Source organism: Notamacropus eugenii, chromosome 1, assembly GCF_028372415.1.
Source record: "Notamacropus eugenii isolate mMacEug1 chromosome 1, mMacEug1.pri_v2, whole genome shotgun sequence".
Lineage (NCBI taxonomy): Eukaryota > Metazoa > Chordata > Mammalia > Diprotodontia > Macropodidae > Notamacropus > Notamacropus eugenii.
Window position 1 is genome coordinate 758,057,073 of NC_092872.1, and position 72,089 is coordinate 758,129,161.

Sequence of the window (72,089 nt, forward strand, 5' to 3'; positions counted from 1 at the left end):
AATAGCTCATGGGCTAATTCTAAATGATGCTTATTTATTCATTGGAAAAGGCCCAGAGTGCTGGCCCTTATGTTAGGGCCAGAGTACCTCTCCTACCCATCTGAATAAAGTCCTCATATTGAGAACTGCTTGGTCACACCAGAGGCAAAGCTGTGAGCTCTGCAGTGCTGGGACGTGAGTCTTAACTAAGGTTGAATCTCCCTAGTTCTCAGCACAAGGCTCTGTCTTATCTTGCTAGGCATTCAGTGAAAACCACAGCAGGGAAGGATGATGGAAAGAATTTGAATGAGAATCCATGAATTAGGATAACTGAAGCAATATTGCCACAAGAATAAGCTATAAACCACCGAGCCAGAAGGAAGAAAGAGATAGAAGTTTGGAAAAGAAATCCTAAACCTCCATAGACCTCCAGTCAATAAGTATTCATCAAGTGTCTACCAAGTGCCAAATTCTCGGAGACACAAAGAAAGGCCAAATACATAAAGGACAACAAAGAACTCCAATGATCTAGACATATATGTCAATCAAGTAGCCAGGAGGCACCACAGTGAGCAGAGTGCTGGGTCAGGTCATCTTCCTGAGTTTAATTCTGGCCTTCGACACTGACTAGCTGTATGGCTCTGGGCAAGTCACTTAACCTTGTTTGCCTCAGTTTCCTCACCTGTAAAATGAGCTGAAGAAGGAAATAGCAAAACATTCCATTATCTTTGCCAAGAAAACCCTAAATAAGGTCACGGACAAGACTGAAAAATAATGCTGGTGAAATTCCATTATCTTGTGGTGCTGAAGAAATAAGAACTAAGATGACTTAGAAATAAGAAAATTAGGGGAAAAGCAACATGGAGCAGGAGCCCTGGGTTTGAATTTCAAGGAGCTGAGGGCTCTGCTACTTAAGCCCTGTATCTTCTAGGGAAGATGGCTCCCCTTCTCTGGCCTCAGTTTCCTCATCTGTAAAATGAGGGGGTTGCATCCGATCATCTCTAGGATCCCTTCAGCTCCCAGCTTCCTTAAGCATTTCTCAGACTGGGGTGTCTCCCTAACTCTGACTGTGCAGACCCTCCCACTTTCCATGTCTGATACATGTGAGCTGGGCTCTCACTCTGAGGCCAGATATCAACAAACACAGATTCTCGGAGTTGTAGGCTCATCCCCAGAGCCTCATCACAGCCAGGGCGGGAAAGGGAGTTGAAAACCAGGTCAAAACAAACACAAATAAAGTTGCTTCATCGAGACTGTTTTCTTCGTAGAGTTTGATTTCTTCCCCCACGTCTTGGATGTGAATCAGTCAGACCCTTCCCAGAGCCCTTAGAGCCTGCACAATGTTAGCTAAGGAGAGGAGGCCCATCAGTCCCTGTTTCTGGGAAGGAAGTTCCCAAGAATGCTTGCCAAAGCTTGTTTACTCATCGGGGGAGGTTTGTGTTGGCTTGAAGATGGACACATTGACTGACAAGAGCTTCTCTTGCCTCTTCACAAGGGGGAAGGTCCCTGGACTTCCTCTCTCAGTTATCATCTAGCACCTAATGTGCAAATGCATTCAACATGTCCTATTCCCTTATTAGAGTGGGAGCCCTCAGAGCCAGGGGCTTGCCTCCACACACCCAGTGTGGCTGCTACCTCTGGACTCCTGACTTTGGAGAGAGGAAAACAGTGTGGTTTGTGCCAGTGGCCTAGAAGGTCAGAACCAGAAGGAAAGTGACCAAGAGGGAAATATAGGCTTGTAAAGGTCCTCAATTTCCTCCTCTGTAAAATGGGGAACTTGAATTGGATGGTCTCTAAGCTCCAGGTCTATGTGCTAAGACCCACCCCCCCACTCCATATCGAGTTCTCTCACATACCTTGGCAGAAACAAAAACCTGATTTGGGCACTTTGCCTTGTGGCATGCCAGAGCCTCAGAAGCTCCTGAGGGGTTCAGATCAAGGCACTGGGACCCTTTCTTTTGCCTCCCACATCTGACAAACCCTACACTCTGTGCTGTGTTCTTAAGGGCCAGAAGAACAGGAATTGTGTCCCATCCAAGAAAAGCCCTGGAATTCCCAAGCTGGCAGTGCCCTCGGCACTTATTTCTCCTTGAATCCCAGAGCTGGCAGTGCTCACAGTGCCCATCTCTCCTGAATTCCAGAGGTGGGGGGCCCTCGATGCTTCAGTAGTTTGAATGTTGCCTCTCTCCATTGGAATTGATGCTTCTTGTAAACAGGGGATTTTGTGTTTGTTTTTGCCTTGCTTTGTATTCTTAAAGTCTAACACAGCGATCTACACATAGTAGGCATTTAATAAATACCAGGTGGTGCAGCAAATACAGCACTAGGCGTGGAGGCAGGAAGGCCTGACTTCAAATCCAGTCTCAGACACTTACTAGCAGTGTGACCTTAGAAAAGTCACTTAACCTCTCTCTGCCTCAGCTTCCTCAACTGTAAAATGGGGACAATTATAATTATAGCATCCACCTTGTTGTGAATATTAAATGAGGTCATATTTGTAAAGTCCTCAGTACCGTACCTAGTACATAGTAAGCACTTTAAAAATCTTTACTGCATTGAATTGGATTGCTACATGAACTCCTCTATCCCTTCCCAGCTGAAATCCTGCCATCATCTGTGATTTTCATCATTACCTGTGCTGAACAGGGCATCGTATAAACCTGCTCCCTAGATAATTCCACCACCCCCACAAGGATGAATTACAGAGTTCAACCCTTTTTCCTCGTTCAACCCCCACCAACCCATGTTGCTAATGATGAGATATTCCCAAGCTACTCTTTGAAAATGAACTACTCTGTATACATCCCAAACCTCCCCAAGAAGGATAGTGCTAAGTAGAAAGAGACTAAGGTTCCAAACTGGCCCTCCCTCTCTCCTTCTTGGGCTCCTGTTTTTGATATGTCCCCTCCCTGATCACTTTCCCTGGGCTATATAGTGAGTCCCAGTTATTACCACCAGCATGCCCAAACACCAGTAGTGCCTGATCCCTGCCCATCTTTGACCAAAGTTACTAGTGTGATGGAGCTTCCACCAATGAGGCACAGATTTAAAGAATTCCCCAACAGCTGTTGTGAAAGTCTGTCAGAGATTGCCTCCTATTAGTTAGGGAAAATTGGCATTCAGAGAGGGTCAGTGCTTCACCTAGGGTCACACAGCAAGCCTGGAAGATCCAGAGCTGAATAGAAAATTTGCCTTTCAAATATAAGACTCAAGAGAAGCATTAAAAGGTAAACAGGAAAAAGAAATCATGAGGGATTCAATAAGCTTGAGCTGTCTACATTTCTATAGGGAAATAGGATACTTTTAACTCCTAAGAACTTTAACATTATAGGACGAGTTAGAAGGAGTGCACATAGACAGAAGGAATGGGTGTGATTTGACTATGATGGGATGATATCTTAAAGAAAGTAAAATGAAGGGGTGAAAAAGAGGGATGTACTGGGAGAAGGGGGAGGGATAGGTAGAATGGAGTAAAGTATCTCATATAAAAGTGTCACAAAAGAGCTTTTACAGTAGAGGAGAAGATGAGGGTGGGGAGCAACACTCAAACCTTATTTATCAGAGTTGGCCCAAAGAAGGAATAACATACACACTCAGTTGAGTTTTGAAATCTATCTTACCCTACAGGAAAGTAGGAGGGGAAAGAGAGGTGGGGTGATAGAAAAGAGGAAGGGTTAGGGAATGTGATGGTCAGAAGCAAAATACTCTTAAGGAGACACAGGGTGAAAGGAGAGAGAAAAAATAATAAATAGGAAATGGGGAATAGGATGGAGTGAAACACATAGTCAGCATTCATAACTGTGAATGTGAATGGGATGAGCTCACCCATAAAATGGATAGCAGAGTGTATTACATGATTTAGACATAAAGGGTAATACCACAAGCAAATTAGGGAACCACAGATAAGGGAAGGATTTGTGATCAAACAAGAGACAGAGATCCTCATAGAATATAAAATGGATAATCTTGTTTACATTAAATTAAAAATATTTTGCACAAACAAAAAACCAATGCAGACAAGATTAGAAGGAAAGCAGAAAATTGAGGGAGTGGGGATTTTAACAGCAAGTTTCTCTGGTAAAATTTTTATTTCTCAAATATATAGAGAACTGAGTCAAATAGACAAGAATATAGGTCATTTACCAATTGAAACATCATCAAAGGACATGAACAGGCAGGTTCCAATAGAGAAAACCAAAGTTATCTAGTCATATAAAGAAATGCTCTAAAGTATTGTTAATTTGAGAAATGCAATTTAAAACAACTTTAAGGTGCCACTTTACACATCAAATTGGCTAATATAAAAGAAAAGGAAATTGATAAATTTTGGAAGGAATTTGGAAAAATTGGGACACTAATGCACTGTTGGTGTTGTGAACTGATCCAACCATTCTGGAAAGCAATTTGGACCTTTGTCCAAAGGGCTGTTAAACTGTGCATACCCTTTGACCCAGCAATACCACTGCTAAGTCTGTAGCCCAAAGAGATCAAAGAAAAAGGAAAAGGAGCTATTTCTGCAAGAACACTTCTAGTAGCTCTTTTTGGGGTGGCAAAGAATTAGAAACTGAGGGGATACCCATCAATTGGGGAATGGCTGAACAAGTTGGGGCATATGATTCTGATGGAATACTATAGTGCTATAAAAAATGAAGACCAGGATATTTTCAGAAAAAAAACTGGACTTACATGAACTGATGCAAAGTGAAGTGAGAAGACCCAAGAGAACATTGTACATAGTAAGAGAAACACTATGCAATGATCGATTATGATAGACTTAGCTCTTCTCAGCAATGCAATGAAACAAGACAATTCCAACAGACTCATGATAAAAAATGTTACCTGCTCCCAAAGGAAGAACTGATGGAGTCTGAATGCAAATCAAAGTGTAGTCACTTTTGTTAACTTCATTTTCCTGAACTTTTTTTCCACAACATGACCAATATGGAAATATGTTTTGTGTGACTCCACATATACAACCTATATCATATTGTTGCCTTCTCAAGAAGGGGGAAAGGAAAGAGTGAGGGAAAGAATTTGGAACTCAAAATTTTTGAAAGTTAATGCAAAAATTGTTTATATAGAGAGGGTGGAGCCAAGATGGTGGAGTGAAAGCAGACACTTGCTTGAGCTCTCCCCCAAAGCCCACCAAATACCTGTAAAAAATCACTCTAAACAAATTCTGGATCTGCAGAACCCACAGAATGATGGAGTGAAGCAAATCTCCAACACAAGATGGCCTAAAAATTCTTCAGGAAGTATCTACTGCACTGAACTGGGAGCACAGCAGAGTTCAACATGGGCCTCACTGGCACAGATGGGGTCTGATCAGGCCTAAAGGGACTAAATCACTGTCAACTGCAGAGATTTCCAGACTTCTTGACCCGAAAATGCTAAGGACAACTTGAAAGTTCAGTGTAAAAAGCTTATTGAACCTGTGTGAGAAAGTAGCACAATCCAGCCCCAGTCTCAGGGCAGTGGAGGGGGCAAAGGAGCCTGCAGCAGCTGCACCAGCAGGGGCAGTGGCAACAGCTGTTTCTGGAGTTCTAGGACACATAATATGGGGGAATCGAGCAGCTGACAGCACATGCCCCCATCCCACTGGAAGCGAGAACTACCCTGACAGAGCTCAAAAATCAAATAATTGGCTGGGGAAATAAGCAAACATGGGGGGAAAATCAAACTATAGAATTTTACTTTGGTGACAAGGAAGATCAAAACATACAACCAGAAGAAGACAACAAGGTGAAATTTCCTACATCCAGAACGACAAAGAAAAATATGAATTGATCTCAAGCCATTGAAGAACTCAAAAAAGATTTTGAAAATCAAGTAAGAGAAGTAGAAGAAAAATTGGGAAGAGAAATGAGATGATGCAAGAAAATCATGAAAAATAAGGCAACTGCTTGCTAAAGGGGACCCAAAAGTGTTGAAAAAATAACACCTAAAAATAGACTAATCCAAATGGCAAAAGAAGTCCAAAAAGCCAATGAGGAGAAGAATGACTTAAAAACAGAACTGATCAAATGGAAAAAGAGGTCCAAAAGCTCACAGAAGAAAATAATTCTTTAAAAATTAGAATGGAGTAGATTGAAAGCTAATGATGTTATGAAAAATTAACCAATTATAAAATAAAAACAAAACAATGAAACAATAGAAGACAATCTGAAATATCTCATTGGAAAAACCACTGACCTGAAAAACTGATCCAGGAGAGATAACTTAAAAATTATTGAGCTACTTGAAATCCATGATCAAAAAAAAGCCTAGACATCATCTTTCAAGGAATTATCAAGGAAAGCTTCCCTGATTTTCTAGAACCAGAGGGTAAAATAGATATTGAAAGAATCCACTGATTGCCTCCTGAAAGAGATCCCAAAAGGAAAACTAGGAATATTGTAACCAAATTCCAGAGTCAAGGAGAAAATATGGCAAGCAGGCAGAAAGAAAGAATTTGAGTATTGTGGAAACATAATCAGGATAGCACAAGATCAAGCAGCTTCTGCATTAAGGGATTGGAGAGTTGGAATATGATATTCCAGATGTCAAAGGAACTAGGATGAAAATCAAGAATCTACCCAGAAAAACTAAGTATAATACTGCAGGGTGGGGAAATGGACATTCAATACAATAGAGGACTTTCAAGCATTCTTGATGAAAAGACCAGAACTGAATAGAAAATTTGACTTTCAAATACAAGAATCAAGAAAAGAATGAAAAGGTAGACAGTAGATAGAAATAATAAGGGACTTACTAAAGTTGAAATATTTATTTTCCTATATGGAAAGATAATATTTGTAACCCTTGAGAATTTTCTCAGTTTTAAGGTAGTTGGAGGGATTATGCATAAAGACAGAGGGCACAAAGTGAGTTGAATATGAGGAATGATATCTAAAAAAATAAAATTAAGGGGTGAGAGAGGAATATATTAGGAGAAGAAAAAAGGGAGAAACACAATGGGGTAAGTTATCTCTTGCATAAAAGAATCAAGAAAAGCTTTCATAGTAAAGGAGAAGGGGGGAGGTGAGAGGGAATGAGTGAATCTTACTCTTACTGGATTTGGCTTAAGCAGGGAATAACATGCAAACTCAATTGGACATGAAAATCTTATCATACAAGAAAATAGGAGGGAAGGAAATAATACGGGTATGATAGAAGGGAAGGGAAATGGGATGAAGGAATAATTAAACACTTTTGAGGAGGGACAGGGTTAAAAGAGAGAATAGAATAAATGGTAGGAAGGATAAGATGGAGGAAAATACAGTTAGTTTTTCACGACATGACTGTTATGGAAGTGTTTTGCATGACTACACATGTATAACCTATATTGAATTGTCTAATTTCTCAATGGTGGTGGGTGGAGAGGGAGAAAAGGAGAGGATTTGGAACTCAAAGTTTTAAAAATGAATGTTTAAAGTTGTTTTTACATGCAACTAGGAATTAAGACACACTGGAAATGGGGTATAGAAATCTATCTTGCCCTTCAAGAAAATAGAGTTGAAGGGGATAAAATAAAGGGGAGGGGGATGATAGAAGGGAGGGCAGATTGGGGGAAGGGGTAATCAGAATGCATGCTGTCTTGGGGTGGGGGAGGGTAGAGGTGAGGAGAAAATTTGGGACTCAAATCTTGTGGAAGTGAATGTTGGAAACTGAAAATAAATTAGTTTCTAAAAAGGCTATAATTTACAGAGATAATGACAGCTTGCATTGGTAGAAGGAGTTGCTTATACCACCCAATCTAGCTCTACTGTTAATTCTTTATGGTTTCCATAGCTGGTCCTCACAATAGCCCCATGAGGTAGTTATTGGTTTGGGGAACACAGTTATAGACACCCAGATTATAGGTGCCTAGAATCCAATGTCAATAATTGGCCATCAATGACTTCCTCTAGCTGCTTAAGAAAAGGAAAGCCCATTGGAAGCAAAGAATCATAGACCTACAAATTATCTGAAAGAGAATGCTTCATTTAGTTCCTGAAATATACATCATTCATTGAAATAAAACAATCAGTACCCAAAAAGAAAAGAATTGTTTACATATCATTGGGAAAACATGGTATTTAAATTTTTTTTAAAGTAACAGAAGATGTAAAAGGGAATGTTGTTGAATATGGAATTTTAAAATGTACAGTATTTGGATGAGCATTAGTGAATGGTGAAACTGAAGCAATGCAGCCATGGAAACATATTCGAAATCACCTCTCAGAAGGAGGAAGTACACATGAGTTGGAGAAGCAGATTGCAAACCTGGTAATGAAGGAGAAGGAGGAGAAGGAATGTTGGTGACATGTTTCAGTTGTGTCTGACTCTTCATGAACCCATTTGGGATTTTCTTGGCAAATAGACCAGAGTGGTTTGCCATTTCCTACTCTAGCTCATTTTACAGGCGAGGAAACTGAAGTCAATAGGTCAACCCAGTAAGTGTCTAAGGGCAGATTTGAACTTGGATGTCCATGACTGCAGGCCCACATGTCCACTTATCCACTGCCTCACTTAGTAATAGTAATAATAGCATTTTGTAGCACTGCGAGGTTTGCATAGCACTTTGCATGCTATGCTCTTTTGATCATAGCAACAATCCTGAGTCAAGTGTTTTATTATTCTCATTTTAAAGATGGGTAAACTGAGTCTGAGAGAGGTTAAGTGAGTTGTTCAAGTGGGTATATGTCTGAGGAAGGAATCAAAGGCAGATCTTCCTGACCAGTCCAGCACTCTATCCACTGTATCATGTAGCAGAAATCAAGCTATAATAGGGATTGAATAATTTAACTATTCAGAAATTCCATTCCATTCAACACTTATTAATCCCCAACTGTATGAAAGGCACTTTGCTAGCTTTCAGGGATGCAAAAACAAAAGACAAAAAAGTCTCACTCATGCTCTTGGCTGACTACTACCTAGTCTCTTGCTGAAAAGTTAGCTGAGAATTAGGGTTTTAGCTATTAAAGGTCTTTGGTAACAGGCATATCTTATATCAATATTTTTTGAAGAAGAAAATGTGGTTTCCACAGTGATTCTAATATTGCGATGCTAGTGGGTGTCATTTCACATCAAAGTGCTTTCTTAATAGAATATAGCCGCCAGCCATTGACTTCTCTGCCCCGGGCCTGAAGGCAAAGGCACTAAGGAAGCTGGATGAAGTAGAAAGGATGCTGAACTTGTGGTCAGGAAACCTAGGTTTGATTCCTGACTCCAACATGGAGATGTTGGCCAAGTCACATCATCTCTACATGGCTTAGATTTTTCACCTGTATGAGGGCAAAAATCCTTGCCCTCTCTCCCTCATAGGATTGTTGTGAGGAGAACAAACTGAAAATCTAGATTACTGCAGACCTAGAAACTATTTTCGCTGTCATGTCCCTCAGGACAGCAACAGGAGCCCTATAAAGGCTCCTGTCAAGGGCTCCTCTCCCCTGAATGTTCAATGTGGTTTGAACCTAGGACCCCAAGGCTCACCCACCAATCAGCATCATTTCATCCTGTTTCCTCGCCAGAGTGGGGGAAGCATACAGATTGTGGTAATGAAAAGTCTATGTACGGTTCTTCCTTGCTGGGTTGTTGCAATGATCTTATACATCTTATAGAATGTGACTTTAGAATGGAAGAGATGACTTTGACTTTGTATGTCTGGAGCCCAGCCAGGGTCTGGCACATAATAGGCACTTTTAAATGCTCGTTGAATTGAATTGAATCTGCAAATGCTCTCAGGATGATCTGGTTTAGTTTCATTTCACATCAAGATCTGTGTTTATCTCAAATTTTGTTGCTTCTTTGTTAAATAATACCATTGCTAATTTTCCATCTTACTCCTTCATAATTAACATAGCAGGACTGACCAATGAGCACCCAGTCCTTAGATAAACTCCGTCCAGAGCCGGCTCATGTGGAGGCTGCTCTAAACCTGAGTCACAGAGGGGTTTAGCTTCCCCAATTCAGAGCATACACGAATGTCCTGTGATTATTTCTTAATAGTTCACTGTAGGGTTAAAAAAGGTTTGAACATTATAAAAATGGGAAAAGGTCCCACATGTACAAAAATATTTGTAGCAGTACTCTTTGTGGCGGCCAAAAACTGGAAATCAAGAGGATGCCCATCAATTGGGGAATGGCTGAATAAATTGTGGTATATGAATGTAATGGAATACTATTGTGCTACAAGAAATGATGAACAGGAAGACTTCAGAGAGGCCTGGAAGGACTTATGTGAACTGATGCTGAGTGAAAGGAGCAGAACCAGGAGAACTTTGCACACAGCAACAACCAAAGTGTGAGAGGAATTTTTCTGGTAGACTTAGTCCTTCACAGCAAAGCAAAGACCTAAAAAATTCCCAGTGGACTTTTAAGGCAAAATGCCTTCCACATCCAGAGAAAGAACTATGGAATTGGATCTCAGAATGAAGCAGACCATTTTCTCTTGTGTTATGTTTTGTTTTGTTTTGTTTTATGGTTTCTCTCATTCATTTTAATTCTCCTATGCAACATGATTAAGATGAAAATGTATTTCATAAGAATGTATGTGTGGAACCTATATAAGATTGCACACCATCTCAGCGTGTCACAAGAAAGCTGGCTGAAGCAAATTGCTCCAAGTCACTTGGGTCATATGGAGCAGAGACAGGTCCTTGGACTCCAGATGCAGCTCCCTTTCCACTGGACCATAATCTCCTCCAGTGAGATCTTAGACGTTGGGTGCTTTTCTAACCTAAAGGGCCTCTTATGAAAATGATTTATGGTGATGATGGTTAGGTTACATGTATGTGTGTATACATTTCTATGCATGTACACATATATATGTGTGTGTTTATGTAAACTTCTATTGCTTATGTTTAGCGTGTATTTGATATGCCCTTTCTCACTGGGCAAACTTGCTTCCCAAATGCAGCAGATCACTCCAGCTAATCCAGAAACTCTACTGCTGATGCACTCTGGGAGCTGGGGCTGGGGGAGAATAATACTCCAGAATCCCCATCTCCATTTCTTAGCTAAGCATTGGCAGGCCTTTCCTGCCAATTCAATGACATCTTATTTCTCACCAACACCAGCAAGTTGATCCATGATCCACCCTGTCCCATGCATTTCCTTGTCTCCTTGTGGCCCTTCTCAGGGATGCAGGCAGGATAGAGTGAATAATCATCCTTAGGAACCAGCCCCCACTCCATGGTTAGAGAGTTTTCACTTTCCATCTGGGGGCATCATCACCAGGTAAATATGTCTCATGGGCATATTTCCAAGAGCGAAATTACTATGGACTTGGGAACTTCTAAATTTGCCTTATCAGACGCATCTCCATGTGCCTCCATGCCTAGGATGCTCAGCCTCCTTCACATGACTGTTCTCTGGCCTCCTTCAAGCTTCAGCTTAAATCTTACTTTTTTGCAAGAGGCTTTTCTCAGCCCCGCTAGCTACACATGCCTGACCCTTTCAGATGACCATTTTTAATCTGCACCTTCTTTAGATCAGCTTGTTTCAATTCTGTCTCCACCTTTAGACACGGAGCTAGAGACTGGAGCTGTGCTTTGATTCACCTTCTGCTGGCATAGTGGCTGGCCCCAGTAAGTGCTTAATAAATGCTTGTCATTATCATTATTGTTTCTGAATGGGTGTGTCACCTTCATCTCAGATGTGCATGATGTGAGTCACTCAAAGGAGCAACTTCTGGAGGAGAGCCAGCCCCAAGGAAGGCACTCAGGAGATCCAGAGTCATCAGACTCATAAGGTTGCCTTCCAAACAGGAAACTTTCACTGCAGACTCTCTGTTTGTGCACAGAACAAAAGAGGCAGCTAAGGCCTTGACATTACAGAGGAGGCTACAGTATCAAGCTGGGTATGTCATGAATATCTTAGACTCAACATGTCCAAAACGGAACTCCTTTTCTTCCTCCCCCACCTTCTTCCTAACTTCCCTAGTCCTCTTGAGCACACCACCTTCCAGGCACCTTGGCTCAAAACCCAAGTGTCATCCTCAATGCCTCACTCTCACCACCCCACATCCAATTTGTTGTCAAGGTCTGTCAGTTTACACTGACTCTGAGGCTCTCATGGAACCTTTTGGACACAGGCACTCCTTGCCCTTGCAAGCCTTCCTTGGTCACGAGACCAGTAAGGGGATTGCTTTATCATACCAAAGTCAAAATCCTTCAACACGTCACCAGAAGTGGCCAAGAGAGTACAGCTCACATCATCAGGAGCACTCTAGCTGGAGCCAACCATGGGAGTCCCTCCTCACTCTCATTACACTGAAAAGTTTGCTTTAAAAAATCTTTGCATATTGTTTTTACCTTTCATATGTTTGTTTCCTATGTCCTCCTTCCAACTGAATTCTGAAATGCTCTTGAAATAACTGCTTAGTTGGGTTTTAGCAAGCTTTCTGTTAGTTATTTTGCATACTGTCAGCGTATGTGTATGTGTGTGTGTGTGTGTGTGTGAGAGAGAGAGAGAGACAGAGAGAGAGAGTCCATCTGCATCTCTGGCTCTCACTGTCTTCATTTTGTCTCTAGCCAAGCTTTCTTTAAATTGATCTTGCCCTCCTCCTCTCAATACCGCCCACACTCCACCCATACTCCTCTATCATCCTTCTCTGTAAGATTTTACAAATTCGGAGTTGGTTTTTCCTTTGGCTGCCATACATCCTCACTTGGCAAGTTCATTCAAGCATTTGCTGATAAAAAATGTCTTTTTGGTTTCCTGATTCAGGCAATTCATTGATCTTAGCCGAACTTTTGTGAGAAGTTATTATGATTAGTGCCTATGTCATTTCTTCTGTCCATAACCCATTTCTCATAATCAGTGTCTTGGTGACAAAGGTCAGGTTAGCCTTGCTTTAATTAAATGAAATAGAATTTGTTTATCTTAAGTCTTTCTCCTCGATTTGTCCTGCTTTTGATGTTTTTCCTAACACACCAGTGGCCAGACATCAGGCAGTGTTACTGCAGCAGGAATGGGCCAATACCTGTCTATTAAAATATAATCAAGTTCGTCTACGCACTGTGACTCATTGAGCGTGTTTCTCACGCTGTATCTTCCTATTTTTTCCTTAAGAGTTCCATGCTATTCAAGCACCAAGTTGCTCTTTGGTCTACACTTTTGAGCCTGATTCCGTGTTCCTAACCCATATTGTCTATAAGTTTCTCTACCCTCATCTACTGCCATTTTTGCGTTTCAAACGCCAAATAGCTTTATATATGTTGACTCAATTTGGCCAGCCTTAGAAACTGTTCTTTGGGGGGAGGTACAACGTCTCCACTCTTTCAACATCCACAATAGACATTGGTACATAAATTGCAGTTATTTTCATGGCAGCCTTTTGGTGAATAAGTATTATCAGCTCTTGAATAGCACATGACTAATGCCCTGGGTATAGAAAGAATCCAAAAACAATTCAGTTATCTGGAACTGTGGGTAAAACCCAGGAGAATCCAGTTGAACAGGAACAGCCATAACTTCCTGTCCTCAGGTATAATGAGTCAAGTAATGATTGCAGAGGCAGCGGATGAAGCACTGAGCTTGGGGCCAGAGAGATCTGAGTTTAAATGCTGCTTTAGACATTTACTAGCTGTATGACCTGGGTAAGTCACTTAACTCCTGCCTCAGTTTCCTTAACTGTAAAATTGAGATAACAATAGAACTTACCTCACGAGATTATGGTAAGGATCAAAGAAGATCACATTTGCCAAAGTACTCCGCCCAGTGCCTGCCACACAGTAGGTGTGGTGTACATTTTAACTATTCTAAATAATATTATTTTACTTGGGGTCTAACTGCTCTGGGCCCATTCATATGTTTGGCTCAGACTGCTTTTCTCACAATCTTTGGCTGTGCCTGGCAAATAATAAACAACAAATGTTTGTTGATTTCCTGCCTCTACTTACCCTCTTCCTCAATCCAAACCTCTTCCTGTGGGGGGGTGGGGGGTGGAATTCCTTAAAGGTTAGGTTTTGGCTCATGTCTAGGATCTATCAACAAGAATGTCTTAAGTACTCACTAGGAATCAGGCAAATGGCAAGATACATACCACCAAAGGACTTCATTTTGGCAGGGACCTTGGAGAGAGAATTCTGCCCAATCCTTCCTTTGTATAGTGGTTACTCTTTGTTCCCTTTAGACAGAGTCTCAGAGAGGTTAGAGATGAGTTCCGTGTCACCCAGCCACGTTCCTAGGGTCATTGATCTAGGGTTGAAATCCACCCAAGAATGCAAAAACCTTCCTCTGCCTGAGGAATGAAGATGTGCCTAGCATTAAAATGGAACTCCTTATAGGAACCAACCAATCAGGGGAAGGTGCAGCAGGGGCAAAGTGAACTTTGTTCTATGGGCAGCAGATATGTTTGAACAAACCATCTATCTTCCCTTCTTAGAAATGCCTTCAACTCAGCATAATGACTTGGCATCACTGGAGAAGTGAAGCTAACTCCAGGCACTTGTTCTGTGCACTCTAACCCAGAGCAGGCACCTGAGATCCTGTTGCAGCCCTCACAAGTCCTGAAATGAAAGCTGTCTCCAAAAGTCGAACCTGCAGCCAGGACCTTTCCACATCCCAGAAAGGTGAGATTTTACTTTGGGAAAACAAAAAAGCCATTTTTCTCATTGTGAACCTTGCATTTATTTCATTAGCAGCACTCCTGAAGAATGGTTTAATGAAATGCCAGCAGTCCAGAGTTGGAATCCAGGCTCTGCTCCTCACTCACTACTGAACTTTCACCAAGGCTGTTCTGTTCCCTTGACCTCAGTTTGCTCAATTGAAAAATAGGACCCTACCATGTTGGATTAGGGATTGTTTCATTTAGCCCCTCACATCACAGGGAGGAAACCAAGATGTCCCTATTATGTGCCAGGCTTTGGGTTCGGGGCTGGAGATAGAGAGACAAGGAAGACAGGTTCCCTGATTTCTTGGAAGTCACAGCGCAGAAGAAGGAGAATGCCACCATCATCATAGCAAGGTCTTTTCTGTTTGCTTAGTGGGTGGCTCATCATCTACAATTTTGATAAACCTTTTGAAAGTAAATTCAGTTCAAAACATCTTGGTTTAGCTCCTGCTGTATGCTTAAGTTCAGAGTTATACAGTCCATGTCCTGTGCCTTGGGAAAAAAGCACTTAACATACTGGGGCAAATGAGGCACACAAGGCAAACATTTCCCCTGAAGCTGCAGAAGAAAACCACACGGCCTTTGGGTCATGGATGGAGAAGCAGATGTGAGCTCCAGTCTACGAAATGACTACCTGGCACTTTCGAATTTTAACAGATTATTCTTGATGACTAGCTTCTAAGTACGACTGTTTCTGTGCTGCTGGTGGTCTAAAAATGCCACTGACACTCTAAACTTTGCTTTCCAGGGAAAGCCCCAGTCACTGCACCCTAGCTGTGGGTCTGCCTAAGACCCTTGTGCCCTTGCTGAACAAGAGATGAGATTCAGGTAAGACTTAGTCCCAGGTCTCCTGGAGCTCACCTTCTGGCAGAGGAAGACCCAGTTCAAAGAGCTATGATCTAGAACATTACAGGATAAGCTCATTAGAAAACAGCAGAGAGAGACAGAGAGACAGAGAGACAGGCAGATCTGTGGGTCAAGGCATGCTGGGAGATGGAACATGGTGAGTGTATGTGTAGAAACCAGCCCAGAGCCAGGCTGGCGCTAAGTGCTTCTAAAGCCCGGCAGGTCTCGGATAGCATTTCCCCTTCCTGTCCTGCTCTGTGATTCATTATGGGATGGAATTCCAGCTCTCTCATGGAGCCATCACAACGATTGGAGGATGGCGAGACAGCAGCAGACAAGCCTCCGGGTTGTCATCTTTGCGGCCCTCGAGCGCTCCGCAGACAGGGCAGGCACAGACAGCCGTCCATGCTCCGGGCGGGCGCCCACTGGGCTCCCGCGCCGTTTACTGCCGATGACTTCAAGCCCCCGGCCTGTACCTGCGCAACCGTAACGTCGGAGCAGTTCCGTAATGAAAGTCATCTGGAAGCCAGCGGCCCCGGCCAGCTTTGTGTCAGACTGTTAACATGTCCCAGTTGCCTGAAATACTAATTAAAGGCACTCATTGTTAACTGGTATAAATAGCCCCCACTTAGCCCATTACAGGGCCGGCTTGTAAAACAAACAATGATGTGACAGATGATGCATGTTAACACAGAGGAGCTGGGTAATGACATTTCTGGAGGACCGTAACCCCGTCCCCGGCATATGTTCCCCATTAGAGGCTAAGAAGGGTGCTGATTGGAAAGGTGACGTACTCTCGCTCTCCTGCACAGGCCTGGCCTTCTAAGACTAGCAAGGCCCCCCAGCCCAGAGCCCCCATGATTTACATTACAAATTTGAGGATGGACACCGAAATCAGTAAGGCACTGCTGCGGCTCCTCTCTCCCTGCGTCCACCCCCCTAGTCCACATTGCCAAGCTGGCGGAGTGGTCTACCTGCTGCCTCTTCTCGCTGCCACGGGAGAGGGAAATCAATGTGCCACAACGCGATACAAGCCAGTATCTCCATCTCAAACATCCAGTCTCTTGGCGGGTGTGTGTGCACGACCACACTCACCCAAGTGAGATCAAGAATTAAACAAGATTTTGACGAAATGGGAAATTAAGTTTGAAATGTATTTTTTAAAGTACAGGTCATGAGAATGTCAAAATAATCTCTTGACCCGATGATAATATTTCCAGAAAAAATGAACAGTTCATGATTATAAAGTTGGCCCTCTTTCTTAGTCGGTCAATAAACATTTGCTCAACTCCCCCAATTTGCCAAGCACTGCGCTAAGTCCCTTGAACAACAACGGCAGGTGTCCTGATGGATATTTGGAGGTTGTACACACATTTTATGAGAGCAGAATCTGGTTTTTTTTTTTTAAGAGAGCATCAGAAAGGCCAAAAGGCAGGTTTTTATTTGAAAAAGATACTATTTAATTTTAAAAAAAGAAAATAGGAGAAAATGGGCAATGAGTCCTGAATGTGCCAGGAGAAGGGTTGGCTTAGAGTTTAGTTTAGTGGTCCTGCTACTTGCTCCCCGCCTCAAATGAAAAATGAAAATGACTTTCAACTTTCCTTCCAGCTCCAACATCCTGTGTTTTCGGGTTCACTTTGCTGCTATAACCTTGAATTGGGTGGGATTGGGGAGGTGGAATGAGGGATGATGGGAAAAGATGAGAATGATGAACTTTGATTTAGGCAAAAATGAAATTCAATTTGACAAGCTTTTATGAAGCCCCTACTTTGTGCAAGGGTCGAAGTAAAATGATAGGAATGCAGAAAAAAACAACTGAGAACCGATCCTGGTTTCCTGAGGCTCCCATTGGCTGTAGTGGCCCCTAATTTCTCACATGCTCTCCAGGCTCTTCTTTTTCTCCTTTGCATTTCTGGATTTCCCACATTGTCTTCCATCATCCACAGGTTATCCATCTAACAGCAAAGATAATGACCCTTGGAGAAGGGAACATGGGAGTCCAGAGTTTATAGGGAGTGTTTTAGGCCACAAGTTACATCTTAGACCCTCATCAGGAGTTTGAGGCGCCAACTTCCAATAAACCTCAAATGCCCAACTCTTTGAGAGAGTGGAACACATCTTTGAAGAGCACCTGCATTGTATGGTTACGGTGCTGGTTCTTTCAGCAGACCTAGAAAATATGCCTTATCTTTCTGCCAGTGATTCCAATGTCTTTCATAGAGATTATCAGCTGACTTAGACATTCCCAATATTTTCCTTTTTTCCAAAGTAAACTTGATTGACTGTTTTTTTTCTTTTTTACTTGTGGGTGAGAGCTTCCTTTCCTATCAACCCCAAACCACCCAAATCTGCATATTGGATTACAGTAGGTATTACAAGAGAAATTTTGGTTTTTCATTAGATGCCCTTTTTTTATCCCTGATAACTTAGATTCTATTCTGTGAGCTGGGGGTGGAATTCCAATAGACTCCAAGTCCCACATCTCTGTTGGGAAAATCTCAGATATTAGAAGAGTTAATGACTGACAGAACTTCCTCTTATAGGAAAGAAGCTTATTTTTTTCTATTAATTTTATCTCTCTTTCTTTGGTGTGATTAATTGTTTGTTTTATTTTAATTTTTTTCTTCCCTAATTGATCCCACTACCTGGCCCCAGGAGTAGGAGTAGTATAGCACAAATGCTAGCATATGCCTATGTAACTTTTGTTATACATTGTTGTTTAATTTGCACAATTTTTTGTTTACACATGAATATCAACTGCAGATTCACCCAGCTCTGGGAAGTCTGGGCCCTCATAAAAGTCTTTCAAATTGATTTGCATGGTGTCTAAGAACTGGGCATGATGAATATGGCTGGAATTTTTAGTCAGTCAGTCAGTCAACTACAGTATTTGGCAAGCACCTACTATGTGCCAGGCACTGTGCTAATCACTGGGAATACACAGAAAAGCAAAAACAGTCTTTGCTTCTGAAGAGCTTGTAGTCTAAGACAAAATGCAAATCGCTACGAGCAAACAGGGTGTATGTGTGCAGAGAAACAGTTGACAATCAATCCTGGTTTCCAGGAGCTTATATTGGCTGTAATCTCAGAAGGAAGGTACTATATTAAGAGAGGAAAATCAGCATTTATATATCCCCTAATACATATGCAAATTTGGATATCCACCCCAAATATTCACACAGACTATGTGTGCCCAACCTGTAGTAGAGCATTCCGAGCTCGTATTGGTCTGATCAGCCACAGTCAGACATGCTGAAACTTCACTTTATCATGGTGATATCATTTGGGTCCTCTTCAAAGATGAACAACAACCAACCAGCCAGCAACATATACACCAAGTGCTTCACAACTATAATCTCATTAGATCCTCATAACGACCATATGAGATAGAGGTTAAGTGACTTGTCTAGAGTCACACAGCTGGTAGGTGTTTGAGTTCAGATTGGAAATCAAGTCTTCCTTACCCCAGGTCCAGGATTCTATCCACTGGGCCACCTAGTTGCCTCTAAGATTAAGCAGGACTGGGAAAGGATTTTTGTAGAAAGCAGTCAGATTTTAGCTGAAATTTGAAGGAAAACCAGGGAATTAGGGAATCAGGGATGATGAAAAAGAGAGATCCGGGTATGGGCGACAGCTAATGAAATGACAGGTGGATGGCAAAATAGATAAAGCATTGTAAAGACTTCAGTTAAATTGTGACCTTAGATGGCTTGTGACTTTGGACAAATAACATTTTTCTCTTTCAGTTTCCTAACCTATAAAATGGGGATAAAAATAGCATCTGCACCCCCAGGGTTGTGAGGGTCAAGTAAGATACATGTATGAAAAACAATTTATCATGGTGCCTTGCACATAGTAGGCACTATATGAATGCTAGTTGTTGTCATTGTTAAAAGGATCAGTTAGGAAATGGAGCACCTTGATCAAGGAGCAGCAATAAATAAGATGCCTTTGCTTAGGGAAAAACCCTAAAGAAAGACTTGTTGGGCAAAGAAAAGATGCTCAACTTGGTTCTATATGTGGAGTGGAAGAGACCACAACATCAACACCTGAGGTTTCTGCAACAAAAATAAAAAACAACAACATACTTTTATGATTCCAAAGTATGACCAAGACGCAAACCCAGAAAAGGAGAATAATTCAAAAACCTTGAAGAAGAAAACAACAGGTTGCCCACAAAAGTAATTAAAATTCTTCAAAGAAATGATACAAGTTTTGAAAAGAGAGAAGTGAAAGGCGTGAAAGAGAGAATTAGCAAAAGGATGAACAGCTTAGCCAAAGAGATTAAGAAAAGAACCTTACCTAGTAACAAACAAACTAAACTCAGAATGGACCAAATAGGAAGGAATGTCTCTTGGTGACAAGAAGTCTTAAAATAGTGAAAAGAAAAAAATATTAGATATTCCAAATAAAAAATAACTGACCCAGATAATAAATCAAGGAGAACTAGCTTAAGAATCATAAGATTACCTGAAATTCCTGAACAAAATAAGAACCTGGATATCACACTTCAAAAAATCATTATAAAAAATGCCCGAGAATATTAGAAGAGGGAATTGTGAAAATAGAAAAAATCCATGTACCACCTCTTTTAAGAAACCCCAAAATGAAAACTCCCAGGAATAAAATTTTCAAAATTCAAAGTTTCTAGGGAAAAGGAAAAAAATTTCTATAAACACCCAGAAAGAAAGAAATCAAATATTGAAGAACCACAATCAAGAAGACATGAGATTTAGCAGTTATCACTATAATGAAGCTGATGATATGGAATAAAGCATTCCAAAAGGCAAATGACAAATGTCTATAATCAAAAATAACCTGTCCAGCAAAGCTGGACATAATTCTACAAAGGAAAAAAAATATAGGCCTTCAATGAAATGGAAGATTTACACATCCTTGAGCAAAAAATAATAAACTGGAACTGAAAAGGAATTTTGAAATACAAATTTGGGAGTTGGAGAATAAGAAGATATGTAAGTAATCAGAAAGGATTTTATATAGAAGAGTCATTTATATTGTCATGGAGAGAGGGGATGTTAAAAGGGGTCTTTCAGAATCCTGTCTAGGTGTAGTCAGTCAATACAAAAAGTCTGTAACTTCTGCTTTGTTGCATTTCTAAAACATTGCAGGAAAAAGGGAAAGGGAAAGGGAAGATTATACATCAAGGGGAAATGGGAGAAAAGATGTGTGAACTTGTTAAAAAAAAATCAGATCATGCAAATAGAACTATATGGAGATATAGAAGAAGTAAGGGGAGTGGGTATAACTTGAACTTCATTTTCTTCTAAACTGGTTAAAAGAGGGAAGAACACATTCATGCATATACACAAAGAGTTTGCTGTAGACATACATTCAATTCAGCAGGGATACAGATAGGAAAAGGAAGAGGAGAAAGGTAGTATAACAGGAAGGGTAGATTGAGGGAGGGATGAGTCATAAACCAAAGAAACCTTAAACTTAGAGAGGATATAATGAAGTTAGAGAAGAAAGGATAATAACTTAGAGAAGGAAAGAGAAAATGTACAAGTACAGAAATGGAAGATTAACTAGCTTAAGTATGAATGTGTATGGGGTAAATTCCCCCATAAAATGAAAAAAATAGAATGGATGAGAAAGTAGAATTCAAGATACATTGTTTACAAGAAACACACTTGAAGCAAAGACTCACACAGATTTAAAATGAATGAGTCAAAAAAAACTATTATTCTTCAACTGAACACAGTCAGGTAGCAATTATGATTTCAGACAAGGCAACAGCAAAGATAGACAATTAAAAGAGAAAAAGAGGAAAACTATATCTGGTTGAAAGGTAACATAGACAATGAATTTATTTGAATAATTAGCATGTAGTCACCATTTAGCTTCCAAATACTTAAAGAGAAAACTAAATTAATTACAAGGGAAATACATAATTAAGTTATGATAATGGATGACTTCAATTTACCACTATCAGCCCTAGAGAAATCTAACTCCCTCCACCCCACAAAGAAAGAAGTTAAGGACCTGAATAGAATTTTAGAAATAATAAATATGACAGATCTCTGGTGGTTACTGAATGGAAATTTGAGGTAGTATACATATTTCTCAATTGTGTATGGCACTTTTACAAAAAAATAGATCATGTCTCAGTACATAAAAACAAGTAAAAAGTATAAATATTATCTATATGTATGTTACCTTTACTTATTTGCACTTACATATTTTGCATGCATCTGCTGATCACACTGAAATTAAATAAAAAGCCACCAGATTTGGGGGAAAGAGAAGTATTGAAAATTATTCACATAGACTAAATAACTTTTTACTAAAGAACTCTTAGAAGAGATCATGGAAATGATGAATGATTTCATTAAAGATAATAATAATGAGATAGTATTCCAAAAATTTTAGGATCCAGATAAAACAGTCCTTAGGGGAAATTTTATATCTCTAAGTAATTTTATTAACAAAAAAAGAGAAAGATTTAGGAATTGGGAATACAAATAAAAATACTAGAAAACCAACAACATTTTTTAAAAAATCAATTAAACACTAAGATAGAAAGAAACCCTGAAAACTAAACAATTAATAAAACTGAAAACAAAAAAAAACCCATTTATTTAATAAATAAAAGAGAATTGGTATTTGTCAGGGGAGGGGGTTAAATAGATAAACCATTAGCTAATTTGATTAGGGAAAATACAAGATCAAATTACAAGTACCAAAGGAATAAAGGGAAATTTACAGTAAGTGAAGAATTACAAGATATTTTTAGCAATCATTTTTCCTAATGCCTACAGAACCAACAACTTCAATGAAGTCAACAAATAAATGCAAAAAATACAAAATACGCAAATTAGAAGGACAAGAAATAGAAACCTTAACAACCTCACTTCAGAAGAAGAAATTAAACAAATCATAACTAAACTTCCAAAGATGGGAATGAGGGGAGGAAGACCACATCGATTCACAAGTGAATTTTATTAAACATCAAAAGAATGATTAATTCCACCATTAAGTAAATTATTTGTAAAAATAGCAAAAGAAAAAATCCTGCCAAATTCCTTCAATGACCCAGATTTGATCTTGATATATAAACCAAAGATAGATAAAATAGAAAAAGAAGAATATAGACCAGCTTCGCTAATGAACACAGATGTAAAACGTTGAGATAAAATAGTCAATTTTTAACTTTGATGCGGGTAACGTTTCTTAAAAATGGAGCAGAAGTAAAAAACATAACTTGATACATTGAACCTATGGGAAGTAAGAGACTAGGTTCCTGTGGCCACCAGAAACTGTAGTCTTTTGCTAAATATTGCTGAATTATACTTTTCTACACACAACAAAGCTTGAATTCTAATAATATGCACTTTTCTAACACAGTAGTGGTGAAATTGCTAATAAAAGGCAGCTTGCTTGTTCAGTTGGTCTGACTCTCTGTGACCCCATTCGAGGCACTCTTGGCAAAAATACTGGGGCAGTTGGCCATTGCCTTCTCCAGCTCCTTTTTACAGATGGGGAAACTGAAATCGACAGGGTGAAATGCCTTGCCCAGGTCACACAGTTAGTCATTGTCTGAGGCCAGATTTGAACTCAGGAAGGCAAGTTTTCCTGATTCCAGGCACTCCATCCCATGTGCCACCTCGCTGATCCCAGTTAAATTTTAGGAAAACTATAAATCTAAATAGCAGTGACAACGACAAAATAAACAAAAGCAGTATGTCACTAGATGCAGAATATAACTCTAATTTTTGTTGAAAACATGAGAAAATATAGGAAGAAAAAGACCTTAAAATCATAGATATCTAAAACCAAAAGCTACCATTATTTGTAACAGGGACAAACTACAATTCTTTCCAATAATTCAAGGTAAAACAAAGATGTCCATTGTCACCACTGTCACCATTGTTAGCACTGCCTTTTGATCTAGCACGAAAATGCTGACTATAAGAATAAGGCTAGAAAAAGAAACTAAGGAAATTAAGCAGAAGTAAAGGAGAAACAAAATGATCCTTTCTTTTAGACGATATAATAGTGCATTTCAAGAACCCTAAAGAGTCAACTGAAAATTAATTGTAAGAAGTTCAGCAAGCTTGCTGTATATAAAATAAATCCACACAAATCTTTGGCAGTCATCAATAAACCCAGTAGGAAGAGAGAGAAAAATTTCATTTAAAGTTGCTATAGAATGTACCAATTACTGGTTAGTCTAGCTTCTAAGATACATATGAAAACTATATATTTATAGAAATAAAGACAGACAAAAATAACTGGAAAAATATTAATTACTCATGAGTAGGATGAGTTAATGTAATAAGAATGACTTTACTAAATTATTTTTTATTCATTCCATACTAATCAAACTATCAAAGGACTATTTTATAGAAATAGAAAAAGTAATAATGAAATTTATGTGCATGATTTAAAAAAAAATAAAAAGATCAAGAATCTCCAGAGAAGTCATGCAAAGAAGCAGAAGCAAGAGCCTAGAAATGCCACTTCTAAGACAGTGCTACAAAGAAATAATTCTCAAAGTCATTGGATTCTGATTAATAAATTTTATTGTTGGTCAGTCTTTTCAGTTGTCTGACACTTCGTAACCCCATTTGGGGTTTCCTTGGTAAAGGTCCTGAAATGGTTTGCCATTTCTTTCTCCAGTTCATCTTACAGATGAGGAAACTTATGTCAACAGGGTGAAATGACTCACCCTGAGTCACACAAGTGTCTGAGTGTGGATTTGAACACAGGTCTTCCTGATTTGGGGCCTGGTGCTCTGTCCACTGTGCCACCTAGCTGCCATTACTAAGAAATAGAGAAGTTGATTGTTGGAAGAGACTAGGTAACTATATGTAGAAGTAGATGTATCTAATTTTCTACTATTCCAGAAACATAAAGATGCCAGCTACCAGAAGAAGAACTCTATTTGACAAAAGCCACTGGGGAAACTAGATGGCAAAGTGGAAGACATTAGGCATAAACCAATCCCTCCCACTTTATACCAAGACAATCTCCAAATGGAGCTACATGACTGGGATGTAAAAGGTCACATAATAAACAAATTAGAGAAACATGGAAAAAAATTATGTACCAGCTCTATAGAGATGAGAGAAAATTCATGATTAAACAAGAAATAGAGAGGATCATAAAAGATACTTTTAATTAGATAATTTTTAAGTTTCCAATATAAGCAAATTTAATAAAGCTAAGATTAAGAGAGAAAGAATTAACTGAGGAAAAAATCTTTACAGCAAGTTTCTCTGATAAAGGTTCCAGGATATGCAAGGTATTGATTCAAATATATGAGAATAAAAGCCATTCTCCAACTGATAAATGATCTAAGGATATGAGTAGGAATATCTCTATACAAGAAATCTAGGCTATTTATAGCCACATTGGGGGAAAATGTTCCAAATGGAAATTAAAACAATTCTGAGATCCCGCTCCACACCTACCAAATGGCAAAGATAACAAAAAATAATGATTGTTACCATAGAGGCTGTGGGAAGCAGGTACGTTGTTATGCTCTTATTGGATATGTCAATGGATATGACTGTTCCAAAACACAATCTAGAAATACACAAAAAAATGTTAAAATAACAGTGGCTGCCTTTGATCGAGCCATGCCACTGCCCGGCCTCTTCCCAAAAGAGATCAAAGAAAGGGAGAAAGATCTTCTACGTACAAAAAATATGCATGGCTGTTGTGTTGGTGGCAGCAAAAAACTGGAAATCAAGTGGATGCCCCAAAACTAAGGGATGCTGGAAGAAGTTGTGGTCTCTGAATGTGAGGGATACTGTCATGCTAGATTAGATGTTGTCCTTCACTCTTGAAGAGGACCAAAATGACATCACTATGATAAAGCCAAGTTTCAATGTGCACGACTGGCTGACCAGACCAATATGAGCTCAGAAAGCTCTACCACAGGCTGGGCTGGGCACAGATAGTCCATGTGAATATTTGGGGTGGGTACTCCAAATTTGCACATCCTGTGTTTCCCTTGTGCTGTCTCAATTCTGCTTTGCTCATAGAGCACAGCACCCTTTCTGATGTGGGCACGTCATGCTGAGTGGTCCTGTGCCAATGTCTCCCATGTTGCACTGTCATGCTAGAAGACACGGGGAAAAGGAAGGTGACAAGAAGACATGAAGAGAGCAGTATGAACATACGCACATATAAGGTGTATACATATATACATATATATTTCATATATGTGTGTTTGTGTGTTTATATGTATACAAGACCCCTCTTCTGCAAAACAAACTCTTTCAATGGCTGTATACACGCACTTTATATATGCACATACACATTTTACATATGTATAAGTACATACACATATATTGCTTATTTCTTTTGTAGAATTTGCTTTTCTTCTCCCCAGTAGTGTGGAGGATGGGAGGGATTAAATGTTGTACAGTTGGGAAACATTGCTTGCACTTCCACATGAGGCCGCCATATTGCTCATTTTTCTTAACTGCCTTCTTTTGTTATGACAGACCACTTATGGAGTGAGTAATATTTAGATGTTTATAATGTAAAAACAAAGCACATCACTGAAAATGTATTAAAAATCATCAAGTCAGCCATGTCATTCATTGGATGGCACAATAAGGTGTGGGGGGCAAGTTGCAAAAAACCTTGAAAAATAGGAAGCAGCCAGAACAAGTCATGGGAGGCTTGAAAAGTCAAACTAGGGGTTATACATGATTCTGATACCTACACATAGGGAGCCCATGGAGTTGATTGAATAGGAGTGGTCAGATGATCACATGGTGGACCAGTGGTCACATGGTCCAATTTGTGCTTTAGGAAGATCCATTTGACAGCTGAGTGGGAAAGTAGACAGAGTCAATAGAGACTTGAGGCAGCAGGAAGGTCGACCAGAAGGCTGCTGCAATTATCCAGCATGATAAAAATGATGTCTGTACAAAGGTAGTGTCTGCACTAGAAGCAATAAGGGGTGTGTATGAAACATGCTGTGAATGGGAGAATTACCCAGACTCAGCCACAGCTTGGAGATGACAGAATAAAAAGAGAGTGAAGAGTCATGAGGGATACCCACGGAGCAAACTTAGGAGCTGGGAGGATGCTGGTATCTTCCATAGTCCTGGGAAAGTTAGGAAGGGGGTGGGACAGAGACTTCTCAGGGGCCAACCCAGCCAATGCAATGCACTCAGCCGGTGAATAAGATAGAACATCTGTCCCCATAGCTGACCCAACGGAGAAAGGACACTCTTCAACATGTGGAGGACAATGCAGTCCCCTCAGCTGGTAACGCTTTACTGCCCTGGGCTCTTCAGCCCCCACATGGGACTACATTTCCCCTTCTATTGCAGTCACATAGAATGCTCTGGGCTCTGTCCTCCCTGATTCATTGGCTCCAAAGGGCTCTGACATCCACCCTAGGTTTTCTAGCCATTTCCAAAATTTCCCTCTTACCTCCAGAATGGCTTCTTTAACATCAGTTTTGCTGCTGTTTGCACAATCTGGAGAAAAGGTGGCCTTTACATTCTGGACAGGAGTAGGGAGTCATAAATTTAGGGCCAGAAGGGAGCTCAGAGACCACAAAGTCTAACGCCACCTCTTTTTAAGATGGCAAGGGGACTTTCCTGGAGTCACACAGAATCATGTCAGTTTCTGGGTCTGGATTCTGCCCCTGAGCTGCTGTGGAAGCATCGGATTCCTGAGCAGGCTTCAGCAGGAGCCAGAGTCAGAGAAGCTTCCTCTGAGCAAGCAGCCAGTCCAACCCTGACCTGAGTGAGAATTGCCTCTATGAGATCACTGATGAGTGAGCTTCAAGTCTCTGAATGCACCTCTTGGTGAGTGAATGTCTCCCTCTCTGGAGGCAGCCCTTTCCACCTTAGGACATTTCTCGTGGCTAGAACCTTTGCGTTCCTGACTGACGATCTAAATCCACCTCTCTGAATCCTGTAAGGGATCATGGAGCAAGTGCTAAATGTTCATGCTATGAAGGGTCTTCTGATGGACCCAGAGACACAAAGTTCAAACAAAATCTGATTCTTGAGCTCAGGGAGGTCTTAATCTAACCTAACAAGGGAATGTGTGCCCAGATCATCACAGCAGAGCACCAAGTGCGAATCCTAACTTGGCCCCTCCAAAGCTTCATACTCTTGGGCAAATCATTTCCATGTTCAGAGTCTCTGTCCCCTGACATCTGGAGATGATCTTTGACCTGGTGTGAAGAAAGGGCTTTGCACACTTTAAATCCCATAGAAAAATGGCTGATTACTGTTACAGCATATAACAGTGCTTCCGCAGAGACATGGATAAGAGACTGGACAGGAAAGACTAGCTTCCAGATGAGGGGCTTGGGAATGACTTTATGGAAATTGAGGTATGAAGGAAGGCAGAACTGCACTTGGGGAAGTGTGTGCTAGCAGGAGAGGAATCCTGCTCACAAGCAGTCAGGACCAGCAAGTGTTCTCTCAGGATCTCTCTGCCTTGGTCTGACCTTCTGAAGGAGTGAAGGGACCCTGAGCACACAATCCTATAGACAGAATTACTGATTGAATGCTTCATCTACACAACATGAAGAGAAGTGTAGACCTGACAATGAGTAGTAATGGAATCCATAAAGAGTTCATGTAGTAGAAAGCACCCTGATCATAGAGTTCAGAAACCTGGGTTCAAGTCCCAGACTTGACCTTTGATAAGCTCCAGGCCCTGGAACAAGGGCAGCATGGAGCAGGGCCAAGCATGCTAGGCTTTGAAGCAGAAAACCTGGGTTCATTCAGCTCTTGCCTCTTCCACTGACTTGTTGTGGAGCTTTTCCGTTTAACCCCTCTGGTCCTCAGTTTCCCCAACTGTAAAATAAGGAGGCTAGATTCTATGGTTTTCAAAGCCCCATCTGTCTCTAAACCCATGATATCATGACCTTTCATGGGCTCTTTGTGACTCAGTTCCTATTCTGTGAAATAGAGATAGAGAAGGTGCAGTTTAGCTTTCACAGGTTGGATGTGAGGAAAGCAACAGAAATCATGCCCTCACTGTGGATGTTGGTGATGGCCCCATATTGTCACGGGGGCATTGGGGTCCTAGGGGAGCCACCCCTTTCTTTTCATGCCTATGGAATGATGCCTCCCAGCTGTTCAAGAGTGTCATGAGGGTGAACACCACCCTTTGCCTTCCTTGTGTCCCTTGATTATCCCCCAGCATGTAGCTAGGCACAAAGGGCTGCTAGGACTCACTTGAGGGTTTCTTGATCATTGTTTTCTTGAGTGCTGGTTGCAGCCAGGTCTAGATTGGTGTGGAGGCAGGAGAATACAGGCACAAAGTCATTGCCCTCACTGGTGACAGTCTTTACTGGGAAAGATATATGGTCTTCTCTTCTTTCAATGCACCTTGACCCCTCCCTGGCACTGATCTCACTCCCCTTGGTATCCTCTTATCCTTCTGTATGGTCTTGGGTTGGAAAGTCCTTTAATCCATCATCAGCCCAGCCCCAGCATAGATGATACCTAATAAACGTTCAATGAATCACTTAAGCATTCAGGACCTCAGTTTCCACATTATTTCAACTTTAGGTCTATGATCCTAGGACTTGATCTGTGCAATGTGATTCTCACTGTCAGTTTCTTGGTGTAAATTTGTCTGACTTTTCCTCTGGGCCCTGACCATGGAAGGGTCCACAGGAAACTCTCTTGCATCTGTATTTGTGTCCAATTCCTGGCTTGTTTTCTGAGCTAATTTGGGTTTAGTGACAGAGACAATGGATGGCCCTGCCAGGCAGTCGGGTAAAGGTTCAGCAGTGGCCACTGGGCAGGGAGGTCTAGGGGGAAAGTTCAGTGGCCACCTGGGTCTCTCCTATCCTTCTCACCCTATTGGAGAGTTCCAGAGAGGAAAAGTGGTAAAGAGGAGCTTGTTTTTTAGATAGGATTAAAAATAGATGGTTGACCACCTGGGTCACCTACGCTTTTCTCCCAGCCTCCAAATCTCCTGGAAGCTTGCTGACTGTTGACCACTAAAAGGTGAAAGACCAGGGGACAACTGTGATGGATCTGTCCTTTGCCTGGTGTATTTGGGTATTTTTGGTAATAGCAGCCAGAATGGAGCGGATTGAACCTGTGGGGCCCTCATTTCCTCTCCCAGTGCAAATAGCAGACAGAATGTTGATCATTCATGGCACAGGGATAGGCCAAGAGGGGAGGGTGCCAGATGTGAGCTGGGAGAAGGTCAGTGCTCTGTGGATACTGGACACTGGAAGGATGATAAGCATGCCTTGGCTTCCATAACAAGCAAGAGAAAATAGGGAATAATTAATAAACACTGAGAGAGGACTTGGCTCAGTTGGAAGGCAGTCAATGGGGGGCCCTGGCCTTGAGGAGTGGTTGGCACCTAGAGCTACCTGATGGGTCACTAATTCTAGAAGAACTGGTCCTGGGCTGTCTTTTCTTGTCCTTCTAATTGCAGCATCCAGGAAAGAGAGGAGGAAGAGGAGAGGAGGCCAATGGGAGGTGTCCAGTTGGGCAGAGCCCAGATGGCCCTGCTAGGCAAGCTGGGTCCTATGTTTCAAAACATCCTGCCTTTTGACTTCCAGCCTTTAAAATACCCTGCTATTTATCTTCTCCCCTTCTGAACCCTTTTCTCCCATTAAGGCACTCAGAGACATGAGGCTTAAAGAGGGAAGAAGATGTAAACTTGGGAAGTTATGAGAGGCTCATATGGGGCTTAAAGTCAGAGGCACAGAACTTCAGCTCTACAACAACCCTGAGGTATCCTCCAAACTCCTTCACTATTTAGATGGGTAAACTGAACCTAAAACGAGATATGGCTACTCAACTCATGTGGTTGAGCAGAGACTAGAGTTCAGGTCTCCTGTCTTCCAGCCTAAGGCCCTATCTCCTGTATAAGATGGATGAATGGATGATGGATAGATAAATAGATAGGGGATAGATTGATAGATAGTTTCAGTAAATTCCCAATGAGGAAACTCCCTCTTCCAATGTAAATTGTCACCTGTACTTCAACTCCTAATTTTTTAAAGTTAATTTATTTTTAGATTTCAACATTCACTTCCATAAGTTTTAAATTTTCTCCCTCTCCCCCACTTCCCCCCTCCTCAAGACGGCATGCCATCTGATATAGGCTCTACATATACATTCCTATTAAATGTATTTTCACATTAGTCATGTTGTATAGAAGAATTAGAACAAATGGGAGGAACCATGAGAAAAGGAGAAACAAAGCAAAAAAGAAAAAGAAAATAGTCTGCTTCGCTCTGCATTCTGACTTCAGACTTCTTTCTCTGGATGTGGACGGCATTTTACATCATATCAGCTCCTAATCTTTGAGAATTGCCCAGGTCCCCGGGAGTTGAATGACTTGCTCAGGGCCATCATCAAGAAACTCACCATCATAGAGATGACTTCATCTTGGTACGCACACCTCACTACCTCTTCTACTTCTGTCCTTATAGCTGGACAACTGGAGAACGGAGCAATAACTCCTTCCAAACTCTCCACTTAAAGAAGACTCAAGATTAGGGCACAAAACCTTACAGACAAATACAGAAAACAGAAATATTAAATGCACCTATATTGCATTTTTTCAGACTATATTGCAATAAAAATTGTATTCAGTAAAGGACCAAGAAAGAGTAGATTAGAAATTAATTAAAAACTAAATAATCTAATTTTAATGAATGAGTGGGTTAAAGAACAAATCAAAGAAATCCAAAGTAATTTTTTCTCAGTAATTTCATTAAGGAGAATGACAACATTGAGACAATGTTGCAAAATTTGAGGGATGATGGCACAGCAATACGTGGGGGAGGATTCATATCTCTAAATGTGTATGTCAATAAAACAGAGAAAGAGCAGATCAATGAATTGGGCATGGAACTAAAAAGTTAGGGAAAAGAACAAATGAAAAATCTCCAATTAAATACCAAAGTGAAAGTCCGGGAAATCAAAGGACAGATTAGTGAAACTGAAAGTAAAATTTGAAAAAAAACTGAACTAATATATAAAACTAGGAGCTGCTTTTATTTTTTTAAAAGCAACAAAATAGATAAGCCATTGGTGAATTTGATTTTTGAAAGAAAGAAAATCAAATTACCAGTATCAAAACTGAAAAAGTTGAATGATCACCAGTGAAGATGAAATTAAACCAGTTGTTAGGAGCTATTTTACCCAGTTATAAAACTGATAATCTAAGTGAAATGGAGGAATATTTACAAAAAACATGAATTGTCTGGATCAACAAAAGACGAAATAGAATACTTAAATAACCCTATTGTAGAAGAAAAGAACCTAAGCAAGCTATAAATGAGCTCTCTAACAAAAAAAATCAAACTAAATGGATTTACAAACAAATCCTACTAAATATTTAGAGAATAATTAATCACAATGCTATATAAACTATTTGAAAAAATGGATAAATGAGATCTATCAAAATCCTTTTGTGATACAAATATAGCGCTGATACCTAAGTCAGGGAGATCAAAAATAAAGAAAACTGTGGGCCAATTTTCTTAATAAATATTCATGCAAAAAATTAAGTAAAATGCTAGCAAGAAGTTTATGACACTATATTACAAAGATTATACATTATGACCAAGTGGGATTTATACGAGGAATGCAGGGTTAGTTCAATAGTATGAAAACTATAAGCATAGCTTACCATATAAATAGCAAAAACAAAAAAAAAATCATAGGATTATATCAATAAGAGAAGAAAAAGCTTTTGCCAAAATACAACACTCATTTCTATTTTTAAAAAAATATAAGGTATGGGAAATTTTCTTAAAATGATAAGTAATATCTAAAACCAGGATCAAGGATTATCTGTAATGGGGAAAAACTAGAAGCCTTCCCAATGGTTTGTTGTAGTCCTTCCTTCTCAAAGAGGACCAAACTGGTGTCCCCATACCAGAGTCAAGTTTCCATGTGTCTGACTGTGACTGATGAGACCAATATGAGCTCGGAATGCTCTACCACAGTACAGGCACAGATAGTCCACGTATGCCTTCCCAATAAAATGGAGGTGGTTTTCCATTATCACCACTATTGTTCAATATTATACTAAAAATAATTTGCTGCTTTTCAGCCATGTCTGACTCTTCATGATCCCATTTGGAGTTTTCTTGGCAAAGATACTAGGGTGGTGTGCCATTTCCTTCTCCAGCTCATTTTACAGATGAGGCACGTAAGGTGAAGTGACTTGGCCAGGATCACATAGTTAAGAAGTGTCTGAGACCAGATTTGAACTCAGGAAGACTTTCTCGCTCCAGATCTCTGTGTCATCTAGCTGCCCACTAAAAATAATAACTGCAGCAATAAGAAAAAGAAATTGAAGGCATAAGACCAAGCAATGAGGAAACAATAACTCTTGGCAGATGATAGGATGGCATGCTTACAGAACCCTACAGAAACAACTAAAAAACCAATTGAAACAATTAACACATTTAGCAACATTGCAAGATTTAAAATAAATCCACAGAAATCATCAGTATTTCTATATAATACCAACAAAACAGAGAAAAAAAGACACAAGAAATTCCATTTAAAAAAACCTGTAGACAGAATTACATATTTGGAAGTCTACATGCCAAGACAAACACAGGAACTAATTACAAAACCCTTCACACAAATAAAGGCAGATTTAAACAATTGGAGAAATAGTAATTGCTCTTGGGTAGGTTGATCCAATATAATAAAATAGCAATGTCACCTAAGTAAATTTACTTATTCAGTGCCATCCTAACAAAATCATCAATAAATTATTTTCTAGATCTAGAAAAATAATAACAAAATTAATCTGAAGAACCAAAGGTTTAAAATATCAAGGAAATCAATTAAAAAATGGAAAGATGGAACCTAGCAATACCAGATCACAAACTATACCACAAAGTAATGATAATTAAAAACAATCCGGCACTAAAAAATAGAGTGGTGGGTGGATGGAATAGCTTAGATACATAAAACACAGTGGTAAATGATCAGCATGATCTAGTGTTTGAAAAACTCAGAGATCTAAGCTTTGGGGCAATAACTTGCAATTTGCTAGGAATACCAGAAAGCAGTTTAGTAGAAACTAGGTATAAACTAACATCTTACACGGTATACAGAACAAAATGGGTACATAATTTTGACATAAAAAATAATGCTATAAGCAAATTAGGGGACTGTGGAAAAACTCACCAGTCAGATCTATGGCTAAGGGAAGAGTTTGTAATTGAGAGAGGATCAGGGGAAATGAAATAAATTTTGATTACATGAAATTTAAAAGCTTTTGTGTAAACATAAGTAATGCAGTCAAAATTAAACGGAAAGAAAGGAAGGTGTTTTTATAACAAGTTTCTATGAGAAGACCTCATATCTCAAATGCAAGGAAATGAGCCAAATATATAAAAATAAGAATCATTCCTCAAGTGATAAATGGTCTAAGGATATGAACAGGTACTTTTCAGAAGAAATCAAAGCTATCTAAAGTCATAATAAAAAAAAAAGCTCTAAATCACTGTTGATTATAGAAATGCAAATAAAATAACTCTGGGGTACAACCTCACATGTATCAGATTGGCTAAAATGACAGAAAAGGAGAATGACAAATGCTAGAAGGAAGTGTGGAAAAATTGGGACTCTAAGGCATTGCTGGTGGAGTTATGAACTGGTTCAGCCATTCTAGAGAACAATTTGGAACCATGCCCAAAAGGCAACCAAACTGTGCAAACTTTTTAACCCAGTTATACCATTATGTCTATATCCCAAAGAGATCAAAGAAAGGGGGAAAGGGTCTTTTTATTTAAAAATATTTATAGCAGCCCTTTTTGTGGTAGCTAAGAATTGGAAATCGAGGGGAGGTCCCTTAACTGGGGAATGACTGAACAAGTTGTGGCATATGATTGTGATGGAATACTATTGTGCTATCAGAACTGATGAATGGAGTGGTTTCAGAAAATCCTGGGAAGACTTACATGAACTGAAGCAAAGTGAAATGAGCAAAGCCAGGAGAACATTGTACACAGTAACAGCAGCATTGTAGGATGATCAACTGTGAATGACTGAGCCACTCTGACCAAGACAATGATCCAAGACAATTCTGAAGGCCTCGTGATGAAAAATGCTATCCATCCCCAGAAAGACTAATAATGAACCCTGAGTGCATATTAAAGAATATTCTCTTGTCCCCCCTTTTTTGCAACATGGCTAATATGGAAATACATTTTGTGTGACTTCACATTTATAATGGGCATCACGTTGCTCGCCTTCTCAATAGGTCAGGGAAGGGTGGTATGGGGCAGCAAGGAGAAGAGAAGGAGGAACTCAAATTTTTTAAAATGAATATTAAAAAGAGAGAGGAGGAAAACCAAGAGAAACACAAAAGACTCTTTATTTCCTGTTTGCTGGATTCTTTGGATTCCACTATTCCATCATTCCCATCATATTCCTAGGCCTGGTATCTTTTCCTGCCCCCACCTTTTTAGTTTCTTTCAGTATGTCTTTCCCAATTAGACTGTAAAGTCCTTGATGGCAGGAACCATATTTCCTTTTCTTAGTTATGACTACAGTGTGTGGCACACAGTAGACACTTAATAAATGCTTATTTATGGAAATGTTTTACATAATTGCACGTATAACCTATATCTCATTGTTTGCTATCTCAGGGGAAGAGGAGGGAGGAAGAGATAGAATTTGGAATTCACAACTTTCAATACAAAGGTTTTAAAATTTTTTAAATAAACGTTTGTCCCGGCCTAATTGCCGTGGGCTGCCCAAGTCATCTTACCTTTCCCAGGTCTTCTGCGGCCAGCCAGATAAACGTATTGAGAGAAGAGACTTTCCAGAGTCAAACAAGGGTTAGGCTTTATTCAGGGTCTTGGTTACATGTCCATATGCAGGCGAGTTCTTCCCCAGGAGAAAGGAACTCCCCTCCTCTTTAAGGAGCAAGGATCACACAGTGAGAGGACGGGGCGGAAGAGGGGAGGGACCCCCCTCAGGCTTTCCTGTTGCCCCTTAAGTTCTCCCAGTTGCATAGTCTGCATGTGGATACAGTGCATGCTCTCAGCCCCTAGCTAATCAACAAAAAGGTGTGCTCGGACCATGGACCAATCTCAAGGGTGGAATGCTCTCCCCAGCAAGTTTCCACTGAGAAGAGGTGGAGAAACAAGAAAGCTCGAGTCTCACTCCTCAATTCCCAGCTGTTCCCTGGGGGGCCTCATGAGAGCTCGCAATCAAGAAGCCCTCATTTTTACCTGCCCGAAATGATTCATGTGAGAACTGAGCTTACACCCCAACAAATGTTCACTGTATTTTATTAGTGAAATCAATTAGCCAGTCAGACTTACTAAGGTGGAATATAATAAAAGCAGCTGGTACACCCCCAAAAATAATACTGGGGGCATGAGGTGCCACAAGTAGACACCAAGTGAAGGCAATGGTACCTGAAAATTACACAAACAAATAATTGATACCCCCAGGTCTGGTTTACTGCTCTCTTCTCTCCTTTTGGGGTTTTCATGCAGTTTCCTTTAGGGATGCTGCAGCTTTTCTACTTGACACCTCTCAAGATTCTAAAATTGCCTGTCCTTGGTATATTTAATTTGGGCTCCTGATCCAGATGCTGACAACAGCCCCTGCCCTTCTGGGGTCCCTGCAAGCTCAGATGTTGGTAGGAAAGGGAGTTCTTCTTTTGAAGTTCACAAGGTCAGCCTCTGGTGGGGAGAGTGGGGACAGAGCGGCCCTCCCCCTTAGGGATTCATTGCCTCCCAAGGGAAGCCCTCAGTAGGGCTGCTGCTAGCATGCCTGGCTCAGGCTTACCTTGCAGCTGTGGCCTGCCAAACTCCCCAAGGAGAGATCCATTTTTTAACCCAGCCCAATGCAACATTTCCATAATACTTTAAGGTTTTCAGATGCTCCATAAATATTGTCTCGATTGACCCTCACAACAACCTAGGAGACTGCAGGTATTAGCAATGTCTTTCTAGGAGGGAAACGAAAGCTATACATACACAGTTGTCTCTTCAAGAGCACAAATTTGTTTTACTTGCCCCCTCTTATTTGTTATATGGAAGGGTTTTTGTGGAAGGATATGAGGCTAGGGATAATGATGAAAGAAGAAAGAAAGAAAAAAAGGAAGGAAGGAAGGAAGGAAGGAAGGAAGGAAGGAAGGAAGGAAGGAAGGAAGGAAGGGAAGGAGGGAGGGAGGAAGGAAGGAAAAAGGAAGGAAGGAAGGAAGGAAGGAAGGAAGGAAGGAAGGAAGGAAGGAAGGAAGGAAGGAAGGAAGGAAGGAAGGAAGGAAGGAAGGAAAAAGGAAGGAAGGAAGGAAAAATCAACTGAACATTAAAAATATAGAGAAGAGGACAGAGAGAAGGTGGTCAGGGCACTCAGGTAGCAGGTAAACGTCATTACTGATGCTCAGTTTTAATGTTGAATGTAATTATTCTCTATTTCTGGTCTTTTTATTTGGAAATCTACACAGTGGTGGGTGATGTTTCTATGTCTCTCCTTCTAAAAAGGTAAAAGCGTGATGGATGGTGGGGAGGCATGGAGCCCCTCCCCCCCAGGTGGCCACACCCCGGAACTCCTGATAGGTCATCTCCTTGAGAAGCTCCTCCCAGACTCTCAACCTCCCTTTACCCTTGCTGTCTTTTCTTGAGGGAGAATGAACTGAGTTTTATTTTGTCTTCTCTGAAGCATCCGTGTACCAAAGAACGGAGAGGGAGTGAGTTCTGCTTTAGGCTTTTTCTCCCAGGTGCATGTTTCCTTGGTACAGAGCTGGCAGCAAGCAACTCTTCTGTGTTTTTGGTTCCAGTAGGTTACACTTTCAGTACCAAACAAAGAGTAAAAGCATCCCCGAAGAGATCTCTTTGGAGTCCTTCCCTCCCAGGTAGATTCCACACTGGGCACTACTCTCCTAGCCTCCCAGGTGCTGGCCTTCACTGCATGCAAAGCCTCCTGGTCACTCTTCAGGTAAGGGGTTGTAATTGCAATCATCATCCAGAGAACCAAAAATTGCCTTCAAAATAGCAGGTGTTTTCAGAATTCTTGCTCCCCCTGAATGACTGGGAAATATATCTTCCAAGAAAAAATATATGTGTCCAACTACAATTCTCAGGAGGTCCACGATGATGAATTTGCCCAGTACCAAAGAAAAGCCCATAAGTTCCAGGGCAGAAAGGGGGCCTGGAAGTTGAGAAGGCCAAAGATGTTCATGTGAACGTGAATTCCTTTGGCTCCACGTAGACAAGCATGATAGTGAAGGCATGTCTTAAAAAAACTAAGTTCATGAACGAACCAAAAAGAGTCCTTAAGAGTCCCCCAAAAAGGAACATGAACACAAAGTCTGCTGCCTGGCCTCAGAAAGAGCCTTCTTAGCATTCGAAACTAGCGGTATAAGATAATCATATTAGACAAAAAATTGAAGCCAGTGGGTCCAAAGAACAAGAAATTGGTGATTATTCTCCATATGTGGAATTGCCAGAAGATGAGCTCTGGGTAGCAGGAGAGCTGGAAGGGTGTGATCAGCTCCAGTTGCACGGCATCCGTGGTAAGCACTCACGCAGGCTGTGGTGTACACGAGGCTCATGGGTGGGATCTGTAGGTACTCCAGCCTCAGGCTCTGGTGTGCCATCTTCTCTGCCTGTCTTTTGAGAGCAACCCAATCTCATCTTTGTTGTTGATTTCATATGTAATTGAGCTATTCAAGCCTGACACACTCCACTGTGTGAAATGCATGTGTGTGATTACGCATTGACGTACACACATGTATATGTATGTGTGTATATACGTAGAGTTAATATCCATGACTAGCTGAGGAGAATGGTGGTCTGAGATATGTTACTTATACCTAGACATGTGTGTATAATATAATGTGTGTGTGTATGTGTGTGTGTATACAAGGTGATTAAGTGGATAGCACCAGGCCTGGAGTCAGGAAGATCTGAGTTCAAACTTGGCCTCAGACGCTTGTTAGCTGTGTGACCCTGGGCAAGTCACTCCACCTGTTTGCCTCAGTTTCCTCATCTTAAAATGAACTGGAGAAGAAAATGGCAAACCATCCAGCACCTTTGCCAAGAAAACCTCAACTGGAGTCACAATGAGTTGGACACTACTAAAAAACTGAACAACAATATGTATGATACATGTATGATACACATACACACAGACACACACACACTGAAGGAAGAGAGATAATAATACATAATGGTCACAGCAGCAGCAGCTAGATGGCGTCATGGACAGAGCGCCAAGCCTGGAGCCAAGAGGACCTGAGGAAACAGAGGCAATCAGGCTAAGTGACTTGCCCAGGATCATACAACTAGAAAGTGTCTGAGGCCAGGCCTGAACTCTCTTCCTGGCTCCAGGCCTGGCGCCGTGTCCACCGCGCGACCTGCCTGCTGCGGCTGCTGTTACGGTTATGAGTCCTTCAGGCCAGACTTGGTCATTATCATTTGTCAGCCAATAAACATTTATTAAGCATCTTCTAGGGGCCAAGCACTGTGCTAAGTTCTAGGGACACAAAGAAAGGTAAAAGATGACACTTGCCCTCAGGGAGCTCCCAGTCAATTGGAGACAAGATGCAGATAGCCATGGACAGACAAGCCATAGACAGACAGGATGCCCTGGAGACCATCCACAGAGGGAAGGCTCTAGGACCGAGGAGGATCAGGAAACTTTCCTTGAAGAAGGTGGAGTTCTGAGTTGTTTCTTTGTTGTTGTCTCCACTTCTATCACTGTATCTTTGCGCATCATTTCCCTGGTTCTACTGACACAGCCTTATGTCAGTTCAGAACTTGATACAGGGTTGATCCTTGTGTCAATGGTGGCTCCTTCTGGGCCTCCCTCCATCCCCTCCCCACTCAGAGATGGAAGCTCTGTTTCCCATCATTCCCCTGCAATCATGATTGATCATGTCCTTGATCAGAGTTCTCAAGTGGTTCAGAGTTACTTGTCCTCACGATGTGGTGGTTATTATTGGTACAAATGGCTCTCCTGGTTCAGCTGACTCCACTCTGCATCAGTTCATACAAGTCTTCCTACCTTTATCTGAATCTATCTCACCTATTATTTCCCCCAGCCCATTCCAGTTCTCTCACATGTCCATGCCATCTTTTGTTTGGCCCTTCCCCAACCGAGGGGCCCTTCCTCCAGTTCTTTGTGTCTACAAGAAGAAGCTACTACACATCTTTTTGCACATACGGGTGCTCTCCCTCTCTTTGATCTCTTTGGGGACACAGGGCTATTAGTAATATCGATGGGTCAATGCATACATTTTAATGACTTTGAGACCTCAACCCCTAGTTATCTGGCTTCCAATACAACAACTCCCCAAGGTGATCTCTAAGTTATCCATAATCTATTAACTGCTGATCTTGACAACTTCCTCTTAGTCCTCTTAGTTCTATGTCATGTGACATGGTTGACCACCTTTTGGAGCCTGTGCTCCACATTTTTATGACACTCCTCTATTCAAAATGTTCCACCCTTTCTTCAGACTCCTTCACAGTCAACTTTCCTGGGGCATCATCATGTCTGATTCCTGAATCCTGGGTGTTCCTCAAGACTCTATTCTGATCCCTGTTCTGCTTTCTCTTGCTAATCTCTTATTTGATTGTCTCCCTGTTGTGATCTTCTGTGGGCTGAACTGTCACCTCTAAGTGGATGAATCACAGGAATATTGATCAGCCCCAGTTCTTCTCCTAAGCTATGGTCAGACAACACCACCTGCCTACTGGCCATCCCCTGCATGTCCCAGAGCCATCTCAAAACCTTTCAAAGTTATGCATGCTGAATGGGCTGGGCTGGCATTTGAGGTGGATAGAATGCAACAGTAAGGAACTTTGTCTGATTGGAGCAGAGGGATAGGGGTGGGCTTGGGGAAGAGGAGAATAGGGAGAGAGAGCACACAGCCAGTGAATGGACGGTGTAGACTTTCTAGCACAGAGTCAACAATGATCACAAATTCAGAATGAGTTGAAAGGGACGCTCCCATGAGGACTGGGGAATTGGAGTTCTGGCAGTGATACATTCACAAACAACAGAAACAGATACCCTCAGGCCCATTTCTCAGAAGGGCCCAAAGTCTAAAAGAGGGAATAGGGGAAAGAAAGTTCTTCCCCACTTCATGGTGTCCTCATTAAGGATGAACTAAAATATTCACTCTCTGGACTCAGCAGACAAGAGGAGCAGAAAAGAGACTGAGGAAGTCAGTCTCACCAGCTTTAAATTTACAGGTGGCCAGTCAAAGGAGGGTACCCTCCCCCATGTTGTAGAGGATAAGGAGACCCCTCCAGGGCACATCTGAGTTACATGAACTGGGCACACCCTGATGTGCTGGGACCGCACTTGCCTGAAGACCAGCCCACTAATTCATTATACTGCATGGCCTTCATTTTACTACATGGCCTTCATTATACTACATGGTCTTTCAATGACATCCACATATGTTAATAATGATAACTCACATTTATACAACACTTTGAGGTTTGCAAAGCACTTTATATGTGCTATCTCATTTGATGTTTACTACTCTGAAATAGATGTTATTTTCCACCTTTTTATAGATGGCGAAAGTGGGGTCTAAAGAGACAAAGTAACCATGTCAGTCACCCAGTTACTAAGTGTCTGATACTGAAATTGAATTCAGGTCTCCCTGAGTCAGATTTCAGAGCTCTATCAACTAAGCCTCACTTGGTCCATAGAACTAGAGGAGGGACTGAGTCAACGCTCTCTCAACAACTGAAGGATGCAACAGAAAGGGCTTGCCTGTACTAAAGTGGTAGATGACCACTGGAGGAAAGAGAGAATGAATGGAGGCACCTGGGGAAGTAAGTGATGCTGAGGGTGGACAGGGATACCAAGAGGAGACAGGGGCAAGACCTTCCAGGCTTCCTAAAGTAGAGACACATGGTAGAAGTTTGAGTTCTCTGCCTGTATAATGAGAACATGCCTTGTTGATGTGGGGGTTGGGGTATGCTCCACTTCACACTTGAGGACCACCTCAAGCACTGGGGGCCCCAGCTCATTACACACAAAATGGTCTGGCAGGGTAGGTTGATTAAAACACTCCAGCAAATGAAGCTGGAGTCAATGCCTCGCCTTGTTTCCCATCTGGAAAGGTTTGGGCTCCCACCACAAACATCACTGGCCCAAGTTTTTAATGAACTTGCTCAGGTTCCACAGATGGCTTTAGGTTTGGATCCTTAAAAAAGGGGAAAAATGATTTTCAGATTTCTGTTCTCACAGAGGCGAAATGTGTTTGTCGATTCCAGGCAGGCGTGGATGTCAAGGTCCCTCCCAGTGTGGCCAGCCCAGAGCACAGCCTGAAAAGAAGGAAAAAGAAACAGAACCAGCACTTTGATCCTTCCTTAATTACAAAGCAAAGGAACCTCCAGGCTCCCTGAAGCCCCCAGCAGATCGCTCAGGAGGCGTTTCCATTGGGGCCAGTTGGGAGGAGGAACTGCTGGGGGCGGGTCCTGCCTCTGATGCTGTGTTGCTCTCTGCTCCTCTTTAGGCAGAGCAGAGCCACATGAGGAATTTGCTGCTGCTGTTCAATCATTTTCAGTCATGTTTGACTCTGTGACCTCATGTGGGATTTTCTTGGCAAAGATGCTGGAGTGGTTTGCCTTTGTCTTTTCCTTTTCCAGCTTATTTTTCAGATGAAGAAACTGAGGCAAAGAGGGTGAAGTGACTTGCCCAAAGTCACATAACTGGTAAGTGTCTGAAGCTAATTTGAACTCATCTTCCTGACTCCAGATCCAGTGCTCTACCCACTGTGCCACCTAGCTGCCCCACATGAGGAACTGTCCTTTATAAATTGATGTATCACTTTTCAGCAAAATGGGTGGAAGGGGCCCTCTACTTGGTCCTGGTGAGGTTGACTCTGGAGGAGCCTGTTCTGCTGTGGGCACCACAGTCTAGGAAGGACATAGATAATCTAGAGAGTGTCCAGAGGAGGGCAGCCAGGATGAGGAAAGGCCAGAAAACCATGTCAAATGAGGATCAGTTGGAGGAAGTGGGCCTATTTAGCCTGGAGAAAAAAGGACACCCTAGGGATGCATGAGCGAAGTCTCCTAGTATGTGAAAGATTGACAAGGGAAGGAAAACCTTCCTAAGCAGGAGAGGAATGTGCTGCCTCTTGGAGGGGGGGAAGCCCCTTCCATGGAAGGCTGTAAGCTGAGGCTGGGTGAGAACTAGTAATGGAAATTACTTTAAGGATGTCTTTTCAGGAATGGGTCAAATCCCCAAGGCCAAGGAACACTTTCCCTTCCATCTTTGATTCAAAACTGACAATGCTGTAGCTAAGGGGCAGGAAGATCTCTGTCTGCAGATCCCCTGCAGGGTATCCTCATAGCAGGCATCTTCAAAGCAAAGGCCTTACTTTTCTTCAGTTTGACTCATGGGGCAGATGGAACATGGGGTGTAGACGCTGAGATGCTTCATTTTACTTATGCTAACTGGCACATGGAAACACTAGATTTATATGTCTCAGTGCTTGCAATCAAACTATATTAAGTAAAGTGTGCAAATATAATTTCTTTTTTCTTTTTTATTTCAGTAAATATTTCATAATTACATGGAAAAAATTAACAATCTTTTTTTTTGAGTTTTAATTTTTCCCTTCCTCCTCCTTGTATCACCAAGGCAATATTCACAGCATGGGTGGTGTCTGTGAATATGCCAGCATAGTTCGCAAGCGCAAAATATAAAAGACTCTCTATATAGAAGGCAGAAGAAAAACATTTAAGTACCAGAAAGTCAAATCCCGGAACCAGAAGGCAAAATCCATCCTGGTGATCAAGAAGTTAATAACTATGATCACGGCAGAGGGTAAAGCCATTCTCAAACCTCCCTCAACCTTTTCACTGTCAACTGTCAAAATGTGTCAGTTGGCCTGTGTTCTTTTCCTTCTGACCTGACCCTACTCACTCACTTCCTCCCAACTCTGCTCCATACTTCCTGTTCCACCTCTTCAGCAAGCTCCTCCCACCACATGTGACCCAGGCTTCCAGGTGATCCAAGCAGATCATATGGACCTATTAATTAATGAGAAAGGTCTTTCCATTTTAAATTACTATTACACTCCCAGAGAAGGCAAGCAATTTGATTGCAATTATACATGTGAGGTCATGTAAAATATATTTACATACTATACATGTGGCAAAAACAAAAAAGCAAGAAAAAGAAATACATAAAATTTAAAAAGTCTGCATCAATCTGCTTTCGGACTCCATCAGTTCTTCCTCTGGAGGTGAATGGAATTTTTCATCGTAAGTCTTTCAGAATTGTCTTGAATCTTTGTCTTGACCAGAGTCGCTAAGTCTTTCAGTTGATCTGGCCGTTGTGTGGTTATTACTGTGTATGATGTTCTCCGGGTTCTGTTCACTTCACTCTGCATCAGTTCATATAGTCTTTCCAAGTTTTTCTAAAATCCTCTTGCTTGTTATTTCTTTTTTTTAAACTTTATATTTTTATTTTTAAGTTTATTTTTAGTTTTTAATATTTACTTCTGTAAGTTTTATTTTTTCCCTCCCTCCCCAAGACAGCCTACTGTCTGATATAGGCTTCCCATATACATTCTTATTAAAGATATTTTCACATTAGTCATATTGTATAGAAGAATTAGAATGGTTGGGAGAAATCATGAGAAAGGAAAGATAAAACACGACAAAACAGAAAAAAGAGAAAACAGTCTGCTTTGCTCTGCATTCAGACGCCATAGTTCTTTCTCTAGATGTGGAAGACATTTTCCATCATGAGTCCTTTGGAAATGTTTTAGGTCTTTGCATTGCTGAGAAGGGCTAAGTCTATCAAAAACAGTCCTCACACACTGTGGCTGTTACTGGGTATAATGTTCCCCTGGTTCTTCCCACTTTACTCAGCATCAGTTCATATAAGTTTTTCCAGGTTTTTCTGCAGTCCACCCATTCATCATTTCTTATAGTACAATAGTATTCCATTACATTCATATACCACAACTTGTTTAGCCCTTCCCCAATTGATTGGTATTCCCTTGATTTCCAGTTCTTGGCCACCACAAAAAGAGCTGCTATAAATAGTTTTGTACATGTGGGACCTTTTCCCATTTTTATGATCACTTTGGGATACAGCCTTAGAAGCAAGATTACTGGGTGAAAGGGTATGCACATTTTTATAGCCCTTTGGGCATAGTTCTAAATTGCTCTCCAGACTGGTTGGATCAGCTCACAGCTCTACCAGCAATGAATTATTGTTCCAACTTTCCCACATCTTCTCCAACATTTATCATTTTCCTGTTTTGTTGTGTTAGCCAATCTGATAAGTGTGATGTGGTACCTCAGAGTTATTTTGATTTGCATCTTTCTAATCAATGGTAATTTAGAGTATATTTTCTTAGGACTATAGATAGCTTTAATTTCTTCCTCTGAAAACTTCTTGTTCATCTCCTTTGACTATTTGTCAGTGGGGGAATGACTTGTATTCTTGTAAATTTCACTCAGTTCTCTATATAGTTTAGAAGTCAGGCCTTTATGAGAGACACTAGTTGTAAAAATTCTTTCCCAGTTTTCTGCTTCCTTCTTAATCCTGGTTGCATTAACTTTGTTTATACAAAATCTTTTCAATTTAAGATAATCAAATTATCAATTTTGCCTTTCATTAATGTTCTCTATCTTTTGTTTCATCATAGATTCTTCTGCTCTCCATAAATCTGACAGATAAACTATTCCTTGTTTCCCTAATCTGTTTATAGCATCAGCTTTTATATCTAAATTGTGTACCCATTTGGACTTTATTTTGGTATATGTTGTCAGATGTTGGTCTATGTTCAGTTTCTGCCATACTGTTTTCTAGTTTTCCCAGCAGTTTTCTCAAATAGTGAGTTCTTATCCTGAAAGCTGGAGTCTTTGGGTTTATCAAACAGTAGATTGCTATATTCATTGACGACTATATCTTGAGTACCTAGCATATTCCACTGGTCTACCCCTCTATTTCTTAGCCAGTACCAAGTGGTTTTGATGATTGCTGCTTTATAATACAATTTGAGATCTGGTAGGGCTAGGTCACCTCCTCTATCTTTTCATTAATTCCCTTAATATTCTGGACCTTTTGTTCTTCCAGATGAATTTTGATATTTTTGGTATATAGTTTTTGATAGTTTGATTGGAATTAATTTAGGCAGAACTGTCATTTTTATTATATTAGCTTGGGCTACCCATGAGCTACTGATGTTTTTCCAGTTATTTAGATCTGATTTTAATTGTGTGAAAAGTGTTTTATAATTGTGTTCATACAGTTCCTGGGTTTTTGCTCATCATTTCTTATAGCACAATATTATTCCATCACAGTTATATTCCACCACTTGTTCAAACTTCAATTGATGGGCCTCTCCTTGATTTCCAATTGTTAGCCACCACAAAAAGAACTTTAAGAAATATTTTTTGTATAAATAGATCCTTTTCCCTTTTCTTTGATCTCTTTGAGATATAGATCCAATAGTGGTACTGCAGATTCAAAGTTTTTTACAGAGCATTATAGCACTTTGGGTATAGTTCTAAATTGTTCTCCAGAATAATTGGACTAGTTCACATGTCCACTGACAGTGAATTAGCATCCAAATTTTCTCACATTCTTCCTAACATTGATCATTTTTATTTTCTGTCATGTTAGCTAATTAGGTGTAAAGTGGTACCACAGAGTTGTTTTGATTTGCATTTCTCTAATCAATAGTGATTCAGAATTTTTTTTCTTATGACTATTGATAGTTTAGATTTTTTCTTCTGAAAGCTGCTGGCTCATATCCTTTGACACTGTATCAGCTGGGAAATGTCTCTCTCTCTCTCTTTACATGTGTATATATATATATGTCTCTATATGTATACATACATATACATATATGTGTGTGTATATACATATATGTATATGCATATAATGTGTGTATATACATATATGTATACACATATAATGTGTGCATCATATATATAGTTCAGTTCCCTACATATTTGAGAAATGAGGCTTTTGTCAGAGAAACTTGCTGGAAATTTTTTCCCAATTTCCTGTTTTTCTTCCAATTTTGTTTGTGCAAAAACATTTTAATTTGGTATTATCAAAATTATCCATTTTACTTCCTGTAATCCTCTCTGTCTCTTGTTTGGCCATCATCTTTTCCTTTATCCATAGATCTCATAGGCAAAATTTTCCATGCTTTCCTGATTTACTTGTGATATTATATTTTATGTCTAAATTATCTATCCATTTTGACCTTATCTTGGTACATGGTGTAAAGTGTTAGTCAATGCCCACTTTCTGCCAAACTGCTTTCCAATTTTCCTAGCAATTTTTATCAAATGATGAGTTCTTATACCCAAAGCTTGGATCTCTGGGCTTATCAAACACTAGATTACTATGGCCATTTATTATTGTGTATTATGTACCTAAACTAGTCTATTGATCCACCACTCTATTTCTCAGCCAGTTCTAGTTTGTTTTTGGTGATTTCCACATTATAATAATTTGAAATGTGAAACAACTAGTCCACTAACCACATTTTTTTCTCATTAATTTCTTTGATATTTTTGATCTTTTGTTTTTCCAGGTGAGTTTTCTTACTATTTTTCTAGCTCTATAAAATAATTTCTCAGTAGTTTTTTAGTTAAATGTTGCCTTTTATTTTGTCTATTTTCAAAGTAGCTGATTTTTAAATTTTTGGATGTGAAAATTTTTATGTTTTATTTTTCTACTTATATGTAAAAACAGTCTTTAAATTCATTTTCTTTTTAATTTTGAGTTCCAAATTTTCTCTCTCCCACTTCCTTGAGAAAGCAAGCAATTTGATATAGCTTATACATATACAATCATGGAAAACATGTTTCCATATTTGCTGTGTTGTGAAAGAAAATATAGACCAAAAAATAAAGAAAAATAAAGTTTTTAAAAGTATGTGTCAATCTTCATTCATAAACCATCAGTTCTTTCGGTCGAGGTCTATAGCATTTTCATCACAAGTCCTTTGGAACTCAGCTATTGCTGAGAATAGCTGATCATTACACAATATTGTTGCTAGTGTGTACAATGTTCTCCTGGTTCTGGTCACTTCACTTTGCATCAGTTCATACAAGTCTTTCCAGGTTTTTCTGAAAGCATTCTACTTGTCATTTATTATAGCACGATGGTATTCCATCACAATTATATGGCACAACTTGTTTAGCCACTTCCCAATTGATGTGCATCCCCTAAATTTCCAATTCTTTTCCATCACAATAAGAGCTACTATATTTTTATACATGTAGGTCTCTCTCTCTCTCTCTCTCTCTCTCTCTCTCTCTCTCTCTCTCTCTCTCCTTCCTTCTTTCCTTTCTTCCTTTCTCTTTTAATCTATTATTTCATGTCCCTTTATAGAATGTATTTTTTATTACATTATGGTTGGAAAAGGGTGCATTTTATATTTCTTCTTTTATCTATTTGGTTGTGAGGTTTCCAATGCCTTAATACATGGTCAATTTTTTCTGTCTTGCCTTTTTTCCCCAAATGCATTAATTTATTTTTTTTTCAGTTTTCACCAATCACTTCCATAAGTTCCAAATTTTCTCCCCTTCCCTCCCAAGATGGCATGCCACTCTACGTGGGCTGTACACGTATATTCCTACTAAACACATCTTCACATAAGTCATGGTGCATAGAAGAAATAAAACACATGGAAGAAATCATGAGAAAACAAAACATAACAAAGAAGAAAATAGTTTGTTTCATTTTGTGTTCTGACTCCATAGTTCTTTCTCTAGATGTGGAAGACATTTTCCATCATGAATCCTTTGGAAATCTTTTAGGTTCTTGTATTGCTGAGAAAGCCTAAGTCTATCAAAAAGAGTCCTTGCACACTGTGGCTGTATAATGTTCTCCAGGTTCCTCTCACTTTACTCAGCATCAGTTCATATAAGTTTTTCCAGGTTTTTCTGAAGTCCACCTGTTCATCATTTCTTATAGCACAATAGTATTCCATTACATTCATATGCCACAACTTGTTCAGTCATTCCCCAATTGATGGGCATCCCCTTGATTTCCAGTGCTTGGCCAACACAAAAAGAGCTGCTATAAATATTTTTGTACATGTGGGTCCTTTTCCCAATTTTATGATCTCTTTGGAATACATCCCTAAAAGCAATATTGCTGGGTGAAGGGGTATGCACATTTTTATAGCCCTTTGGGCATAGTTCCAAATTGCTCTCCAGAATGGTTGGATCATCTCACAGCTCCACCAACAATGAATTAAGTCCCAACTCTCCCACACCTTCTCTAACCTTTATCATTTTCCTGTTTTGTATACATGACCAATTTTTGTAAAAATAAAAAATTCTCAGAACAGCTGAGAAAAAGATATTCTCCTTTCTATTCCTATTCAATTTTCTCCAAAGATCTATTATATCTAATTTTTCTAAAAATTTAATTCATCTTAACATTTTTTCTTTCTTTTTTTTTGTTTAGATTAGTATATTTCTGAGATGGGAAAGCTGAGGTCTCCCACAAGTATAATTTCACTATTTACTCTTGTAAAGTCATTTAACTTTTCCTTTAAGAATTTGGATGCTGTGCCATTTGGTGCACATGTATTTATTATTCATTGTCTATGGTTCCTTTTAACAAGATATTGCTTATTTACTTATACCTTTTAATTAGGTCTGTTTTTGCTTTTGATTTATCTGAAATCATTATTGCTACTATTGCTTTTTTTTACTTCAGCTGAAGCATAATAGATTCTGCTCTAATCCTTTATTTTAAGTCTATGTCTCTTTTCTTTTACATGTTTCTTGTAAACAATATATTGTTGGATTCTAGTTTTTAATCTATTCTGCTATCCACTTCCATTTTATGGGAGAGTTTATCCCATTCATATGCACAGTTATGATTACGAATTGTGGATTTCCTTCCACCCTATTTTCTTCTATTTATCCTTCTCTTTCTCTCTTTATCCTGTTCCCTCTCTAAAGCCTGTTTTGCTTCTGACCTCTGCCTTCTTTTATTCACCTTCCTTCTTATCAACACCCTCTCATCCTCCCCCCCCTTCACTGTAAAAGAACTTTCTTGTGTGTTTCATTTATGTGAGATAATTTTCCCCATTTTTTTTCTACCTTACCCCTTCTCCCAGGGCATTCCTCTTTCTCACCTATTCATTTTTTTTAACACCATCCCAACATTCCAACAGTCCTGTGCCCTCTTTCTATGTAGATTCCTTCTGTCATAATAATGAAAAAATTCTTAGAAGATACTTGTGTCATCTTTCCATATAGAAAGTTAAACAGTTTGACCTTACTGAATGCATTGTGATTTCTCTTTCATGTTTATCTTTTTATGTTTCTCTTAAGTCTGTTATTTAAAATTCATAGTTTCTACTTAGCTCTGGTCTTTTCATCAGGAAGGTTTGAAAGTCCTGTTTCATTAAATATCTGTTGTTTTTTTCCCTTGATGGATCATACTCAATTTTGCTGGGTAGGTTTTTTTTTTCATTTTAATCCCAGTTCTTTTGCCTCTAGGAATATCATATTCCAAGACTTCTGCTTTCATGTAGAAGTTGCTAAATTGTATGTGATCCTGACTCTGGCTCCATGGTATTTGAATGGTTTCTTTCTTTCTGCTTGAAGTGTTTTTTCTTTGACCTGAGAGTTTCAGAATTTGGCTATAGTATTCTCGGGAGTTTTCATTTTGTGATCTCTTTCAGGTGGTGATTGGTAAATTTTTTCAATTTCTATTTTACCCTCTGGTTCTAGGAATTTGGTGCAGTTTTCCTTAGTAGTTTCTTAAAATATGATGTCTGGGCTCTCTCTTTCATTATGACTTTCAGGTAATCCAATAATTCTTAAATTATTTCTCTTCAATCATTCCAGGTCAGTCAATTTTCCTCTGAAATATTTCACATTTTCTTCTATTTAAAAAAATCTTTTGACTTTGTTTTATTGTTTCTCGTGGACTTCCACTTATCCAACTCTAGTTGGATAAATTATTTTCTTAGGGAGGTTTTGAACCTCTTTTTCCATTTGGCAAACTCTGCTTTTTAAGGAGTTACTTTCATTAAGGAATTTTTGTACCTCTTTTTCCATGGGTCAATTCTGTTTTTAGGGTGTTATTTTCATCAATATTTTTGTCCCTCTTTTACCAAGTGGTTAATTTTTTTCTTTTGCTTTCATTTCTTTACCTAATTTTAAAAATCATTTTTAAGCTCTTCCAGGAATTCTCATCGGGTTTGTGTCTAATTCACATTTTGTTTTCCTTGTGGCTTTGCTTCTTGCTGTTTTTACTTCATTGTCTTTAACAAGATGAAATGAAGAAGACTATGAAAGTAGCAAGAACAAAGCAATCTTGCCTTTAATCAAAGCAAGAGAAGTGCATTTTGGGATGCTGCCCACAAGGAGGAGAAGGGGAAAGGTTCCAATAGACTTCAGTGGGGGGGAAGGGCACTCTGGGCGGACAGCAATAGGGAGGAGTTGAGTTCTTGCAACCCAAAGGCTGGGTAGTGATGGCGTTTGGTTGGAACAGTGAACTTCAGGTGCAATGAGTTTCAGGAGATACAACAAGATCATTGAGTCAGTGAAGCCAACGCAGTCCCTTCTGGCAGCTGCATTCAACACCCTCTGACTGTGTGTCGATCATCTCTGTCACCGCAGGAGGTTTTTATGGTCAGGTTCTTTTTTGGTTGTTTGCTATTTTTCCTTTATTCTATTCTATTCTATTCTATTCTATTCTATTCTATTCTATTCTATTCTATTCTATTCTATTCTATTCTATTCTATTCTGTTCTATTCTAGGAATATTTCCTATTCCTTTATTTGGAATCCTACGTTAACATTGGGCTCTGTTCTATGTTAATTTGGGGCATAGGGTGGGGTAGCTCTATTTCAGGCTTCAGACTTTGTCATGCTACTGTTTCCAGATCTACTTCTTGGAAGCTGGGAATTTGGGGTGTGATCTGAGGAGAACTATAGTTTCTGTTGTCTTGGTCCGCACTCATGTCCTTACCCAGGAAGGACTTCTGATCCCTTGGGATTGCAATTGATACTGTTATGTGTGGCCCCTGTTCTTTTGGGACTAGAAATTATATTGTTCCTTGGGGTCCCTCTTCTCTTGGGACTGGGAGTCCCTCATTACTGAAAGTGCTGCTCTCCACCTTTGAACTATGACCCCAAAGGTTATAGACAACAGCGTTGTCAAACAGCATTTGGTTCTATGTCTAGGACTAGTGCAGTGGTATCCTATAATTTCTTTCCGAGAAGTTGCCAGGTTCCTTTACCATCTGTGGCTTGAGAGTTCCCAAATCTTCTGCTGCTTCTATCATCTGGGTTCTGGACCAGCCTTCTCCCCCATGTCACAAATCTCTCTTTTTGACCTCCTGTGTTGTCTTGAACTGGAAGAAAGTCTCACTCCAACTTTTTGTTGGCTCTGACACTCCAGAATTCAATTTGAGGTATAATCTTAAAGTTATTTGGAGGGAGAATGTTGGGAAAGCTCAGCTGAGTCCTCCTCTACTTTGGCATCTTGAATATATCCCTGGAAGTGTCCCAAACAATACCTTCTAAGAACAAACCACTACCCTGATGTTTCAGAGGTTCCAATGGGCTTCTTTCTTCCCTTACTCAATAAAATTCCCTTATGACTCAATCAGAGGCCATGTTGCTCCTTCTGAGGTGGGCATCTGGCAAATCTTGTGTCTCCAGTGTGGGGAACACAGGAGACAGCACTAATCACACCCTAAGAGTAGGCTGATGGCTGAGATTTCCCATGGGTTTTTTATACTCTTAGCATGGGGTGTTCTTTAGTTGTTTACCATATAATTTTATTGGTAGTTTACTTCATGATTACTGATAAAATTGCTTATATTTTTCATTGGCAGTCTGTCTTATTGGAGGGTCTGCATATGTTTTTGAATTGTTTAAGAATATACATATGTTCTTTACTACATCATACCACACAGACGCTTATCTTATTTTGGTAAAACAAGTTTTGGAAAAACAATTTGCCAAAATCAACTCAAAATGGAGGCTTAAAACAAAATGGAGTCAATTATGCTAAGCCAAAAACTATGTTAGCAAGGAAATAAAACTTATTCCTACTACAGCAGACCAATGAGGGGGAAGCTACAGAGTGAGTAAATTTAGGTTCAACATAAGGAATCACATTCTGGAGAGATTTAGATATTTAATTTAAATTCTCCATCTATGGAAGTGGCCCCTCAATGAGGCAGTAATCTCCAAGGCACAGTCCATATACAGGCTGGATGCCCCACCCAGGAAGTTGTAGAGAGGATTCCTACATGTAGTGAGAGACTGGTCAAGATGAGCTCTGAGTCCTTTCATGTCTGATTGTTCAAGCCCTGGGAGGAATCAGAGGAAAAAGTGCCCTTTCAGTCCCTAGTTCTGTCCTCTGGGGATACACAGAACAATGCTTGAAGACAGATATCATGTCTTCTACAGACCGGGATGCAATACTCCTTCAAGTCCCCCTCACATGGGATGGTTTTGTCAAACTCAGGCTGTTCTCACCCTACTAATGACAGGCAACCGAAAGGAAATATAGGAGTGGCCAACAAAGGCTTTCCTCAGTTTCCTCTTGCCTCTGGGATCAACTAGAAACTCTTCTGTTTCACTTTCAATGTCCTTTCTGACCTGGTTCCAAACATCTCTTCAGACTTCATGGCCATTGTTATTTCACTCTGCTGTCTTGGATACCCTCATCTGGTCATTCTAATGTATTGATGTCCTTTTCATGAACCCAAGACTCATGATGTAGCCTGACTGGGACAAAGTTTAGGGGGACTTCCTTATTACTGCAAATTATGTCTTTTTTCATGGCAACTAGGTGGTGTAGTGGATAGAGCAATGGATCTGGTGTCAAGAAGACCTGAATTCAAATATGGCCTCAGACACTAGCTATGTAACCTTGGACAAGTCACTTAACCCTGTTTGCCTCAGTTTCCTCACCAGTAAAATGGAGCTAATAATAGCTTCTACTTCCTAGGGCTGTCATGAGAAACAAATGAGATAATATTTGTATAAGGAATTTCCACTGCCTGGAACATAGCAGGTGCAATATAATGCTTATTGTTGCTATTAATAACAATTCCAAGGTCGCACCTACATTAGAGGCTGCCATAGCACCCTCGTGATTAATATTGAGTTAATGAACAGCGCCCTAAAACCCCATTTTTTCAAAGTACTAAATAATTATATTTCCCTCTCACATACTTCCAAAATAGTGTTTTTGAACTAAGATGAAAGTCTACATTTATCCCTATAACAATTCATTTTATGAGATTTTGCCCAATGCTCTAGTCTCTCAAGATTTTGTTTTCAATCCTGATTGTTACCTCATGGTTAGCTCTCCCTTCTAGGTTGACTTTATCACTGAATCTGATACACATACCCTCTGTGACTTTGTCCAAGTCATTGCTAGAAATCACAAACAATCACAAGCATTGATTTCCAGGTCACTCCACTGGAGACTTTCTCCAAACTGGCATTGAACAATGAGCAGTTACTTTTGGAGTCCTGACGTTTAGCCAGTTTCAGATGGTTAAGGTTAGTTGTTTTATCATTCCACCCACATGTGTCTCCATCTTATCTACAAGAAGGTCATGAGATACTTTATCTAAAGTTTAATTAAAATCCAAGTAAATTTGACCTGCTGCATTTCCCTCATTTAGCAAGCTAGTGACCCTTCAGGAAGAGAGCTCAGCAACCTGGGATAAATGTTACCTTAGTGACCTGTGATCAAATCATAGTATAGCCAAGATTGCAAGAGAAATGTCTGATCTATTAAATTGGGAGCAACAAATTATTTTCAAGGATTCCAGTATTAAAAAACAGTTCCCATTTATAGCATACTGTCATTAAAAAGACCCCCTTGGATAGAGTGAACAATTCACTCACATTCACTGTGCCTCAATTTCCCCATCTGTAAAATTAGGCAATTGAACTGAATAGCTAAGGTCCTTCTCAGCACTGACACTCATTCCATGGGTTTCTCAAATGACCCAGAAACATAATGACTAAGGAGAGATTCCCCACTGACAGCCCAGAGCTCCTTCCCCCATCTGCACTACATACAAGTGTTTCCTATCTCTTCATTAAAGTAGATCTGGCAGGCCCTCTACTTGGCAATACTTGCCTAGATGTCGGTCTGCATTATTATATATATTTGAAAGTAACCAAACGGCTTTTCCTGAAAACTCTTTCACTGTCCTACTTCTCCTGTTTCTTTTAGATAAATATTTGTTGAGTAAATGAATCGCTAGGGTTTTCCTGTAGGACATTAAGTCATCCATGTCCTCAGCAATGGTCTCATCTGAAGACAAGGGGATACACACTCTACCCACAACCAGCTGACCTCAATTCACATATGTCTTGTTTGCTGCCATGGTCTCTAGGCATTCTGAGTATTTGTAGAGTGCTTTGGAGTTTGGAAAGGATTTTCTGTCCCTTTCTCTCTTAGCCATCCCACAGTCCCCTATTAAGGCAAAGAAGGAATAAATCACTCTAATTTGTGAGCTCAGAAAGAAGTAGAATACTGGTCATCACACAGCTATTCTAGAGCACTGATGGACCTAGAACCCAGGCTCTCTGATGTAGGGTTCATTGAGCTTCTCATGAGACTCTGTGAGTCACCCCTATTTCCTCATCCTTTGACAACTCTTTTAACCTCCTTGGTCCCTGAAATGCCCTGGGTTAATCTTCTTTTAGGGTAGACAGGTGGAGAAATGGAGAGAATATAGGGCTGGACTCAGGAAGATTCATCTCTCTGAGTTCATATCTGGCCCTAAATGTCTACTCACTGTGTGAACCTGAGCAAGTCACTTAACCCTATTTACCTCAGTTTCCTCATCTGTAAAATGAACTGGAGAAGGAAATGGCAAACCCCTCCAATATCTTTGCCAAGAAAACCCCAAATGAGGTCACAAAGAGTCTGAAATGACTGAACAACAACAACAAATTTCACCCTAGATAAAACTGAAAGCAGAGAGCAATTAGAATTAAAATGTTAGAAAGCATAAGATAGGAAGGAGATAGTTAAAATAATTTAAAGGAATGACTTGGAGATTTTAAGTTAATATTTTTTCTATATATGAAGCCTAAGTTTCCTTCCATCCATTATTACTAGAGCTGACTTCTGAGTTTAGCCAGAACAAGTTTAATTATGCTTCCAGAACAACCTTACAGTATTCAAGACATGGTCTGACCAGGGCAGAGGACATAGAGACACCCACCTTCCTATATCCTATTTCTAGAAGCCACATCTCTCTTCACACAAGCTAAGATTGAATTCACTTTTTTCCTGAATACAATGTTGAAGAAAACATTCATATTTTTCAGTGTTATTTGGTGGGGACATGGAAATATTCAGATTCAAGAGAAAAATCTAGATATTTACAAGATACAGCAATCTTGAATTTGGCAATAACCCAAGAAATTTGGAATTTAAAAAAGCTGAAGACTATAGCCCAGAAAGACATCCAAGAAAATTTGCCAAAATTAATATGTAACAATAATACAATGTAAATTAAAATAATGCACAGGAAACTGGCAAGGAAAAGCCCAAGACCCATCTCTCCTTGACACATTATTAACTTCAACAGTACAATAACAAGTAAAAATCTTGCAAGCTGCAGGAGGAAATAAAGAAAATGTCTAAGGGCATCTTTCACTATCCCAGCAAACTTCTCAATGAATATCAGAAAAAATAGAATACAACACATATGCAACACATTAGAAGAAGCTTGGTGTAATGGCTGGGGCACTGGACTTACAATCAGATGGATTTGAGTCAGGTTCAAATCCTCATTTGAGTTCTTAAATACTTGTACCACTTGGCCAAGTCACTTGCTGAATTTTCTTACCTGTAAAATAAGTGAGTTAGACTTGATGGTCTCTAAGGTCCCTTTTAGATTGATAGCTTTGTTGTCATAACAGTCAGAATTAAGTAACACTGGCCATCAAGCCAGAACTATCAATACATTTAAGTATATTTCTATACAAAGGCACAAAGTAAATGCAGAAGCACAAAGTAAGTGCAGGATGTGCAAATTTGCAATATCTACCCCAAATATTCACACAGACTATCTGTGCCCAGCCTGTGGTAGAGCACAGCTCGGATTGATCTGATCAGCCACAGTTGGACACACTGAAACTTGAGTATATCATGATGATGTCATTCTGGTCCTCTTCGAAGACGAAGGACGACAACCATTCAAAGGCAAGTTATGGACATTTGAAATTAATTTAGCCTTTGAAAAGTTGCAGACAGATGTGAATTTCAAGGAAGCCTTTGAACAACAACCAGCTTCCAAACCAAAAAGACATTTTAAAAAATTCGTACTTCCCAAATGAAATAAACATATGAGTTCCTAATTAAATATGAGAACCTTCTCATTATTATACTACCTAAACCTATAAATATTTCACAGAAATATTTCAGATAAACAAACAAAAAACAGACACATAGGATGGGGAAACGTTTGGAGAAAGAGTGATCCAAAAGTAAAGCTCCTGTCTTTAATATAATAGAAGTAGAATTTAAAGATACATAATGAGTATTGGTGGAATTTTGCTGTGTGTGTGTGTTTACTTTGTGTTAATAAAGGCAATAGTAAGCACAAGTAAGTCCACATTCTCTTCTAAGAAATTAAACAAAAATTTAAAAAGAATGACAGAGGAAAAGAAAAATCTAATAATTAAAACACTAAGTTTAAATGGACTGAACTCTCCAATAAAAAGAAAAACAAATTACTGAATGGACTAAAAGAACAAAATCCAATAACATACCATTTATAGAAAAACACATTTAATCCAGAATTATTTACATAGCTTCAAATTGAAAGGGTGGTATAAAATTTACTCCAAATCATGAAAAGTGGGTGAGTTACTTATAATGTTAGACAAAGTATAATTCAAACCAGAAAGCATTAAAAGAGATAAACAAAGGTATTTTATTATGCTGAAAGATTAAATTTAAAATGAGAATATATCATTATAAATACATATGCACCTAATAATTCTTCAGTGAAAGTCCTAAAGTAAAAACTCATTCTTGGAGAAGAAATGCAATAAAATTATTGATTCTGAGCTGGAAAGAGCTCTAGGACTTAGAGTTCACCCAATTTAACTCCTCTGTTTTGTAGAATGGGGATATAAGATCTAGAGTTGAATTTTGTAGGTGACAAAGCTAGCATCTCTTCCCAAGCCTTGTTACTCCAAAATTAGTCCCTTTTCCAAAATGTCACACAGCCTCCAGTAAAATTTGCAGATAGCTTATAATAGTACATTAAAATGTTCACAATAAGCAAACAGATTTTTAAATGGGATGAAAAGGTAACAACACTAGAAAAACAACTGCTAGAAGAAATCAAATCACAGACATAATCAATTAACTTGGCAAAAAAAATATCCCAAATCATCAAATTCTATGTCAGTGGGATTCTGAGAAAGGGCACCATAACACTTTCAACTTCAGACTGGAAGAAGGACATCTACTTTTAGACCACTCTTTCATGACATCTTTTGGCTTGATGATTCTGTGGCTCACTATATCCCAAAAGGCACTATGAAAAGGAACAGAAGAGCAATAGGAGTTGTGTGTGTGTGTGTGTGTTTTAATTTGATAGCGAAAATCAGAATCAATTTTTTGCTCAACAGTTAGAGAATTGAATAAAAAATAAAATATGATCTCAGTGTAGTGGAAAATGGCAGCATTACATTTTTTAAAAACTTGATGAATATTTTAAAAAAGCAAAATATGCAATTTGGGGAAAGATCATCAAAGCCAGTGAAAAACACACATTGATTGAAACTACATTTTGCAAGGAAGAAAAAACGTTGAATTTCGTGGGACTTTGGGGGACTCAGCCCATGCCTGCATTCCTTCTTTGTTTCTTAATTTGTTTGGTTTTAACTTTGTTGAGATGTTCTGTACAACATGTTCAGCCTTTTACGTAGGACTTTATCCCTTATTTGATTACTTGTTTTTTGTTTAGGTTTATTAAATTTATAATATTTTTTTAAAGAAATGAAATGACGCTGAGAACAGCCACCTTCTGGGAGGCCCTGGGCTTCAGATATCAGCTCTTCCCCTACAGTCTGTGTTCTTAAAGGAGCCAGCCACCCACCAAACATGCTCCATCAGGCCTGTGGGACAGACAGACAGACCCTGGTGGGTCCGGTTTGAATTACCAAGCTCTAATTCCACCGTGGGCTTCTGGTCACACTCACTACACAAACCATCTGGTGCTTCCTTCTCATGGCTTGTAATTTAACTGGGGTCTCTTCATGGAGTTGTGGCCCATAATTCATAGCTGACTGCTTATAGTCAACATGCCCAGAATTTCGTCCACACAGAGCAGAGCCCAGTTCATTGGTGACTTTTAGATAATTCATAAACACTCTATTACCTGTTGGTTCTCTAATTAGAGACACTCTTTGTCATGCTGGGCTCAGCTCATTTTCTATAAAAATCGTAGAGTCTTGGGATGTTAGAGTTGGGAAGGACCTTAAAGATTATTTACTTCCAGCCCCTCATGTTACAGATCAGAGACTCCGATTCACATCTTCAGACTCCCAATGCTCTGTTTCTGCAGTCCCTGGACCCTGCCTGGGTTGTGAGCTCTCAAAGGCTGAGCGTACCTCATGTACTTGTGTGGACTTTCCAGTTCAGAGCATATAACTAGCTGTACACCCCATTAGTTCTCAGTAATTCTGTTCAGGTCAACAAGCGCTGAGCTCCTGCTGTGGCCAATACACCATGGGTAATAATAAAATATTGCTATTGTGAATGATAATAGAAATGATAAGCAATAGAATTATTATTAATAATAAATAGACTTGATAATAATAATAACCACCTTGGATAGAGTATCTTAGGAGTTCAAATTTAATGTAACATGCATTTATGGAGCATCACCTCCCTGCCAGTCTTGGGGATGCAGAGGTAAAAGTGGAAAAATCCCTGCCCTCCAGAAATGTCCATTCTACTGGAGGAATAAACACAAAGACAGAGAAATAGACACAAGGTGCTTTCAGGATGGAAAAGCTACCAGTGACTGGGAGAGTGAAGGGGGTAGGGGGTGTGGAGGTGACCCATGAGCTGGAAAGACAAGAAAGATTCTCAGAGGCAGAAAGGAGGAGGAAGTATCTGTCTGGTGATAGCACTTGGCGAATGCCTAAAGTGGAAAAGTGAACATTGAATGATAAGAGCAACCAGTAGGTGTTAGGACAAGAGGTAAAGAGAATGAATGGAGGTGATAGCATTGGATCTGGCTGAAGATGTAATTGAGTAGGAAATCTTGGAGGTCATTAAATACCAGCCTTAGGGGTTATTAGGAGGCCACTTGTAGGGTAGGCGTTCTCTGCAATATGACCCTAGCCTTGCCTTCCAGCCTTAATACCCATCACTCCTGTATTGTGACAATGAAGTAAAGGCACTCAACTTTCCCCTTCATGTAAGTGTAGGTATTCTATGACTGTTTCCTGTTTGCTCGCTAAGCCTTGAAGAAAAACTTGATTGTCTGTGGAGACAGAGCTGGTTGCACATTCAAAAGGCACTAATCCCCAAATGGGTCTATTTCTCCACAATCCTGGACACTTTACAGAGTTCCCAATGAGCCCCATTATCATTACCTGTAAAAAGGCAATGTTACCAGTTCGGTCCCTTCCAGCTCTCAATTCTGTGAACCTAAGCACATTCCACATCCTACAAACTTTTGGGAGACCTGGATCCTACATACTTCTTGGCTGCATTCTTGGTCAGGATCCTTCAGGTTTCTGTGGGCCTCAGTCTCCCCATTGTCAAGTGAAGGGGTTGGAGGAGATGACCCTGAGGACTCCTCCCAGTCAGATCAGTCTAGATTTTCTGAGTCATTATCCCTTTCTATTCCAGGCCTCCTAATGCTCCCATCCTTGATCAGCATGGTTCCTTTGGGGAAAACTGAGGGGGTGAAGGTTGCTCCCACCTGGAGAGTCATAGGGAAAAGGAATTAGGGCTGGATGGATGACACATCATCTTGGAGCAGTTCAGGAAAGCCCTAAAGATGGAAGAGCCTCCAGAGGGAATGTGCTTGGCATCATAGGCTTCATAAAATGGATGGCCTTGGGGGGCCTCCCAGAAGTCCTGGGCTCCCAGGCTACAAAGAGGAGCCATTTATTCCTCCCTACCTCTAGCCCATTTCTTTCCTCCTTTTTCCCTCATTTCACTTCCTTAGCAGGAAAGGCTGTAACTTTTATGATCACAGAATGGCAGGCTCTCAGGACTAGGAGGGACATCTGCAGCGCCCTACCCTACTCAGCCTGTGTAAGGCAGGAGTTACTTATACTGCACACCTAAGCAAGGCTGCATCCAGCCTTTGCTTTCACATCTCCATGGATGGGGAACTCACCCCTTGCAGAGACCATGGCTCGGCTGTAGGGCAGCTGACATTGTTAGAGAGGTTTTCCTACTTGAACACCTCAGTTGGCCTGTGTATAGCTCCTGGTCCTGCCCTCTGGGACCAAATCTCACAAGCCTAATCCTTCCTTAACATGACAACCCTTCAAACATTTGAAATTCTTGTGTTTGCCCCTGGGTCTTTATTTCTCCAGACTAAACATTCTGATCTCCTTACACCAAAGTTCCTATGGCAGAAATTCAAGGCTGCTCCCCAGCCTGTGTCCCTTCCTCTCACCAGCTCATGCAGACCCTTCTTAAACCCAGAACTGAATGCACTACTCCAAATGTGGTCTGATCTGGCCAGTGCAGCCAGACAGTCGATGAACCTTTATTAACCACCCACTGTATGCCAGGCACTGTGCCAAGAACAGGGGATACAAAGAAGAGCAAAAGGCAGACTGTTCTCAGGGAGCTCCCAGACTAATTGGGGAGGTTGTTGTGTTTGTCCTTCATGTCCCATGATGTCTGGGAGATGATGACATGACTTGCAGTTGACTCTGATTTGAGTGAGGGATGGCTGTATGGGGAGTGGGGGAGGGAAGACAACTCACAAAAGGAAGCCCCATCAGCTCCTTGGTCCTAAGCCGTGAATTAATTTCATTCATAATGGAAAGCCTGCTGTTTCACTCCATTTCAATGCCCCTCACCCTGGATGCTCGATCTCCTTTAAGGCAACCCAAGATTGCATTAGCTTTGGTGGGGCCAAAGCTCATCCCAAGCTGGCTGCCCCTGGCAGGTCAACTTGCTTCTCTCCTAACGCCACCTCCATTAGAAGTATTTGTAAAAAGACCACCTTGGAGATCATGGCAGCCCATGCACCAATGTCTGATGCCATAGAGTGAGGAAGTAGAGGAATTTGAGGAAGAATTTGAGGACCCTCCAAGTTAAATCAGCACACACTTTATGGCACAGGTGGGAATAATACAAAAAATGAGGAACCCAGGCTCAGAAGCACAAAACAAGAGAACCCTAGGGTTAGGAGAGTGACCAAAAACTGGACCAGGAATACTTTCTTTAAGAAGAGATTTGGGATGAGCTGTATAGAACATGCATATCCCTACCCATGCCCACCCACCCCAGCATGGTGACCAGCCCTGGCTAATTATGACCTGTCTTCTCCTTGGCTTCATTTTCCCACCTGTGACATGAGTGGGGTGGGCAGGAAATTCTCACAGCTTCCTTGATGTGTGACCCTGGGCAAGTCACTTCACCCTAATTTGCTTCAATTTCCTCATCTGTAAAATGAGCTGGAGAAATACATGTCAAACCAGCCTAATATCTCTGCCAAGAAAACCTCAAATGGGGTCATGGAAAGTCAGACAAGACTGAAGTGACTGAAGAACATATATACATAGGCATATGCACACATATACATATATGTAATGTGTGTAGGGTATATTGTATGTTACATGTGTGTACATATATAGAGCCACTATGCCTTGCTCTCTTGATGAGACATATACACATGTGTATGAATGTATCATATATAATGTATACACGTATACATACATGTACACACATATGTATGTGTGTGCACATGCATACATATCCATGTGCGTGTATGTGTTCACACACAATATCACCAAGATGGGAAGGCATAGTAAGAAAAATTTGATTTGAAATGTTGTCTCAGACATTTAGTAGCTGTGTGACCCTGGGCAAGTCATTTCTCTCTGGACTGTAGTCTCGTCTTCTGTCACTTGAAGGGACTGGGTGCTTTCATCTCTGGACCTAGTATCTCATGACCTCTCTGAGGCTGTTTGCCCTCTTTAAAATGGGGACACTCACCCTTAACATGACCGAGCTCAAAGCCCTCTCTGGAAGGAAAGTTTCCTAACAGCAAGACTAAGTAATGGACTGTGCTTGAGACCCTCGCTGTTCCATCAAAGTTCAGTGATGCACTGGAGGAGGACAGAGGGCAGAGGGCGGGATGAGCACACACCTGCGAGCCTCTCAGCTTGTCCTCCTGGCCAGCCTCAGGAGGGCCTGGGCCCCAGAGGGACCCGGGAGCCATCGCCCTCCCACCAAAGGCCCTTCTCAGCCCAAGCACACAGTAGCTGCTCTTTTAACAAAGAATAACCGGGTTGTTTTAATTCTTTTCAAATACCTAAAGGCATCCTGCAGGCCCCGGGAGCCAACAGGCTACAAAACAGGCTCGTAAAATATGTTTGCGCAGTAGGCCCACGCTCAGCAGCACCTGAAACCACTTTGCGCTGTTTGCTCTGCCCCCCATAGGAAGCCCGGCTTGGTGGTGTTTCTTTTTTGGCCTCCTGGGCTTCAGCGTTGTACACCAAGCTCCAGCCTGGAGAGGGTTTTCACAGCTGGACTATAAACCCAAAGAAATGTTGACACAGCCCCTGCTCTCCTGATGTCAACAGGTGTGCCTTTCATTAGCCTCACTGTAAAACAGGAATTCAAAAGCAGAAGCAGCCCTCTAAATGGACCCACACAGCCTCGGAAACCTGGACCGAGCCGCCCAGCTGGCCACTGGGATCCAGCCAGGAGACCCACACAGAGGCAGGAAGAGGCCTTGGATCCCAGGCCGGCACCATCTGACTGGAGGGAGACCCCCTAGCTGAGAAAAAGGCCCCTTCATTTTTACTTTCCTGGGCCTAGTGCTGGGCCTGGCATACAGAGGGGAAGACATTAACTGGTCAGTTGGTCAAAACAGGAATAATAATGCTATTACCATCTTTCGTCCTAGAGCTGTTGGCAGGGCTGCATCATGCACAGAGCCCCGACTTTGGAGTGGCAAAGAGCAGAGGTCAGACTTGACTCCAGTCATTCACTGGGCCAATTATTCAGCCTCCCTCATCCTCAGGAGCTCATCTATAGTCCCTCACAGGTTTATTGTGAGCATCAGTTGAGATCATACTTGAGAAGCATTTTGTCAATGGGAGAGCTCTGGTTAAGAGGGAGCTGATGATTTGCCTTGCCTCCACTACTGGTAGTTTGGAAGTTAGAGAGGAATCTCTCACCCCTTGTTCCACAGAAAAGAAACAGAAGCTGGGGGTGGGGTGCTGAGCCAACAGGCTTGGCCCAGCTCCTGCCATGGACACACTTTGTGCTTTTCACTGTGGGAGGGGCAGGGAGGCAGGAGGAGCAGCTCCCGTCCTCAAGGGGAGCCTTGTCTCAGCTAACAAAAGAGATGGATGCTCCTGGACTGGAGAAAGACAATGAAAACACCTTTTAAAAAGAAGTTGCTTATTTTAAAAGTCAGCCCTGCTGACAAGCTTGACTTTTCTTCCAGGTAACATTTGTAGAACATGCCATTTGAAGGCTGGTTTGTGAGTACAGAAAGGAAAACAAGGATCCCCAAAAGCTGGTAAGGTTTCATCATGCCAAGATTACCATACCTATTTCTCTGATTGCCTCACCAGATGGGCATGGTGTTGGCCCACCAAGCAACCTCGCTCATGCTGGCCTTGGGAACCAAGGCTCTCCTGCTGCTTCCTTACATAGTCCTGGAGCTGAAAATATGTCTACTCCTTCCAAGTTCTCCTCCAGAACCTTGACCTGCCCAAAACCATAGTGATCCTCAAAGGACCCTCCCATCTCCATAAGGAAGGTGTAACCCCTGGTCCAGGACCTCAAACTCTGGGCTCACATGAACCAGAACCAGTCTTGGGGGTGGGACCCCACATCACATCTCTGTTTCATTTTGTCTTCACTGCGCCCTATGGGAAACCTCAGACTACAGCTCACGAACAGGTCATCTAAGATGGTAGGATCTGAGACCTAACACTGGAAAAAGCCTCCGATGCCTGCATGCTCATTTCACAAATGGAAGAACTAAAGCTGAGAGAGGCTGTGCCCAAGGTCAGCTGGCCAACGAAGTGATAAAGCCAGCAATCACAGGATGACAGCAGAAAGATGGATTGGGTCTCGGAAACCATCTAGCTAAACACTCTCATGTTATAGATAGGGAAACTGAGGCTCAAGGCCTGCACCTATCTAAGGGGCAGGGGTGCATTACCAAATGTTTAACAATCATCTCCCCCCAAAAAAACAAACATATGTGTGACACTTTTAAACTTAATCAGTGTTATCTCCTCCACCACTTTCTTAAATCTAGACAATCAACATAGGGATAAATCAAGCCCTGACTGATCAGCTGTAGCACACCCAGCTAAGGAAGTATCAGAGCTTAGATCTGAACCCATCACTTCTGATTCAGAGCCAAGCTCCTTTCCACTGCATTACCCCTCCTCCTCAAGACCCTATGGATGAGGATTCAATCTACACGTATTTATCAAGTGACTCCATTTGTCCCAGGCACTGTTCTAGGCCCTGGGGAAACACAGATTGAAACTGTTCCTGCTCTCAAGGATAGGGGAGGGAAAGGAGAAGGAGTTTTCCAGCTCCTGTGCAAGCTTACAGGGCAACAATGTATACTGGATACACTCCAGAGAAAATACAGAAGGAATTCGTAATAGCCCAGAACAACCTGTACAATTCATTAGTACAGTTCTTTCTCTCCCTGCCATCAGCCCCATCAAGACTGCTGCAAGCCTTCCATTTCACAGAACCACCCTCTGAAGCCTGGGTCCCCAATCTCTCTGGGACATGGATGTTATCCAGGAAATCCAGCATCCTCTCTAGAGGAGGATGGGGCTTCAGAAACTCCATATGCCTCCAGAAGGTAGGGTTCATTCATCCACAGTTCCCCTCTTCATAGCTGTCTTCTCTTGGCCTTCTCCAACCCTACACCTGGAGCCAGGAAGCCAAGGTTCAAGAACTCATCTTGCCTCCACCATGTTTCACTGTCAAGGGCCTCTGTCTTGGACCTGCCATTTTGGGAGTGGAAATACCTGGGCTGGTTACCCCAGGCACACATTTAGGTTTCTAACTTGAATTCAGCTTTCTCAAGTTCTCCCAATCAAGGGGCTGACTTTGCAACGGATCCCCTTTCCACAGGCCCAGCACCAAGGATATTTCAGCCCACAGTAGCCCAAGTCAACTTTCAATCGTTCCATGTTAGCCCAAAGGGGTTCTTTGATCCCCAGTCTAAAGACCTAGAGCACTCTGCTTCCCCTTGATGAGATGTTACTGTTTTTGTCTTAGGGGATGTGTCTCAGTTTCACTGAGGAGGTGGCAGTGGACCTGCCTTCACCCTCCAGACTATGTAAAAGCTTACGTCACCATTTCCCCACCTTGGGAGCTCATCAAGGGTGAAACTTTCCATCTGGGAAACTCTGGCAGATTCCTTATGGAGCATATAGGAGAAAAGCTTCTCAGGCACTAGAACTTGGGCTAGAACCAACTCTTGGTTCACCAGGCTGTGGAATGAGAACTGATGCTTTAACCCTCAAATGACCTTCTCCTTATCACCAATTATGTTTGTGAATCATACACCAAGAGACAGGAGACCAGAGCTCTCTCTGGGCAGCTCTGTCCTCACTGGGTGACAATGAGCAAGTCGGCCCTTTGTCTCTCAGAATCGTCTTCCTGAGCTGGGAAATGATCCTTGTGGACCATCCTCAAGAGCTTACTGGTCCCTCCCAGCTCTAACATCTCTGTTCTATGATCTAAGGACCCTCCTAGCTCTGACATTCTCTGTCTTAGGCTCTATGATCAATTTCAGCTCTGATATTCTCTGTGTTCTAAGGTCCCTCCCAGCTTTGACATTCTCTTTTTCATGTTCCATCTAAGCTCTGACATACTATGTTCCATCTCTAAGATCTCTTCTAGTGCTGCCATTTGTTGTTCTATGATCTGAATTTCCTCTCACCCCCACCCCGACCTTGTTCTGACACCCAGAGTGTCAGTGTGTCTGTCATATAACCAAAGCTCAGTATGACTACCCTAGGAGTACTGTCTACATGACTGGTGCTGTATCTGGGAAGCCTATGCCTTGGTTGTCTGGGTCACTCATGCCAGATGAGCTTGAATGGGATTGTTCTGGTAAAGGCCAAGGCCAGGGAGTTACTCAGTATCAGAGCCAGGCAATCCCTGCTCAAGGAGCCACTGAAGCTTGAGCTGCCATGACATCAGCCTTCTGCAGGAAAATGGAAGCTCTCATGTTCAAGCCTCTGGGGATGCCAGGATTTCCATAACATTTCTTTGACCAGAGTGGTTTTATCTGCCACGGCTGGTGGTGGTGGTGGTTACCACAGGATCCCAATTGTCTCTGATTTCTGACCAAAGCCAAAACTCCTGAGCAGTGAGGAATATGGGACTTTGAAAGAGAGTTGTAGCATGAGGGTTGCTGGTGTCAGTACTGGACCTTATGTGGCTGAGCACTGCATATCACTCCACAACTGTGGAATCTGCCAGGATTGTTCCCTTAGAGAATCTTCCCTTGGAAATGGGCTAGGAAAACAATGGAACTCAATAACTCAGTGCTTGATAAAAGGGAAAACATAAATTACTTAGGGGAAAATTCCCCCTTTGTTAAAAAGTGCTGAGATAACTGGAAAGTAGTCTGGCAGAAATTAGGCTTAGACCAGTATCTTATACCACATACGCATAATATATTCTATGTGACCTTAATATTAAAGATCCTACTATAAAAAATTAGAAGACAAACATATCTCTCATCCTGGGCAGAAAACACGCTCCATCAAAGAAGAAATTGATGCTATTAGAAAAGATAAAATAGATGACTTTGGTTTTGTTGTACAATCGTTTTTAGTTCAATGCACTAACAGCATTTGGGGTTTTCTGGCAAAGATACCGGAGTAGTTTGCCATTTCATCCTCTAGCTCATTTTATTGGTAAGGAACTGAAGCCAACAGGCGTAAATGACTTGCCCAGGCTCACACAGGTAGTCCAGTGTCTGAGGTCAGATTTGAATTCAGGAGAATGAATCTTCCTGACTCCAGTCCCAGCACCCTATCCACTGGAGCACCACCTAGCTGCCCGTGACTTTGATTACTTAAAACTGAAAAAAATCTTGTACAGACAACATTAGTGCATCTAAGATAAGAAGGACTGTATGGGGAAAACTCTGCATCAAATTTCTCTGATAAAGTGTTGATATCCAAAATATATTAAAAATTATAAAAATAACTAAATCATGTGTTTGTGTGTATATTTTAACTAATAGCCTTTCCTTAATAGATAAGTGGTTAAAGAACATGAACAAATAGTTTTTGAAAGAACTGCAAATGATCAAAAACAGATGGAGCAAATATTCATATCACAATTTTGCAAACTGATTTTTGGAAAAGACCCAAAAATGGCAACAGTCAATGATGGAGAAGTTGTAGAAATATAAGCATCCTAAAACAATGTTATTGGAGCTGCGGACTGGTACAGCCATTTTAGAAAGTAAGCTAGAATTATGCAGATAATATGACTAAAATGTTCATACCCTTTGAACCAAAGACTCTATTAGTGGGCTTACATACCCCAAGGAAGCAAAAAAGTCTTCATCTGCTCCAAAATATTTATGGCAGCACTTTTTTCAATAGCTAATAATTGGAAACAAAGTAGATGTCCATCAACTGGGGAATGGTTGAACAAACTGTGACACATAAATGTGATGAAATATTACTGGGCTGTAAGAAATGATTCATGTGATGGACACAGAGAAGCCTGGGAAGATTTATATGAACTGATGCAGTGAACAGAGCCAAGAAAACAATGTATTAGAAATACATTAGAAATGGAAAAAAAAAACTGACCACACACCATAATGTCAGAAGTAAATATAACAAAATTATAAAGATCGAGTGGGTTCACATGAAGCGATGTAAAAAGATTCCCCCAGCTCTTCCTTCATGGAGGGGTGGTTCCCAGGTGTCATGGGCTGCACAAGTTTTCCAATATCTTCAACGTATCAATCACAACTTTTTTTCTTTCTAAAAATTGCTATTTAAGAAAGAAAAATTCCATTTAAAGCTACTGCAGACACTATAAATATCTGGGAGTCTACCTGCCAAAACAAAGCCAGGGACTATAGGAACATAATTACAAGACTCTTTTCACACAAATAAAATCAGATCTAAGTAAGTGGAAAAACATCAGTTGCTCGTGGGTAGGCCGAGCCAATATAATAAAAATGACAATTCTACTTAAATTACTTTATATATTCAGTGCCATGTCAATCAAACCACCAGATAATTATTTTCTCGAGTTAGAAAAAATAATATCAAAATTCATCTAGAAGAACAAAAGGTGCAGGGAACTAATGAAAAGAAATGCTAGGGAAGGTGGCCTAGCCCTACCAGATTTCAAATTGTATTATAAATAATTATATTTTATAATTATTAATTCATTAATTATATTTTATTATATATTAATGTTAATATAGTCATGACAATCATATTAATATGAATATATTTTCATATTGTTTATTAGTTTATTGATTACGTATTATATATAAACATATTAATAATATTATTGATATTAATATATTGCTATTGTAATTAATATATTAATACGACAATATATTATGTGTTATATATATTATATATAATAAATAATAATATATTATATATTTTAACATGTAATAAGTTAATTTATTAATTATAATTCATAAATAATTAATTTCATTAATAATTAATTAAATAATTGTTAGTTAATGATAGTTACTATTAATTATTAATTATTATAAATAAATTATAAATAAACCTCAAAACCGCTTGGTACTGGCTAATAAATAGAGGAGTAGACCAGTGGATTAGTTTAGGTACTCAAGACACAGTGAATGAATACAGCAATCTACTGTTTGATAAACCCCAGGACCATAGATTCTGAGATAAGAACTCACTATTTGACAGAAATTGCTGGGTGAATTGGATAACAGTGTGGCAGAAACTGGGCATAGAGCAAAGCCTGACACCATACACAAGAATAAAGTCCAAATGGATACACCATGTAGGTATAAAGACTGATACTATAAACAAATTAGGGGAGCAAGGAATAGTGTATTTGTCAGATTTATGGAGAATGGAGAAATTTTTGACCAAACAGGAGATAGAGAAGATTATGAAGTGCATGGATAATTTTGATCACATTAAAATTGAAAAGTTTTTGCATAAACAATCCCAATGCATCCAAGATTAGGAGGGAAACAGAAAACTGGGAAAGAATTTTTGCAACTAGTATCTGTGATAAAGGCCTCATTTCTAAAATATATAGAGAACTGAGACAAATATACAAGAATACAAGTCATTCCCCAATTGATAAGTGGTCTAAGAATATGAACAGACAGTTTTCAGAGGAAGAAATTAAAGCTATCTATAGTCATATGAAAAAAAGCTCTAAATGCACTAAACAACTCTGAGATACCACATCCCACCTATCAGATTGTCTAACATGACATAACAGGAAGACGATAAATGTTGGAGAAGATATGGGAGGGTTGGAACAGTCATTCATTGTTGGTGAAGCTGTGAGCTACTCCAATCATTCTGGAGAGCAATTTGGAACTATGTCCAAAGGGCTACAAAAATGTGCATACCCTTTGACCCAGCAATATCACTTCTAGGACTGTATCCCAAAGAGATCATAAAAATGGAAAGGGGTACCACATGTACAAAAATATTTATAGCAGCACTCTTTGTGGCAGCCAAAAACTGGAAATCAAGAGGATGCCCAACAATTGGGGAATGGCTGAATAAATTGTGGTATATGAATGTAATGGAATACTATTGTGCTACAAGAAATGATGAACAGGAAGACTTCAGAGAGGCCTGGAAGGACTTATGTGAACTGATGCTGAGCAAAAGGAGCAGAACCAGGAGAACTTTGTACACAGCAATGACCACAGCGTGTGAAGAATTTTTTTGGTAGACTTAGAACTTCATTGCAATTCAAGGGCTTAAAAAATTCCCAATGGACTCTTGAGACAAAATGCCTTCCACATCCAGGGAAGGAACTATGTAACTGGATCACAGAATGAAACAGACCATTTTTTCTTGTGTTATGTTTTGTTTTGTTTTATGGTTTCTCCCATTCATTTTAATTCTTCTATGCAACATGACTGAGATGAAAATGTATTTAATAATAATGTGTGTGTAGAACGCTGTCTCAGGGAGGGAGTGGGGAGAGGGGGGGGATGAGGGGGAGGGAGGGGAAAAATATAAGATACGTGAAAGTGATTGTAGAAAACTGAAAACAAATAAAATAATTATAAAAAATAAAAATAAAAATTACTGTTTGTCATAGAGAGTGGTTGTCTGGGAGGGGGGAGAGGAAGGCTACATGAGACGCTATAGCAATGTAAGATGAAGAAAATACCAAAAACCTTATTTTCTAAGCAGACTAGGGCCCTGTGGGCAGTGCTCTGGGGGCAGGGAAGGCCAGAAGGTAGGAGAGATCATACCCTGGAGAGTGAAAACAGAGCAGCAGAGGATGTGACTGGGAGTGTCTGGGAGGTGACTGGGAGTGTCTGGGAGGTGGCTGTGCCCAGAGACCCAGGGAGCTCTGCCTGGGCAGTGCCACAGCAGATGCCCTGAGCAATAATGCCTCCTCTGAGGAAGTGCCCAGGCTGGCCTCCCATCTCCCCTCTGGCTTGGCTTCTGATTCTCTGGACTTTCACATCTCCCCCCTCCCCCCTTTCATCTTCCTTGTAGCCTCTGTCTTCTCCGAGGAGGATGCAGGTGCCTCGGAAGCTGGGACTGTCTTTCTTTTTGCCCAGATTGTTATCACCAGTGCTTAGCACAGGGCCTGGTACAGAGTAAGTCTCAAAAAATGATCAGTGTGAATGCTTTTTGAAGAGGAGATTTCTGGGGAGGGAGTGAGGAAGGAGCCAGGACATAGAGAGAGCCTAGAGACTAGAGAGGGTGATGGGCGTCTCAGGGGCAAAGAAGGGCAAGCCACAAAGGCCTGAAAGCAGGCAGAAGATAATCATTTAAGCATTTATTAAGCTCCAACCACAACACTAAGTGTTGGGTCTAAAAATAAAGGGAAAGATAGAATTCCTGCCCTCCAGAAGCTTCCATTCTAATAGAGGAGGCAGTACACGAACAATTAGGGTCATAGGAGACGTAGACGGAAAGCATTCTGAGAGAGAAAACACTAGAAGCTGAGGAAGCAGGAAAGTCTTCTTTAGTAGGTGGTATTTGAGGTGACTAGAGGAGAGGAGGGGAGGGGTGAAGGGCAAGAAAGAGAAGGGAAGGAAGATATGTAGTCTGACAATAGCCAATGCATTGGGGATTTCTCCAGCCATCTGTTAGGTGTAGATGAACCATATGAGTGTATGTTACAAATACCTTTGCTTTATCACAATCAGTTGAGCCATTCACCTCAAGCTTGACTTTGCAAACATCTCCTGTGTTCTAATATTGGCCTCCCTTGGTGGATCTCACTGGGAAGGGTGCCCAACGAGCCGTCACCAGGGATTGGGAAGGGTCACCACACATGGT

At 40.5% G+C, this 72,089-nt stretch overlaps 1 pseudogene; it reads right to left on the reverse strand.

The window, feature by feature from the left end:
• Positions 1-37,258: 37,258 nt before the first annotated feature.
• LOC140528877 (derlin-2 pseudogene) lies at positions 37,259-37,975 on the reverse strand (annotated as a pseudogene).
• Positions 37,976-72,089: the final 34,114 nt, after the last annotated feature.